This window comes from Lepus europaeus, chromosome 5, assembly GCF_033115175.1.
Source record: "Lepus europaeus isolate LE1 chromosome 5, mLepTim1.pri, whole genome shotgun sequence".
NCBI lineage: Eukaryota > Metazoa > Chordata > Mammalia > Lagomorpha > Leporidae > Lepus > Lepus europaeus.
Window position 1 is genome coordinate 105001116 of NC_084831.1, and position 72089 is coordinate 105073204.

Here is a 72089-nt window from a genome sequence, read left to right on the forward strand (position 1 = left end):
TCCTGGAATCTCACTGCTGGGCATATAGCTAAGGGAAATGAAGCCATTTGTTGAAGAGACATCTGTGTTTCCATATTTACTGCCACACCATTCACAATACCCACCAAGTGGAAATAATCTAGAATCTAACAGATGAATGGGCAAAGAAAATGTAATACATATACATAAAAAGAATACTATCTGGCCTTAAAAAGATGAAATTGTGTCATTTGCAACAACATGGGTGGAATGAGGGGTCATTATGTTACGTGAAATATGACAAGCACAGAAAGACAAGTATCACATGCTCTCACTCATATGTGGAGTCTAAAATGTTCTCATAAACGTACAATGGTGGTTACCGAGCATAGGGAGGGAGGTGGGGAAGGAATGACAGGAAAAGGTTAAGTAATGGGCACCAAGGTATATTTTAGGTAAGTAAGAACATCTACTGCACAGTATTGTGATCATATATAATACTAATATATAATATATCTCTATACAAAACAATGTAGAAGATAGGATTTTGAATGTTTTCACCATAAAAATGCTAAATTCTTGAAGAGATAAATATATTTACCCCAATTGGATATTGCACAATTTATATATGTACTAAAACATCACATAGTGCCCCACCCCATAAATATGTTCAATTGTTGTTTTAAATTTTAATAAAAAGCTGATTTTAACCATATTAGCAATTTGGTAGACTTTGATAAACCAGATTTTGCCCAAGAATTTAACCAAGTTTGACAGATCCTGGATTTTGGGTAAAGCTGTTGCTCACCCCTTTTGTTGGAGACAGCATAGAAGTGCACAAAAGTTCTCTTGAACAGTCTCCTCAGAGGACCCACCCCCCCATATCATAATACTACCTTTGTAGTGTCACCAATAAGAACCTTACAGGAGATTGTGTCTGGGACCTGGGAACCCAAGCTGTAGGGAATAACTAAGCTGTGTAAATTACCCATGACTTCAATTGTATCAGAATAGGGACCCAGGGAGAGAAACATCCACCTGGATCACCAGGTCAAGTTTGTTGTCCTCAGTCCAGGCAGTGGACACTGAAACAGCACTGAGACTTGGCTCTTCCCCCTCTCAAACATGGTCAGAGAAGAGTCTTATTGGTGTTACAAGGACCCAGGGGAAGACAAGCTGGACAGGGAAGGGCTTACTGAACTCGGTTCCACAAAAAATTCTGAAATAACCCTAAATCTCATCCTAAGCCTTTCTCAGCAGTGATCTGATATTCCATTTCTGCTAGTGCTACAGGGACCCTGAGGGATTTAGACCTGCATGAGTCTTCTGAGCAAGCCTGTTAACTATGATCTTCACTAAAGAATACGAAGCAAATCAGTTGTAGCCTAAGGATCCATCAGTGACCTGGCAAGAACCTTTCCATATGTCTAAAAGAAGCCACATCCATCTACATATGTTTTAACAATTCTACTGCCTATGGTCCCAGAAATGGAATCTCATCCCAGCATCAGCCCTACAGACAAAGATCCTAGAGGCAGTCCAACCACACACAGTCATAATCCATACCCAATGGAGCCCTTTGCAACAACCCCAGCAGCAACAGACCCTACTGCAGACACAGCAGCAGTCATGTCATCTTTTTCAACATCATTTATTCTCTGCCACAGGGTTGATCACATCAGCCTGGGAACCAAACAAGAGACGGCCTTAATCTGCTCAAACAAGCCTGTAAGAGTTAGAATAAGTTTGCTTTTTCAAACGTAGACACCAATAGAAGGCCACATGAATAATGAAGAAACATGAAAGTATAAACAGAAACTAATAAAACTCAAGTAATTGATCCCAAAGACAATTCAAAATAATCTTAACAAACCTCAATGAAATGCAAGAATAGGCAAACAAGCAACTAGGTGAAATAAAGAGATAATTAATTAACTAAATAAGAGGCATATTAATGAAATAGAAACCATAAAAGAGAACCCAATAGAAATCCTGGCACTATAGAATGACAGATCTGAAATTTTTAACAGAAAGATTCAACAGCAGATTACATTATAAGAAATAATTTGTGAACTCAAAGACAATACTTGAAATAGACAACCAGAGGAACAAAAAGAAATAAAGAACAATAAAAGGAATGGAGAAAGCACAAAAGATTTGGGACATATCCAAACACACATATATGTAAATTGTGGGAGTCTAAGAAGAGGAAGAGAAACAGTAAGAAAGATCATTTAAAAAATACTGATTGAAAATTCCCAAACTATTAGGAGGAGGGAGATATTGATAGCCAGATTCATAAAGCTGAAAGAATCCTAAAAAAGATCAAACCAAAAAAGAATCCTCCAAAGCACATAATATAGTCATGCATCACATAATATTATTTCAGTCAAACACAGTCTACATACATAAATATAGTCTCACATGGCCTAGGTGTATGGTAGGCTATTCCAGCTTTGTTTGTGTAAATATACTCTTTGATGTTCAGGCAATAAGGAATTATAATATATAGCATATAATATTATTATAAATGCCTTATTAGGTATTGCTCATGATGGTTACTTTGCTAAATGACACATGACTGTAATAAAATTGTTAAAAGTCAAAGACAAAGCAGAGTCTTAAGAGCAGTAAAAGATATTCATCATATATAAAACAACTTCTATATAACAAAACTTCTGTCAAGTTTCTACATTTCTCCAGGAATAGCACACTACTGCTTGTTTGTGACCCTGGCCTTAGGTTCCTGCAGCCTGTATAGTCAATATATAGTCAATATCAGTCCAGGAAGAATAGCCTACAAATGCTTACTCTGTTGTCTCAGAGTCAAAGCCACTCTTGCAGATTCAGTCACTCTCTGTCTGTCTATACTGTGAGACTCACCTCCCCCTCCCACAATAAGCACTACTATTGGGACTTTGGAATTGGGCAGTGGCCAGAGCAATCTAGAATCCAGTGCTGATCTCCCAACTCCAACTCCTGGAGTGGGTTGTAGGTGAAATTCTGTTACAGGCTCACTTGCAGCACCGTCAGAGCCTGCTCTCAACAACTGAGAAGCCCTTTGTTCCTACCTTGGAATATGACTGGGAAACTGAGTGACAAGGATCCCAAAAAACATACTGGGTCACAGGAGCACCCAATATCCTTACTACTGTTACCATAAATTATAGCATAAAAAGGTTTGGAGAGGTGAACCAACACTAAAGCCAAAGTAATCTACCAAAACACTAGCCAAAGACATCTTTAGGAGAAAAGTCTTCAAATCATGAAAACCATCCTCTAAAAGTTGATAGAAACAATTGACAGGCAGATGCACAAAAGCCAACATAGAAACACAAGAAATATGGATATATAAGGTAATATGACTCCCCAAAAGGAATACAATAACACTTTAATGTCACCAAGAAGAAAGGGAGATTGGTGAGATACCTGAGAAAGAATTCAAAAGAACTATTGTAAGATTATTCAAGGAGATACAAATGAATACAGATAAACAGTTAACTGAAATTAGGATATCAGTGTATGATATGAATGACACATCCAGCAAAGAGAAAGGAATATTGAAAAAGATCAAACAAATTTTGGAAATGAAGAAAACAATAAATCAGATAAAAATACATTCTAAAGCCTCAAAAACAGACTAAGCAGATCTATCGAATCTTAAAGGCATGTCTTTTGAAATATATCAGTTGGAATAGAATAAAAAAGAAAGAAAAATTAAAAAGAATTAAGGCATTCTATGGGATCTCTGGGCTATCATCAAAGGAACTAATATTTGAGTTTTGGTAGTTTTCAAAGGAATGGAAAAAAGAAGTGGTTTCTACATTTTACTTGTTGGACATTATAGTTGGTGGTACATTATGCCTGTGATTATAAAGCAAATTGAAATTCCATTATTGCAAAAATTAAAGGAAAAAAAGAAAGGATGGAAGGAGGAGGGAAATATCTTACAATTGTACTTATGAAATACATGAAATCAATTCTATTTATATTAATAAAAATTAAATAAAGAAAGCAAAACCTACTCAGGGATGGGTGTTGTGGTACAATGTATTAAGGTGCTACTTGGAATGCCTGTATCCCAAATCAAAGTTCATGTTTTTAGTCCTGTATTCTCCCTTTTTTTTATGAATTATCTATTTATTTTAAAGAGTTGCAGAGAGAGAGTGTAAGAGACAGGGAGAGTTTCCATTTTATGGTTCACTCCCCAGATGGCAGCAACAGCCAGGGCTGAGCCAGGCAGAAGCCATGATCCAGAAGCTTCTTCTAGGTCACCCACTTGGGTGGCAGGGACCAACACATTTGGGCTCTCTCCCGCTGCTTTACCCAAGCCATTAACAGGGAGCTGGAAGGGATGTGAAGCAGCCAGGAAAAGAGCTGGTGCCAATTTGGAATCTGGCATCACAGGCAGAGGTTTTACCCACTATGTCACAAGGCCAGCCCCAAATTCTCCACTGGTTTTTGTCTTTTATATTAGGAACCTACCAACTTTTCTCTTCTAGTTCTTTTTTTAAATTTAATTTAAGGAATACAAATTTCATGTATTTTGTATATACAGATTACAGATTTAGAAACACAGTGATACCTCCCACCTCACACTCCCTCTCACCCGTGCTCTCACTCTTCTTCCTCCTCCCTCTCCTATTCTCACTCTAAATTTTTACAAAGCTCTATTTTCACTGGGATCTCACTCACAGAGATCTTTCATTTAGCTTTTTTTTTTTTTTTCGCCAGAGTGTCTTGGCTTTGCATGCCTAAAATACTCTCATGGGCTCTTCAGCCAGATCCGAATGCCTTAAGGGCTGAATCTGAGGCCACGGTGCTGTTTAGGACATCTGCCATTCTATGAGTCTGCTGTGTCTCCCACTTCCCATGTTGGATCGTTCTCTCCCTTTTTGATTCTATCAGTTAGTATTAGCAGACACTAGTCTTGTTTGTGTGATTCCTTTGACTCTTAGACCTATCAGTGTGATCAACTGTGAACTGAAATTGATCACTCGGACTAGTGAGATGACATTGGTACATGCAATCTTGAAGGGATTGTATTGGAATCCCCTGGCATGTTTCTAACTCCACCATGTGGGGCAAGTCCGATTGAGCATGCCCCAAATTGTACATCTCCTCCCTCTGTTATTCCCACTCTTATATTTAACAGGGATCACTTTTCAGTTAAATTTAAACACCTAAGAATAATTGTGTGTTAATTACAGAGTTCAACAATAGTATTAACTAGAACAATAAATACTAAAAGGGATAAAGTATTAAGATGATCATCAACAGTCAGGACAAGGGCTGATCAAGTCACTGTTTCTCATAGTGTCCATTTCACTTCAACAGGTTTCCTTTTTGGTGCTCGGTTAGTTGTCACCAGTCAGGGAGAACATATGATATTTGTCCCTTTGGGACTGGCTTATTTCACTCAGCATGATGTTTTCTAGATTCGGGGTACCTTTCTCTGAAGGGAGGAGAGAATTTCCACTTTGACTATGACCTTGTCTAAATAAGATTGAAGTCAGCGAATTCAAGAGGCTTCCATAGCCTTGGCAACTCATGACAAGAGCCTAGGGAAATTACTGATGTGTCAATTTGTTAAGTCAACAACAGGAGTCACTGTGCACTTACTCCTCATGTAGGATCTCTGTCCTTAATGTGGTCTTCAATGTGAATTAATGCTATAGCTAGTACTCAAACAGTATTTTACACTTTATGTTTTTGTGTGGGTGCAAACTTGAAATCTTTACTTAATATATACTAAATTGATCTTCTGTATATAAAGAGAATTTAAAATGAATTTTGATGTGAATGGAATGGGAGAGGGAGTGGGAGATGGGAGGGTTGTGGGTGTGAGGGAAGTTATGGTAGGGAATTCATTGTATTCCATAAGCTGTACTTTGGAAATTTATATTTATTAAATAAAAGTTAAAAAAAACAAAGATCCATTTTCAGTTTACTTTATACTCATAAGATCAACTCTATATGAAGTAAAAGGATTCAACACATAGTATGAAGAAATAAACACTATTTCTCAACAGTAGAGAAAATGCTGCAAATGTCATTGAATTTCAAAATGTCCATTTCACTCCTCTACTTTACATTTTAGGTACTCTATTAGCCACCACAGATCATGGAAAACATATGGCATTTGCCTTTTAGGGACAAGCTTATTTCACTAAGTATCAAGGTTTCCAGTTGCATCCATTTTGTTGCAAAAGACGGATTTCATTTTTTTTTGTTACCGCTGAGTAGTATTCCATAGGGTATATATACCATAATTTCTTTATCCAGTCATCAGTTGACAGACATCTGAGTTGATTTAATATGTTAGCTATTGTGAATTCAGCTGTAACGAACATGGGGATACAGATAACTCCTATACGCTGATTTCACTTCCCTTGTATACATTCCCAAGAGTGGGATAGATAGCTAGGTCTATGGTAGGTTTATATTCATATTTCTAGAGTATCTCCATACTATCTTCCACAATGGCTTCACCAGTTTACATTCTCACCAACAGTGAATTAGGTTACCCTCTCCCTTACATCTCCATCACCATTTGTTGTTTGTAGGTTTCTGTATGAGAGCTATTCTAACTGGGGGTGAGATGAAACCTCATTGTAGTTTTGATTTGCATTTCCCTGATGGCTAGTGATCCTAAGCATTTTCTTCCTCACTAAGTCTGTTGTTAAGACTTCCCACTATATTTTTATTTGACATATTGAATTATTCATTTCTAATATTTCATTTTGATTTCTTTTCAAAATCTCAATGTCATGGGAAAATTTTAATTCATGAGTTTACTTCTCAATGTTTCTGAGTAATGCTATGATTAATCTTTTGAATTCCATTTCAGACATTTCATCAGTTTCTTCATCTTTACATTCTAATATTGAAGCGTTTTTGTCTTCCTTTGGAGGAGAGGGGTCATGCTGTCTTCCTAATTCTTGGTTTTTGAATTTCTGAGTTCACTTTTAGGCATTTGTGGAAATACTTGTTGGTTTTTCCTCTGTTGGCTTTTATCTTTTATCCTCTGTGGCTTAATGGAGGGTCTGTTCTTTCAGTGAATATCCAGAGTGTGTGCTGGGTGAGGCCAAGGAACTATAGTCAGTGTTCCAGGGTGGCACAAGTATCCAGGGCGACACCCAAGTTGAGAGTGGTAGGCGCCTCTTTTTAGCAGAAAAGAGGGTATGATCACCTCTGTTGGCAAAATCATACCCTCACCTCCACACTTCCAAGGTAATCAGTGCCCAGGTGTTAGCCCACAGTGGGTTTACTATTCATCTGTGCTGCCATATGAACCACACAAAGGATCTGTGCAGTCTTCTTTGTGAGCACAGATCCCATTGCAATGATCCACCCCAGGCAATAAGGGAGTTCTGAGCCTGTGGAATTTCTCACAATGATTGCCTAGATACCCAGCTACATCCTGTGCCTACACATGCAGTCACAGAGTTCCCAAAGTCTCAGCACACAAGGCTTCCAAGTCATGGGGTGCAAAGGATCTCTTCTGCCCCACTGGCCTGTCCCATCCACAAAGAGGCAGAGACATTCCAAGAGCCAGCTGCCTGTGCTCCACTTAGGTGGTTTGAGACCCAAAACCTGTGATTTTTCAGAGCCCAGAGACACTTCAGAGTCCTACATGGGTGCACAACTCCCAGTCAACCCTCCCAGACAGACTCAAAGTCAGTGGGGAATGTGAATTTTTCCTTCTGGTAAAATCTCTGGATCACACCTGTGCACAAGAGCTGCTGGTCACAGCTCCTATTCATTTCACAATGTTGCCTTCTCCCCTCTGCTTGCCAGGTACATGTACCTGAGTTGCTGCTGCTGTTACTGCTCATAAGACAGAAAGAAAATGAGAAGGAAGGAGGGTGACAGGGAAAAGGAGAGAAAGGAAGGGAGTGAGGAAGGGAACATCATGAATTATATCTACAAACCATATTGAATCAGTTAAAAACTAATTAAAATTAGAAAAGCTTTAGGTGATTAAAAATAGACAACACACTCAACCAAATAAATGATAGAGAATATTACAAATAGAAGTTGCTGGACAAACTGGTTTTCTCAAAGAACAAATGCTGTAACAATGATCTTAGGTGCCAAGAAATTCAGAGGACCAGGGCTCTGCCAAAAAATATATTATCAGATCAGCAGCAATGTCACAGGTTTATTTGTGCTGAAAGTCAGCTCTAAATTATTAAGTCTAAAAAAAATTGTAACATATGTGACATTCACTTAATATTCTCACTATACAAAAGGAAGTTTCATAGATATAACAGCATTAAAATGAAACACAACATTTGGGGCAGGTATTGTTGCACAGCCGGTTAAGTCTACATTTGGGACATCTATATCCCACACCAAGTGCCATTTTGAGACCCAACTGCTGCGCTACCTTTTGAATTTTATATTAATGTATTCTTATGGCTCAAGTGCCCAGGCCCCCTTCACAACTATGGGAGACCAGGAGGGAGTTTCATTCAGGCTCATGGCTTCAGGATAGTGAATCCCTGGCTGTTCTGGCTGTTGTGGCCATTTTAGTATTGAACCAGTAGATGGAAGAATGGAAGATTTCTCTCTCCCTATCTCTCTCTCTCTCTCTCTCTCTCTCTCTCTCTCTCTCTCTCTCTCCCCCTCTCTCTGCCTGTGAAGTACACAAAACAATTTTAAAAGCTTCGAAAAATGAAAACATAGTAAGTTCATTGGTGCTTACACTTAATGCAAGCTCCTTGTGTGCATCTGTTGTGATCATTTTGAAATAAAGTGTTTTTCAGTGACCTGGCTTGTGATAGAGAGATAGTCAGATAAGAATATTCCTCAACTTCTGGGTCACTAGACACTTTCCCGCTTCCTCTAACTCTAGTGAAGAGATTGAGATTCTTTCCTCAAAGCACAGCCTCCCTTCACAGCTTCAGAGCTTTCACACAACTTGTTACCAAATCTCCTGCACCATTTTTCTTCAGCTGTAGCATTGCTATAAAGCCTACCTGCTTCTCTCTTCAAGGTCCTGACACTAGCTCTTTATAAAAATGTCATTGTTTGCTTGGTTTTCCTCAGAGGTTTACTCTGATTTTTGCATTTCCTTGCTGTACAGTTTTGCTTTCGTTCATATTTTCTTGAAATTCTAGGTTTTAAAGTGGAATTCTATTATCTCATGCACACTATAATTTTGAACCTCTACCCACAGGATTATTTTTAAAGCACCTTGTTTGCTTGGGTGTTTTGTTTTAGCAATTAGTTTTATAACAGGATACACTTACATTTTTAATTACAATCAAATATCCCTATGGGAGTTAATTAAAATTTTAAAATCCAATTCAGATTACTGGTAATTTTTAAATTTAACTATTTGATTGGAATAAAAATTGACTCTTCTACTAGAAGTACTGAATTTTAGAGCAGGAAGAGAACTGAGAGATGTCTGGCATGGATTTTCTCCAGCTTGGTTTATTTATTTTGGGATCATCTAAGAAACCTCACCTCAGTCATCTCAAATTAGGATCTAGGTATGATCAGTACTGCCAGACATTCTGTCTTACAACTGAACTTGAAAATGACTTACATAATATAAGATCCCACTTTTACAGATGAGAAGGCTGAGGTTCACAGAGGAAAACAGCCAGGTAGAAAAGTCAAGCTTCCTTACTTCACACTTGAATAGCACTCTCCACAGTTATTCTCAGTCTTTGGGATGATTAGAGACCTCTATGGAGCATTCATTTTTACTTGAAAAAGTCTATGATTCTATCACAAACCTAGTGAAACAGAATCTGTCACTCTGTGGTCTAGAGGACCACCTATGTTATGAACCATTGCAATTTACATAAATTAATGAGTCAACCTCATAAGAAAAAAATATAACTGAGGTTTCTCTCTCCAATAAAAAGACAAATCTTTTGTCAGACTAACAAAGTACTGCTAAAATCCATATGAAATCAAAAAACACCAAGAATAGCCAAAGCATTCCTGAGCAAAAATAATCATCATCATAATAATCAAGAGAGAGGCATCACAACACTTGATTTCAAAGCCTACTACAGAGCTATAGTAGTTAAAACAGCATGGCACTGACATGAAAACCAGCACATAGTTAAATGGAACAGAAGAGAGAGTTCAAAAATCAATCCTAGTACACACAACCAAGTAATTTTTTACAATAGTGCCCAGATACTTCAGAAGGATTCAAAGATGGCTGAATAGAGAAAAGATGTGCTGATTTTGGTCAGGGGAAGATAAGAGAAGAAACATGGAGGAAGTGCATTCCTAGGGGAGAGTTGGAGAGAAGTTTGTGGTGGAAATTTTACAGTATAAAAGGGATGCCTTGTAGCAGTGTGGAAAGTATAGATATGCAGCAATGAGCAGGAACACCACCCACGACTCCTAGCTGGGGGCTGGAGGAGACACCCACTTCTGAGAGGGAGGTGAGAGCAGACGGCAGCAGCCCGTGCCACTGGTGCCATTGGTGATATTGCCTGAGGGAGAAACCTGTGAGTCATACTGACTGAGTCTGGCATGGAGCCCTAGTGGGGGGCAGGGTACCCGAATCCAGGGAAGGAAAAGCACATTTCTTTCTCCTAAGCCACCACAAGGGTTCCCAGTGATCAGGAGGGAGAAAGCATCATCATAACACCAGTATATGCTGTGATGGCTCTCATACTTGCACATGCGCACAACCAGGGGACATCCACATTCCCCATTGACTTTAATTTGGCTCAGAGTGTTGGAAGGGGGTTGGGCACCAACTTAGGCCTATGAGGGGCTCCCATCCCCTTAACCTATCACAGGCTTCAGGGCCCAAACTGCCAAGGTGAAGCACCCATAGGCAGCTGGCTCTGGGAATGTCTCTTCTCTCCGTGGATTGGGCAGGCTCACAGGTATAAGAGTGGATCCCCTGCACCCCATTAATATGGGAACCCTCTGTGAAACAGCTGTGGGAATTCTTTGTGCAATAAGCTGTGGTGTGTGGTGTAGCTGAGTCTCTAGGCAATCACTATGTATGGATTCAGAGGTTCATAACTTCCTTACTGCCTGTGGGGATCTTTGCAGAGGGTTCCATGCTCACACTGAGGACCATGTAGATCCTTTGTGCAGTTCATGCAACTGCATGGGGAGGACTGTACGCACTGTGGGCTAACCCCAGACATTGATCACCTTGGAAGAGAGGTGAGGTTGTGCCAACAAACATGATCATACCTTCTCCCTTGCTGACAATAGAAGAGATCTACCACACCCAACTTTGGTGTCACCCTGGGTTCTTGCCCCACCATAGAACACTGACAAGGGCTCCCTGGCCCAATTCTGCATACTCCTCTGGATACCCCTTGAAGGAGCAGACACTCCACTAAACCACATAGGCATAGTTCAAAGATAAAATCCATCAGAGGAGAAAACCAACAAGCATTTACAATAAATGCAGAAATATAGGAAACAACAACAAAGAAGACAACATGACTCCCTACAATGAACACAACAACACTTCAAAATACTAGAATGTGAAGATGAAGGGATTTATGAGATGCCTGAAAATGAATCAAAAGAATGATCATCATTTATATTCATTAAATAAAAGTTTAATAATAAAAAATAAAATATTTTTTAAAATAAAAAAAGAATGATCATAAAATTACTCAGAAACACAGAGAAACAAATTCATGTGATAAATAAATCCATAAACTAAATGGATAAATTTTTTTCCTGAGAGATTGAGATACTGAAAAGAAATGAAACAGAAATAATAGAAATGAAGAATTCAATGTCAAATAGAAAATACAGTGGAAAATCTCAATAACAAACTTGATGAAACAGAAGAAAGAATATCTAACCTAGAAGACCAATCCTTGGAAATATTCAGTCAGACTAAAAGAAAAAAATAGAAGACTGAAAATACTGTTAGATATTTATGGGATACTAGCAAATGATCAAACCTTCATGTCTTAGGAATAATGAAACTGTGGAAAGATACAATGGACTAGGAGGCCTATTCAAAGAAATAAGGGCAGAAAACTTTCCTAATTTGAAATAAGAAAGGGACATCCAAAAGTACAGGAAACACAAAAAAACACCTAGTAGACATGCTCAAAAATGATCTTCACCACAACACAGTATAGGCAAACATTCAGCAATAAAACATAAAGAACAGATTATAAAATGTACATGAGAGAAATGCCAGATTACCTTCTGAGGACCCCCAATTAGACTACCAGCTGAGTTCTCATCAGAAACCCAGAAATCTAGGAGAAAATAGATTGATAGTCCAAGTCCTAAAAGGAAAAAAAAAACTGTCAACACAGATACTGTAACCTGCAAAGCTCTCATTTATAAATGAAGGTGAAATAAACATCTTCTGTAACAAACAGAAGTTGAAAGAATTTGTCACTAATCATCCAGACTTACAAATTATTCTTAAGGATGTTCCACACACAGAAACAGAGAATGATAATCATCATTATGAAAGAATATGAAGGCGGAAAAATCTCCCAGTAAAAGTACAAAGGAAATCCAAAGTAAACAATAGGAATATTGTGGCAGTGCCAAGTCATTATTTATCAATAGTTACCTCAAATGTAAATTTCCTCAACTCTCCAGTTAAAAGATACAGGCTGTATACACAGAAGACCAACTCTATACTAAGTAAAGAGCTCAACAAAGAGCACAGACACATACACACACACACAATACAAAACAAGAACAAAAATACTGTTCCTCAACAGTCGAGACAAGGGCTGTTCAAAGTAATTGCATCTTAAAGTCTGTAAAAAAGGGGAAAAGGAGAATAAAAAAGAAAAGGAGTATTCCATTTAAAAAAAGACACAGACTGGTTGAATGGATTAAAAAACTGGACACATGTTTTTGCTGCCTACAAGAAACACACCTCACAAACAAAGATACACACAGACTGAAAGTGAAAAGATGGAAAAAAGATATTCCATGCTAAGGGAAAGCAAAAATGAGCAGATGTAGCCATCCTCATATGAGACAAAATATACTCTAACACAAAAACTGTAAAAAAGAAAAAGAAAAAAAGACAGAAAGGCACTATGTAATGATTAAGAGATCAACTGAACAGTAAGAAGTGACTACAGTATGCACCCAATGCCAGGGTGCCCAGCTATTTAAAACAAATGTTATTGGATCAAGAAGGAAACAGAGACTTCAATACAATGGTAATGGGGGACTACAACTTTCAATAATAGACAGATCAATTAGACAAAAAAATCAACAAATAACAGAGTAACTTACATTAAGGACCAAATCAACTCAACTGATATCTACAGAAGATTTCATCTCATAGTTGAAGAATACAGATTCTTGTTATCACTACATGGAACTTTCCCTAGGATAGACCATATGGTAGGCTATAAAGCAAGTCTCAGCAAATTTTAAAAAAATGAAGTCATATCATATATCTTTTCTGACCACAATGGAATAAAGCTGGAAATTACAAACTTAAGAAATTCCAGAATATTTGCAAACACATGGAGACTTAACATCATGCTCCTGAATAAACATAGAAGAAATCAAAAGGGTAACAAAAATCCTGGGTCACAGAAGAAATCAAAAGGGTAACAAAAAATCCTGGAAATGAATAAAGATGACAATATAACATATCAAATGTATGGGATACAGCAAAAGCCATGTTAAGAGGGAATTTTATATCAATTAACCTACATCAAGAAATTGGAAAAGCATCAAATAAATGATCTTTTAGTGTATCTCAAGAACCTAGAAAAATAACAACAAACCAAACCCCAAATTAGTAGGAGGAAAGAAATAATTAAAATTAGAAAAAATTAAACAAAACTTAAACAGAAAATACAAAAGATCAGTGAAACAAACAGCTGGTTTTTTGAAGAAACATACATAATTGATATGCCCTTGGTCCAACTAACCATAAAATAGGGAGAAGATGAAAATAAGATCAGAGATAAAAAAGAGATATTACAATGTTACCACAGAAATAAAAAAGCATTACTAGGATTTACTACAAATGACTATATATCAACAGATCAGAAATCTAGGAGAAATGTTTAGGTTTCTGAACACATACAATCTATCAAAACTGAGTCATGAAGAGATAGAAAACCTAAACAGACAAATAACCAGGCTGGATACTTAATCAGTAATAAAGACAATCCCAACTAAGAAAAGCTCAGGAAAGGCTAGCTTCACTGCTGAATTCTATCAGACATTTAAAGAAGAAACAATTCCAATTATTCTCAAGCTATTCAAAGCAATGGGAAGTGAGGGAATCCTCCCAAACTCCTACTATGAGGCCAGCATAATCTTAATTCAAAACCAGAAAAAGATACAACAAAGAAAGAGAACTATAGACCAATATCTATGATAAACATAGATGGAAAAACCCTCAGAAAAAATGCTAGATAAATAAATCCAAAAACACATCAGAAAGATTATTCACCAGAACCAAGTGGGATTTATTCATGGTATGCATGGATAGTTCAACATTCACAAATCAATGAATGGAATTCATCACAATAGCAAACTAAAAAACACACAATAACAGAATAACAAAAGCCATATGATTATTTCAATAGATGCAGAAAAAGTGTTTGATAAAATACAACATCCCTTCATGATAAACACCTTAAGCAAATTGGGTATAGAAGGAATATTCCTCAACACAATCAAGGTGATTTATGATAAACCCAAAGCCAGCATCCTACTGAATGGGGAAAAGTTGGAAGTATTTCCACTAAGATCTGGAACCAGACAAGGATGCCCATTTTCACCATTGCTATTCAATATAGTCCTGGAAGATTTAGCCAGAACCATTAAGGAAGAAAAAGAAATCAAAGCAATCTAAATTGGAAAGGAGGAAGTGAAATTATCCATGTTTGCAGATAACACATTCTATATATAGGAGAATCAAAAGACTCCACTAAGAGACTATTGGAACTCATGCTAAGTCTGGTAAAATTGCAAGATATAAAATCAACACACAAAAAGCAATAGCATTTGTGTACACAGAAAATGTCAGGGCTGAGAAAGAGCTTATAAGGTCAGTTCCATTCACAATAGCTAAAATATATTTAAATACTTTGAAATAAATTTAACCAAAGATGTGAACAATCTCTACAATGAAGATTATAAAACATTAAATAATTAAATAGAAAACACATAAAATGGAAAAATCTTCCACATTCATGGATTGGAAGAATTAATGTCATCAAAATGTCCATACAATCAAAAGTAATTTACAGATTCAATGTGATCTCAATCAAAATACCAATGACATTCTTCTCAGATCTACAAAAAAGGATGCTAAAATTAACATAGAAATATAAGAGATCCAGAATATCTACAGCAATCTTAAGAAAAACAAAGCTTGAGGCATCACAATACTTCAAGTCATACTACACAACTGTTATAATCAAAACATCCTGGTACTGGCACAAACATTAATGTGTAAGTGGCCAACACTGGCACAGGAGATAAAGCCACTGCCTGCTGTGCCAGCATCCCATATGGTGCTGGTTCAAGTTCTAGCCACTCCATTTCCAATCCAGCTCTCTGCTAATATTCCTGGGAAGACAGTGAAGAATGGCCCAAATGCTTGGACCCCTGTACCAGCATGGGAGGTCTGGAAGAAGCTCCTTTTCCTGGCTTTGGATCAGTCCAGTTCCTGCATTTACAGACACATGAGAAGTGAATCAGTGGATGGAAGATATATATCTCTCTCTATTTGTCTCTCTGTCTCTCCTTCTCTCTCTTGCTCTCTCTCTCTCTCTTCTCCCTTTTTCTCTCCCTCTCTTTCTGTAACTCTGTCTTTCAAATAAGTAACATGGGGCAGGAGCTATGACATAGCAGGTAAAGCCACCCTTGCAGTGCCAGCATTCCCATATGGGCACATATGGGAACAGTTCGAGTCTTGGCTCCTCCACTTCCTATAGGCTCTCTGCTGTGGCCGGGGAAAGAAGTAGAAGATGGTCCAAGGCCTTGGGCCCCTGCAACCATATGGAAGATCTGCAATAAGCTCCTGGCTCCTGGCCTTGCTTCAGATCGGTACATCTCTGGCTGTTGTGGCCAACTGGGGAGTAAAACACCGAATGGAAGACCTCTCTCTCTCTCTCTTGTTCTCTCTCTCTCTCTCCCTCTCTCTCTCTCTCTGCCTCTCCTTCTCTCTGTGTAACACTGACTTTCAAAAACATAAATAAATATTTCTTTTTAAAAACAGATGTGTAGTCCAAAGGGACAGAATAGAAACCCTAGAAAATAATCCATGTATCTACATCCAACTAATCTTTAACAAAAAATCGGAAATCAACCATTGAAAAAGGACAGTCTCTTCAACAAATGGTGTAGGAAAAATTGGATCTATACGTGCAGAGGAAGAAACAAAATCCCTACCTTACACCATATACAAAAATCAACTCAAAATGGATCAAGAATCTAGATCTATGACCTGATAACATCAAATTAGTAAAAGAAAACATTGGGGAAACACTGTAAGACATTGGTGTAAGCAAATGTTTCTTGTAAAAGACCCCAGAAGCACAGGAAATTAAAGAAAAAATAGACAAATGGGATTATGTCAAGCTAAGTAGCTTCTGCACTGCAAAGGAAACACTCAACAAAGTGAAGAGGCGAGTGACAGAATGAGAAAAATTTCTGCAAACTATGCAACTGATAGAGGATTAATATCCAAAACCTATAAAGAACTCAAGAAACTTCACAATAACAAAACAATCTAGTCAAGAAATGGGAAAAGGACTTCAGTAGGTATTTTTCAAAGGATGAAATTCTTTTTTTAACTTTTATTTAATGAATATAAATTTCCAAAGTACAGCTTATGGGTTACAATGGCTTCCTCCCCCCCCATAACTTCCCTCCCACCCACAACCCTCCCCTTTCCCGCTCCCTCTCCCCTTCCATTCACATCAAGATTCATTTTCAATTCTCTTTATATACAGAAGATCAGTTTAGTATATATTAAGTAAAGATTTCAACAGTTTGCCCCCATATAGCAACACAAAGTGAAAAAACTACTGTTGGAGTACTAGTTATAGCATTAAATAACAGTGTACAGCACATTAAAGACAGAGATCCTACATAATATTTTTTTAAAAAATTAATTAATTTTCTATGCCATTTCCAATTTAACACCAAGTTTTTTTTTCATTTCCAATTATCTTTATATACAGAAGATCGAGTCTGTATATAATTAGTAAAGATTTCATCCGTTTGCACCCACGCAGAAACACAAAGTAAAAAACAGTAAAACACAAAGTAAAAAAACAGTAAAAATACTGTTTCAGTACTAGTTATAGCATTACTTCACACTGGACAACACATTAAGGACATATCTCACATGGGATGTAAGTACACAGTGACTCCTGTTGTTGACTTAACAATTTGACACTCTTGTTTATGGCATCAGTAATCTCCCTAGGCTCTAGTCATGAGTTGCCAAGGCTATGGAAGCCTTTAGGGTTCGCCGACTTTGATCTTATTCCACTAGGGTCATAGTCAAAGTGGAAGTTCTCTCCTCCCTTCAGAGAAAGGTACCTCCTTCTTTGATGGCCCTGTTCTTTCCACTGGGATCTCAAAGGATGAAATTCTAATGGCCAACAGACACAATAAAAAATGCTCAGTATAAACAGACATCAGGGAAATAAAAATAAAAAAGCACATGTGGTTTCACTTCACCCCAGTTAGAATTACTATCATCAAAAAATGAAAAAATAATAAATGCTGGAGAGGGTGTGGGGGGAAATGTGCCCTAATACACTGTGGTTGGAATGTAAGCTGGTACAACCATTATGGAAAACAGTATGAAGATTCCTCAGAGATTTGAAAATAGATCTACCATATGACCCAGCCTTTCCACTGCTTGGAATTTACTCAAAGGAAATGAAATCAGCATATTAAAAAGTTATCTATATCACCATGTTTAGAGCAGCTCAACTCATAATAGCTAAATTGATCTTCTGTATATGAAGAGAATTGAAAATGAATCTTGATGTGAATGGAATGGGAGAGGGAGCAGGAGAGGGGAGGGTTGCAGGTGGGAGGGAAGTTATGGGGAGGAAAAAGCCACTGTAATTCATAAGCTGTACTTTGGAAATTTATATTTATTAAATAAAAGTTAAAAAATAAAAAAATAAAAAAGAAATACTATTCAGCCATAAAAAAGAATGAAATTCTGTATTTTGCAACAAAATGGATGTGACTGGAAACTATTATGCTAATGAAATAAGCTAGTCTCAAAGACAAATATCATATATTTTCTCTGATATGTGACAGCTAATATGGAACACAAAAAAATGTACAGGAATGAAATGGCCTCTTTGGGGCATGATGTCATTTTCAGCTGTACTTTTACTCCTGTGAAACTCTGGTCTTCCTACATTTCACTTTTTAAATATTATTATTAGTGAAAAATTAAGCCTGGTGGATATAGAATGGACTATAATAAGCCTTCGCAAAAACTGATGAAGAGAGGAGAGAGATAAATGGGGATTTAGGTGAGCAGGGGAATGAGGGAAGGATGATTGTCTTCTTAGAACTGTTCCTATGGAATGCATAAGAATCTGTGCTCTTTATATTAAAAAATTTTAAGTAAAGTTAAGTGCCCAAAACATAGATTGGAGAAAGTATTTTTTTTATAAATGATGCTAGCAAAACTGGATATACATATGTAGAAAAATGAAATTATATCTCTACTTCCTACCAGATGCAAAAATCAACTCAAGATGGATCAAAGACCTAAATTTAAGAACTGAAGCCGGTAAACTGATAGAATAAATTGTAAGGAAATTACTTCAAGACATTGTTGTAGAGAATGACTTCTTGGAGAAGATCACAAAAGTCTAAGCACAAAAGCAAAGCCAGACAAACGGGATTATATCAAACTCAGAAGCTCCTGCTCCATAAAGGAAACAATCAACAGAGTGAAGAAACCTCCAACAGAAGGATAAACTAATTATCCAGCAAAGGATTAATATCAAGAATATATCACAACTCAAAAAAACTCAACAAAAAAACAAAAACAACAACAAAACCTAATCCAATGATAAATGGGAAAAAGATCTCACTACGCAGTTCTGAAAACAAGAAACAAAAATGGCTAACAAATACATGAAAAAAATTATCAGTGCCATGAGAGAAATTCAAATCAAAACCTCATCTCTGTTAGGGTGTTGATTACCCAAAAGACAAAGAGTAACAAATGCTAGCAAGAATGTGGGGGAAGGGGAACTCATATATTCTTGGTGAGGATGGAAATGAGTGCAGCCACTATGGAAAATAGTATGGAGGTTTCTTTAAAAATTAAGAAGTTACCTGTTTTACTATACAGCTATCCCACTACTGAGTATATATCCAAAAGGCATGAATTCATTCTATTAAGGAGATACCCACTTCACCACATTTACAGCAGCACTGTTCACACTAGCCAAAATATGAAATCAACCAAGATGTCTATGTTCAGATGAAAGGATAAAGAAAATGTGGGATATATACAAAATGGAATATTCAATTATAAAAAATGAAATTATGTATTTTGATTTTTGTTAGTGGATGGAACTGGAGGGTATCATTTAAGAGAAATAAGGCAAATAAGCAAGAAATATCACATGTCACATGTTCTCCCTCATGTGTGGGAGATAACATTTTTTAAAAATATGAACACAGAATGTTAATTACTAGAGGATGGGATGGATAAGAGACATAAAAGGTTTTGGATAAAAAAGGGGGGAAGCTGCAATGTGGTTTATTAATTGTAGCAAAAATATGAATATGAGAGGCTAACAGGGGATTTGGGGTGAGGAACAAATGGGATATTTGCATCTTCTCCCTATTTTATGGTTAGTTGGACAAAGGATATATCAATTAAGTATGTTGCTTCAAAAAACTCAACAACAAAACAAACAAGCCAGTGAAGAAATGGGCCAAGGATATGAATAGCCATTTTTGTAGGATGAAATACAAACAGCCAACAGACACATGGTGAGATGCAAATTATGCAACTGACAAAGGATTAATAACCAGAATCTACAAAGAGATCAAGAAACTCCACAACATCAAAACAAACAAACCACTTAAGAGATGGGCCAAGGACCTCAATAGACATTTTTCAAAAGAGGAAATCCAAATGGCCAACAGACATGAAAAAATGTTCAGGATCACTAGCCATCAGGGAAATGCAAATCAAAACCACAATGAGAATTCACCACCCCAGTTATAATGGCTTACATACAGAAATCGACTAACAATAGATGCTGGCGATGACGTGGGGAAAAAGGGACACTAACCCACTGTTGGTGGGAATGCAAACTGGTTAAGCCACTATGGAAGTCAGTCTGGAGATTCCTCAGAAACCTGAATATAACCCTACCATACAACCCAGCCATAACACTCCTTGGAATTTACCCAAAGGAAATTAAATTGGCAAATAAAAGAGCTCTCTTGCACCTCAATGTTTATTGCAGCTCAATTCACAATAGCTAAGACCTGGAATCAACCTAAATGCCCATCAACAGTAGATTGGATAAAGAAATTATGGGATATGTACTCTATAGAATACTATACAGCAGTCAAAAACAATGAAATCCAGTCATTTGCAACAAGATGGAAGAATCTTGAAAACATCATGCTGAGTGAAATAAGCCAGTCCCAAATGGACAAATATCATATGTTCTCCCTGATTGATGACAACTAACTGAGCACCAAAAAGGAAACCTCTTGACGTGAAATGGACACTGTAAGAAACAATGACTTGATCAGCCCTTGTCCTGACTGTCAAGAAACAACTTATTATTTTATTCCTTTTAGTGTTTTTTTTTTGTTTTACTTGATACCATTGGTTGAACTCTTTAATTAACACACAATTATTCTTAGGTGTTTAAATTTAACTGAAAAGTGATTCCTGTTAAATATAAGAGTGGAAATAAGAGAGGGAGGAGATGGTAGAACTAGAAACGTGCCAGGGGATTCCAATTCAATCCCATCAAGGTGGCATGTACTAATGCCATCTTACTTGTTAAGTGATCAGTTTAAGTTCATAACTGATCAAAAATATAGGATTAAGTGTCAATGGGATTAAATAAATAAGACCAGTGTCTGCAAATAATCGATAGAATTAAAAAGGAGAGAATGATCCTACATGGGAAGCAGGATACACAGCAGACTCATAGAATGGCAGATGTCCTAAACAGCACTCTGGCCTAATAATCAGCCCTTAAGGCATTCAGCTCTGGCTCAAAAGCCCATGAGCGTATTTTAGGCATGGAAAGCTAAGACACTCTGGCAAAAAAAAAAGACCTAAATGAAAGATCTCTGTGAATGAGATCCCAGCAGAAAGAACGTGCCATTAAAGAAGGCAGTCCCTTTCTCTGAAGGGAGGAGAGAATTTCCACTTTTACTATAGCCTTGTCTAAATAAGATCAGAGTTGGTGAACTCAAGAGCCTCCATAGCCTTGGCAGCTCATGACAAGAGCCTTGGGTGATTACTGATGCCATAAATAAGAGTGATAAGATTGTCCATTGTTAAATCAACAACGGGAGTCACTGTGCACTTGCTGCCCATGTAGGACCTCTGTCCTTAATGTGCTGTACTGTGTGAATTAATGGTAAAACTACAACTGAAATAATACTCTATACTTTGTGTGTCTTTAGGGGTTCAGTCTGTTGAAATCTTTACTTAGTATATACTAAATTGATCTTCTGTATATAAAATGAATCATGATGAAGAATGGGATTCCAGAGGGAGTGGGAGATGGGATGGTTGCAGGTGGGAGGGAGGTTAGGGGGGGAAAGCCGCTATAATTCAAAAGTTGTAATTTAGAAATTTATATTTATTAAATAAAAGTTGAAAAAAAAAGATGCTCATGATCAAGCCATCAGGGAAATGCAAATGAAAACCGTAATAAGATTGCACCTTACCCCAGTTTGAATGGCTATCATCCAAAAATCAAAAAATAGCAAATGCTGGTGAGAATATGGAGAAAAGGGTACCCTAACACACTGTTTTTGGGAATGTAAGCTAGTATACACATTATGGAGGACAGTATGGAGATTCTTCAGAAATCTGAAAATAGATCTACTGTATGACCCAGCCATTCCACTTCTTGGAATTTACCCAAAAGAAATGAAATCAACATGTGAAAGAGTTATTTGTATCTCCATGTTTATAGCAGCTTAACTCTCAATAGCTAAGATATGGAATCAACCCAGAAGTCTATCAACTGATAACTGAAATAAATAAATAATTGCGATATATATATATGAATTGTGATATATATAATTGTGATATATATGATGAAATACAATGCAGCCATAAAAAAGAATGAAATCCTGATTTTCATAACAAAATGGATGCAACTGAAGACAATTATGCTTAATGAAGCAAGCCAGTCACAAAAGACAAATATCATATGTTTCCCTGATTTGTGGTAACTAACATACAAGTCCAAAACATGTAATGTATTTGAGTGAAATAGACATTTTGAAATTTGAGTATTGCTTATAGCCCTTGTCTATATCCTAAGAAACTGTTTTTTCTACTTACTTTTGTTGAATTCTTTATTTAGTGGAAGGTTAAGCTCATGCTTATTAAGAAAATTGAAAGCATGTCATTATAAAAATTAAAAGTAAAATAAGAAAGGAAGGTAAGAAAGGGATGGGTGGGAAGTAACATTATGCTTTTAAAACTGTATATATTGGCCAGCACCGTGGCTCAATAGGCTAATCCTCCACCTGCGGCGCCAGCACACCGGGTTCTAGTCCCGGTAGGGGCGTCGGATTCTGTCCCGGTTGCCCCTCTTCCAAGCCAGCTCTCTGCTGTGGCCCTGGAATGCAGTGAAGGGTGGTCCAAGTGCTTGGGCCCTGCACCCCATGGGAAACCAGGAGAAGCACCTGGCTCCTGCCTTTGGATCGGCGCAGCACGCCGGCCATGGCAGCCATTGGAGGGTGAACCAAAGCAAAAGGAATACCTTTGTCTCTGTCTCTCTCTCTCACTGTCCACTCTGCCTGTCAAAAAAAACTGGATATATCAGTGGCTGGCACTGTGGTGCAGTAGGTTAATCTTCTGCCTGTGGCACCAGCATCCGATATGAGTGCCAGTTCTAGTCCTGGCTGCTCCTCTTCTGATATAACTCTCTGCTATGGCTTGGGAAAGCAGTAGAAGATAGTCCAAGCACTTGAGCCCCTGCACTCATGTGGGAGATACAGAGGAAGCTCCTGTCTCCTGGCTTTGCATCAGCTCAGCTCCAGCCATTGCAACCATTTGAATGGGGAGTAAACTAGCAGATGGAAGACCTTTCTCTCTGTCTCTCCTTTTCACCGTCTGTAACTCTACCTCTCAAATAAAGAAATAAAATATTTAAAAAAATAAATAAATAGAACTGTACATGTCAAAGATGTTAAATTTATTCCCTTTATGTAAATAAAAAATTAAAAAGAATAATTAAAAAAGAACCTGAAGAACCCATGAGAGTATTTTAGGCATGGAAAGCCAAGACAGTCTGGAAAAAAAAAGACCTAAATGAAAGATCTCTGTGAGTGAGATCCCAGTGGAAAGATCGGGGCCATCAAAGAAGGAGGTACCTTTCTCTGAAGGGAGGAGAGAACTTCCACTTTTACTATGACCCCGTTGGAATAAGATCAAAGTCAACGAACTCTAAAGGCTTCCATAGCCCTGGCAACTCATGACTAGAGCCTAGGGAGATTACTGATGCCATAAATAAGAGTGTCAAATTGTTAAGTCAACAACAGGCGTCACTGTGTACTCACTTCTTATGTGGGATCTGTCATTAATGTGTTGCCCAATGTGAAGTAATGCTATAAGTAGTACTGAAACAGTATTTTACACTTTGTGTTTCTGTGTGGGTGCAAACTGATGAAATCTTTACTTAATATATACTAAATTGATCTTCTGTATATAAAGAGAATTGAAAATGAATCTTGATGTGAATGGAATGGGAGAGGGAGCAGGAGATGGGAGGGATGCGAGTGGGAGGGAAGTTTTGGGGGGCAGGGAAAGCCATTGTAATCCATAAACTGTACTTTGGAAATTTATATTTACTAAATAAAAGTTTAAAAAAATGAAAGTTACAGAGGGAGAGGGAGATACCCAGAGAGAGAGAAAGCTTCCACCTGCTGATTTACTTCTCTAACGTACCCAATGACCAGGGATGGGCCAGGTTGAAGACAAAAGCCAAAAACTTCCTCAGGGTCTTACACATGTGTGGCAGAGTCCCAACACCTGGGCAATCTTTTTCTCCTTTCTTAGGCCATTAGTAGGGAGTTGGATCAGAAGTGAGCAGCCAAGAAGAACCTATGAGAGTATTTTAGGCATGGAAAGCCAAGACACGCTGGGGAAAAAAAATATGAAGAAGAAGAAGAAGACCTAAATGAAGGATCTCAGCAAGTGTGATCCCAGTGGAAAGAACGGGGCCATCAAAGTAGGAGTTGCCTTTCTCTGAAGGGAGGAGAGAACTTCCACTTTGACTATGGCCTTGTCAGAATGGGATCGAAGATGGCGAACCCTAAAGGCTTCCATAGCCTCAGCAACTCATGGCTAGAGCCTAGGGAGATTACTGACGCCATAAACAAGAGTGTTAAATTGTTAAAACAACATCAGGAGTCACTGTGTACTTACGTCCCACGTGGGATCTGTCCTTAATAGGTTGTTGAAGGTGAAGTAATGATATAGCTAGTACTGAAACAATATTCTTACACTTTGTGGTTATGTGTGGGTGCAAACTGATGAAATCTTTACTTAGTATATACTGAAGCGATCTCCTGCATATAAAGATAATTGAAAATAAAAAAAAACCTTGGTTTTTTTTTAAATTGGAAATTACATAGAAAAATAATCAATCTTTTTTTTTAATTATTTTGCAGAATCTCGGTCATTAATGTGATGTACACTGTTATTTAACGCTATAACTAGTACTCCAACAGTATTTTTTTCACTTTGTGTTGCTATGGGAGGGCAAACTGTTGAAATCTATATATATACTAAACTGATTTTCTATATATAAAGAGAATTGAAAATGAATCTTGATGGGAATGGAAGGGGAGAGCGAGTGGGAAAGAGGAGGGTTGCGGGGGGGGGGGTTGTGTGGGGGGAAGCCTTTGTAATCCATAAGCTGTACTTTGGAAATTTATATTCACTAAATAAAAAAAAAAGTAGTGAGCAGCCAAGACACCTACTGGCACCCATATGGGATCCTGGCATCACAAGTGGTAGCTTTACCTGCTACAGCACTAGGTCCTTCCTTTAGATATTTTTAATGAATTAAATCCTTTATCTTTTGCAGAACTGCATAGTACAAATTATAAATATCTCCAGATATTATCACATATTTGTTTTAGCTTAATTTGCAATTTTTGTAGTGAATAGTGTATAATTCTTAAAAAATATGAGAGCCAGAATGAAATAAACCTGTTGTAGGCTTTTTTTAATGAAATGCGTTGTTCATACCAAATAAACTTCATATTTTTTAGGAGAAAAAAAGAACCAATACCAATCTTTCTCAAACTCTCAAAGGGGAACTATTTAGGAATGAATATTTCCAAACTAATTTGCTCTTCTACCAAGCTCAGTGAGAAAATTGAAAGAAAATTACAGACCAATATACCTAATGAATACACATGCAAGAAACTCCAACAAAATATACCAGCAAACTAAATTCCACAGCTCATTAAAAGGATCATTTAGCAAAATCAAGTGGTATTTAACCCCGGGATGCAACTCATATGCAAATCAATAAGTTTGATATACTATTTTAACAGAATAAAGGACAAACACTGTATGATCATATCAGTACAGGCTGAAAAAACATTTGACAGAATCTGACATAATTTCATGATTAAAAACTCTCAACAAATTAGGCATATAAGGTATGTACCATACTTCAATATTGACAATATATTAAAAGTCCATCAGTAACAAACTCAACAGTAAAAGGTTGAAAGCCTTTCCTCTAATATTAGGAAGGCAAGAATGTCTATTTTTATCACTTCTATTTAACATGGTACAGGAAGTCTTAGAGCAATTAAGCAAGAGAGAGAAATAAATATCATCCAAATAGGACAGGGAAAAATTAAATTATTATTCACATATGACATGATCTTATTTTAATTAAATTAAAAATAATAATTAAATTGTTATTTACATATGACATAAAAATTCTCAAGACAAGAATAGTTTAAAATAATTTAAAAAATTATTAAAGAATTATAAAATTTATATAGAATCACAAGAGACCTTGAGTAGTCAAAATAATTCTGAGCTAAAAGAACAAAGTTAAGGCATCACATTACCTGACTTAGAATCTACTACAAAGCTATAATAATCAAAAGAGTGTGCTAGTGACACAAAAACAGATAAATATGATAATAGAAAAGAATAGAGATCAGAAACAAATTGAAACATATACAGTCAACTAGTTTGGGAAAAAAACTGGAGGGGGGGTCCACATTCAAAAGGCTGAAATTGAGTGCTTACCTTACACCATACTTTAAAAATCAACTCAAAAGTGAATAATGGAAATCATAATAATCCTAGAAGAAAACATACTGGGAAAGTTTTTTGACATTGGTGTTGGCAATGATTCTTTGGATAACAAAATCAGAAATAAATAGGTAAACTAAAATTTCTGCCCAGAAAAGGAAATAATCAACACAAAAAAGGCAGCCTACTATGGGGCCCATGTTGACATGTAGTGGGTAAAGCCACCATCTGTGATACTGGCATCCCATAAGGGTACCAGTTCCAGTCCCAGCTGCTTTGCTTCTGATCCAGCTCCCTGCTAACACTCTGGGAAAAGCAGTGGAAGATGGCTCAATTGCTTGGGCCCCTGCAACCCATGTGGGAGATATGGAAGAAGCTCCTGATTCCTGGCTGCACCCATCTGGGGAGTGAACCAGCAGATGGAGAATCTCTCTGCCTCTCCTTCTTTCTCTGTATCTGTGAATTTCAAATAAATAAATAAATCTTAAGAAACAAAAAAGGCAGCCTACAGACTGAGACAAAATACCTGTGAACTATGTATCTGAAAAAGGATTAACAAAATATTTGAGGAACTGACACTAGTTAATAGCAAAAAAGATGAATAATCCAATTAAAATTAGCCAGGATTGTGTTACTATATGGGGGCAAACTGTTGAAATCATTACCTAATATATACTAAACTGATCTTCTGTATATAAAGAGAATTGAAAATGAATCATGATGTGATTGGAAGGGGAGAGGGAGCGGGAAAGGGGAGGGTTGTGGGTGGGAGGGAAATTTTGGGAGGGGGAAGCCATTGTAACCCATAAGCTGTACTTTGTAAATTTATATTCATTAAATAAAAGTTTAATTAAAAAAAAGAGAAAAAAATTAGCCAGGATCTAAATAAACATTTCTGCAAAAATTTAAAATGTCCAACAGGAATATGAAAATATGTACATAACTAATTATCAGGAAAATGTAAATCAAATCCACAATGATATACTGAATATATATACACAATATATATTCAATAGAATATTACTCAACCCTACAAAAGGAAGATCTGCCACTGATAACCACATGAATGACTCTGGAGAACTCTATGCTAAGTGAAATAAGATAAAGAAATTGAAATTTTTCATGATCTTATTTATATGTAGAATCTAAAAAATGAATGCAGAGAGTAGAATATTGGTTGTGGAGGATGAAGGGAAAGCAGAGGACATGCGAGGATGTGGATCAAAGGGCATAAAGTTGCAGCTATGCCGGATGAATAAATCTACAAAGGAGTCTAATACACTACATGAGTAATAGGGTTAATAGTATTGTATTATATACTAGAAATTTACTACAGTGGGCTATAGGCACTCTTACCACACACAAAAAAGATAATCATATAAGAAGATGGATGTGGCAATTAGCTTGACTGTAGTACTTACTTCACCATTTGTGTGTTATATCAAAACATCATATTGTACACTTTAAATATGAGTACACAAAAAGCAACAAAAAATAAATAGTCTATGAGCAATTGAGTAAATTACTATGGAGTTCATTGAAAGTTAAAGCAAGCTATAACTGATTGGTAATAATTGTAAATACTGAATAGAACCTGATGGCCAGATCCACATGGCAAATAGTCTTCAGGTACCTTCTAAGTATTATAATTAATCTGATTGTTAGGTGTTGGTGTGTCTTTCGTGAGCACTGAGGCTTCATAAGCAATAGTTAAGTGCCATTCACAGGAGGAAGCCTGTAAGACTAGCTAAAAAGGACAACTGAAGGGAGAAATAGTGGGAATAATTCATATTCTCATTCTCTCTCTCTCTTCCTCCCTCTCTCCATCCCTCCCTCCTTCATAAATATTAAACAATAGGCCAAAGGCCAATGGCACCTATTTCAGGAGATACAGATCATGTTCACTACCTTTACCAGTAGAAGCTCTCACTCTCTCACTATGTAGTTCTCATAGTGTGTAATAACATGTACTCATGCTCACACTAGGAAAACTCTAAATGAGAGGAGTCACCATGATGGGGAGCTGCTCACAATAAATATTGTTCCAATAGTGACATCTAGTGGACTCTTTTTCTATGAATGGTTTTACAACACCCCTAAATTTTTGTCTTTTCCCATTTTAATTCTTTTGGCCTTTTTATTATTTTTTGTGTGTTCTAGTTATTATGTTAAAAACAAAAACAACTTGACTTTTTGGGGCAAGATGGCGGAATAGGAAGGGAGCACACTGATAGTCCGGGAAGAGACATTTTAATAAAAGTGGAGATACTGCAGGTTCAGGGAAGAGTAGGGGATGAAACAGCAGAGGAAACTCTTCCGGAACTAGTGATTCACAGTGGACCTGCGTGGAGAGCGTGGGAGCCCAAGTTCGGAACACCAGCGGCAGACTCAACACACCAGCCCTGGAACGTGAGGTGAGCCGAACCTCAATAGCCCGAGACACCAGCGGGCAAGCGGAAAGAGGAGACTAGAGGGAACGAGGCTTAAAACTCCGGGAGGAAAAGTTCACCAGGCTAACTAGAAGAGAGAGAGAAAAAAAAAAGAAAAAAAGTGACCGATACGGACATGAGTTTCTCTCTCTCTGCTCTCCCCTCAAAGGCGAGCAAGACAAAGAGCAGGCGCCATTTTGGACTTACAGAATTACTTCCCTTTTGAATCAAAAAAAAAAAAAAAGAATGAAAGAAAGAGAGATTTACCACGCCTAACCTGGGAGGGTCACCTTTGACACACCCTCAGCCCTGAGGAACCAAACACAGCTCTCAGGCCACACTCATCTCAAGCCTCTAAGGCTCCACCGAAAGCAGACAGTCCCCTTAATATAGAGCCATAGTGTAACAAGAAAAAACACCACAGTGAAGAAACCAAATATCTCCAACATGCCAAACAACAAACGCAAAAACCGAGGTAACAAGAACAAGGAAGACACTATGACGCCCCCAAATGAAAAAGACACCCCAATTCAAGATTATGAAGATGATGAGATAGAAGAAATGCAAGAAGCAGATCTCAAAAAATTGATAAGAACATGGCCGCCTCCGCTTAGGAGCTTGGGCAGTTTTAGGGGCCGCGGCCGCGGGCAGGAAAGCGCCCCTCTTCCTCCTCGCCCAAGCCCAGCCTGACTCCCCATGACCGCCCCCCGCCCCGCAGCCAAGGGACGTCGCCCCAGCCCCCGGATCTAACACGGAAGCCCGGGTCAGGGGCCGCGGCAGGAGGAGGAGGAGGAGGGCGACCCGGTCGGACCCGCGTCCCTCTTTGGCCGGCGCGGCGCCTCCACCGGAGCCATGACCTCGCTGACCCAGCGCAGCTCGGGCCTGGTGCAGCGGCGCATCCAGGCCTCCCGCCACGCCGCTGACAAGGAGAGTGCGGCGGGTGGCGGCGGCAGCGGCAGAGCCGCCACGACGAGCAGGACGACGACGACAAGGGCGACTCCAAGGAAACCCGGCTGACCCTGATGGAGGAGGTGCTCTTGCTGGGCCTCAAGGACCGAGAGGGTTACACATCATTTTGGAATGACTGCATATCATCTGGATTACGTGGCTGTATGTTAATTGAACTAGCATTGAGAGGAAGGTTGCAACTAGAGGCTTGTGGAATGAGACGTAAAAGTCTATTAACAAGAAAGGTGATCTGTAAGTCGGATGCTCCCACAGGGGATGTTCTCCTTGACGAAGCTCTAAAGCACGTTAAGGAGACGCAGCCTCCAGAAACCATGCAGAACTGGATTGAATTACTTAGCGGTGAGACTTGGAACCCATTAAAATTGCATTATCAGTTAAGAAACGTGCGGGAACGATTAGCTAAAAACCTGGTGGAAAAGGGTGTATTGACAACAGAGAAACAGAACTTCCTACTTTTTGACATGACGACACATCCTCTTCCCAACAACAACATTAAGCAGCGCCTCATCAAGAAGGTACAAGAAGCAGTTCTTGACAAGTGGGTGAACGACCCTCACCGCATGGACAAGCGCTTGCTGGCCCTCATCTACTTGGCCCAGGCCTCGGATGTCCTGGAGAACGCCTTGCTCCTCTTCTGGATGAGCAGTATGATTTAGCCACCAAGAGGGTGCGGCAGCTTCTCGACCTAGACCCGGAAGTGGAGTGTCTGAAGGCCAGCACCAATGAGGTTCTGTGGGCGGTGGTGGCGGCGTTCACCAAGTGACTGCTTGGAACGAAGCATTCTCCTTTCTCCCATGTAAACCAGTAGTTTTTTCTTCTACTGACTTCTGGTTTTCTGAAATTTGTACTTTCCCATACTGTAATTGGCTTTTGTTTTAGAAAATGGTGGGTGGCTTTTTCTTTTTCCTGTGTATGCAGGATTCTGCTGGTACGAGAGGCCTTCCTCTTTCTGTTTTTAACAACGTTTTACTGCCATATTGGCATTCCAGTCCCTGTTGGCAGTCTCACTGCTACCTGCTTTGGGGTTCTGGTACTTTGGCTTTCAGAGTACCCCAGGCCTCCTCTTCACATGCACAGCTTTTGGATCCCCTCAGCTTGAATCTCCCACGTGTGCATGTCCATCTTGTGTTCCGCCTGCGGTTCAGACAAGTGTCACACACGGCCTTCAGCTCACCAAAGGTAACTATCTGTATCTATTAGGACATTTTATACATAGACCTCAGTTGAGAGATGTATACTTAGCAAAATTATTTTTAAATTGAAACAGCAAATACTTAATATAAAATGCCCCTTGGATTTTGCTTCCCATGTAAATCTATTGTATTATTACACTTGTTATAATTTTAACTATTAAGTCATAAAGGTCCAGTTGTTTCACAAAGCCAGTTGGGGACGGGCTGCATTCCAGTTATGCTGTATATAGTTTCAATTATATATAAATTGCCCCTTCTCTGGCCACCCCTGCCCATCTTAGTATTTTGCAAGATTTAATTAATTGTGCACCTGGCACCCCTCATTTGCCTCAGTCATTGTTATTTGATGGTAAAATAGACCTCTCATTGAAGGAGAGAGAAAAGATGTGGCTCTGATTGGTCTCAGAATTTTTTGAGTTGTGCCATTCATGGTACTTTTTGCCTATGCATCTCCTTTCTGGATTTTTGGGGGGTGTCTTACTATTTTTATAATTTCTGTAGGGAAGAGGATTTTGACCAGTACTAATCTTGAGTACAGTTTTTTTTTTCTTCTTTTCTGTCCACAAGTAAATTAATGTCTGCTCTGAAATGTCATTTATCTACTCACACTTTGTTCGGGGGAGACAAATCAGATATCAGTGCTAGCAGATGTTGCATGTAAATTGGTAGCAAGTAATGACTACAACTCAGATGATTAAGAATTTTGTAACAGAAAGCTCTGCTATGTTTTAATTTTGATATACAATTATGGTTAGCACATCGTAAGATTATAAACCTTTGCTTTTTACAAGTTTATTTTTACTCTTTATCACTGTTTATCATACCACCATTGGTTTCACAATGTAAATATTATACATTGAACAAATTAAATGTCAAATTTTGTATTACAATAGTTCATGTTAATAGTGGGGCTTTCAGGTGTCTATAAAGATTTTTTTGGTTAACATTCATTGCAAAAGTACTAGATGGTGTATAACTCTAGAGTTGAATTTGAAGGGATTCCTAAATATGTATACTACCTTTTTATCTGAAGTAATAAATAAACTATGATCTTCAAAGTGCCTGAAAAAAAATGTATAAGAACATTAAGAAGTTCTCAAAAACAAATTCTTGAACTACAGAAATCCTTAATGGACAAGATAGAAAATCTGACTCGTGAAAATGAACTATTAAGGAGGAATCAAAATGAAATGAAACAACTAGTAGAACATGAAACTGTGATAGTGACAAAAAACCACAATGAAATGAAGAATTCAATAGATCAAATGACAAACACATTAGAAAGCCTCAAAAACAGAATGGGTGAAGCAGAAGAGAGAATATCGGACTTAGAAGACAGAGAACAGGAAAGGAAACAGTCAAATCAAAGAAAAGAAGAAGAAATCAGAAATCTAAAAAATACTGTCAGGAATCTACAGGATACTATTAAAAAACCCAACATTCGGGTTCTAGGAGTTCCTGAAGGCATGGAGAGGGAGAAAGGATTAGAAGGCCTTTTTAGTGAGATACTAGCAGAAAATTTCCCAGGTTTGGAGAAGGACAGAGGCATCCTAGTACAGGAAGCTCATAGAACCCCTAATAAACATGATCAAAAGAGATCCTCACCACGACAAGTCGTAATCAAACTCACCACAGTGAAACACAAAGAAAAGATCCTAAACTGTGCAAGAGAGAAACGCCAGATTACTCTCAGAGGATCTCCAATTAGACTCACAGCTGACTTCTCATCAGAAACCCTACAAGCTAGGAGAGAATGGTGAGATATTGCCCAGGTACTAAGAGAGAAAAACTGCCAGCCCAGAATATTATATCCTGCAAAGCTCTCATTTGTGAATGAAGGTGAAATAAAGACCTTTCACAGCAAAAAGAAATTGAAAGAATTTGTCGCCACTCATCCAGCCCTGCAAAAGATGCTTAAAGATGTGTTACATACAGACACACAGAAACACGGTCACCAATATGAAAGAAGGTAAAGGAAGGAAACCTCACAGCAAAAGATCACAGGAATCTCAAACCATATATTAGAAAATATCTTTGGCAAATGGCAGGGCAAAGTTACTCCTTCTCAATAGTCACATTGAATGTTAATGGCCTGAACTCTCCAGTTAAAAGACACCGATTGGCTGATTGGGTTAAGGAACAAAACCCATCTTTTTGCTGCTTACAAGAAACTCATCTTTCCAACAATGATCCATACAGGCTGAAAGTGAAAGGCTGGAAAAAGATATACCATGCCAACAGAAATGAAAAAAAAGCGGGCGTAGCCATCTTAATATCGGACAACATAAACTTTACCACAAAAACTGTTAGGAGAAACAAAGAGGGGCACTATTTAATGATTAAGGGATCCATTCAACAGGAAGATATAATGATTATCAATGTATATGCACCTAATTACAGGGCACCAGCTTATTTAAAAGACTTGTTAAGGGACTTAAAGGGAGACTTAGACCTCAGTACAATAGTACTGGGGGACTTCAATACTCCACTCTCAGAGATAGACAGATCAACAGGACAGAAGATCAACAAGGAGACAGTAGATTTAAATGATACTATAGCCCAAATGGATCTAACAGATATCTACAGAACATTTCATCCTACATCTAAGGACTTTACATTCTTCTAGCAGTATATGGAACCTTCTCTGGACTGACCACATACTAGGCCATAAAGCAAGTCTCAGCAAATTCAAAAGAATTAGAATCATACCATGCAGCTTCTCAGACCACAAAGGAATGAAATTGGAAATTAGCAACTCGGGAATCCCTAGAGCACGTGCAAACACATGGAGATTGAACAACATGCTCCTGAATGAACAATGGGTCATAGAAGAAATCAAAAGAGAAATCAAAAATTTTCTGGAAGTAAATGAGGATAAAAGCACAACATACCAAAACCTATGGGATACAATAAAAGCAGTGTTAAGAGGAAAGTTTATATCAATAGGTGCCTACATCAAGAAATTGGAAAGGCACCAAATAGATGAGCTTTCAAGTCATCTCAAGGATCTAGAAAATCTGCAGCAAACCAAACCCAAACCCAGTAGGAGAAGAGAAATAATTAAAATCAAAGAAATCAACAGGATTGAATAAAAAAAAATTACAAAAAATCAGCCAAACAAGGAGCTGGTTTTTTGAATAAATAAACAAAATGGACACCCCATTGGCCAAACTAACTAAAAAAAGAAGAGAAAAGACCCTAATCAATAGGATCAGAGATGAAATGGGAAACGTAACAACAGACGCCACAGAAATAAAAAGAATCATCAGAAATTACTACAAGGACTTGTATGCCAGCAAACAGGGAAATCTATCAGAAAAGGACAGATTCTTGGACACATACAACCTACCTAATGAGCCAGGAAGACATAGAAAACCTAAACAGACCCATAACTGACACAGAAACAGTAATAAAGGCCCTCCCAACAAAGAAAAGCCCAGGACTAGATGGATTCACTGCTGAGTTCTACCAGACATTTAGAGAAGAAACTAACTCCAATTCTTCTCAAACTATTCAAAACAATCGAAAAAGAGGGAATCCTCCCAAATTCTTTCTATGAAGCCAGCATCACCTTAATTCCTAATTCGGAAAAAATGCAGCACTGATAGAGAATTACAGACCAATATCCCTGATGAACATAGATGCAAAAATACTCAATAAAATTCTGGCCAATAGAATGCAACAACACATCAGAAACATCATCCACCCAGACCAAGTGGGATTTATCACTGGTATGCAGGGATGGTTCAATGTTCGCAAAACAATCAACGTAATACACTACATTAACAAACTTCAGAAGAAAAACCATATGATTCTCTCAATAGACGCAGAGAAAGCATTTGATAAAATACAACACCCTTTCATGATGAAAACTCTAAGCAAACTGGGTATGGAAGGAACATTCCTCAATACAATCAAAGCAATATATGAAAAGCCCACGGTCAACATCCTATTGATGGGGAAAAGTTTGAAGCGTTTCCGCTGAGATCTGGTACCAGACAGGGATGCCCACTCTCACCACTGCTATTCAATATAGTTCTGGAAGTTTTAGCCAGAGCTATTAGGCAAGAAAAAAGAAATTAAAGGGATACAAATTGGGAAGGAAGAACTCAAACTATCCCTCTTTGCAGATGATATGATTCTTTATTTAGGGGACCCAAAGAACTCTACTAAGAGACTATTGGAACTCATCGAAGAGTTTGGCAAAGTAGCAGGATATAAAATCAATGCACAAAAATCAACAGCCTATGTATACACAGACAATGCCACAGCTGAGGAAGAACTCCTAAGATCAATCCCGTTCACAATAGCTACAAAAACAAACAAATACCTTGGAATAAACTTAACCAAGGATGTTAAAGATCTCTACGATGAGAATTACAAAATCTTAAAGAAAGAAATAGAAGAGGATACAAAAAAATGGAGAAATCTTCCATGCTCATGGATTGGAAGAATCAATATCATCAAAATGTCTATTCTCCCAAAAGCAATTTATACATTCAATGCAATACCAATCAAGATCCCAAAGACCTTCTTCTCAGATCTGGAAAAAATAATGCTTAAATTCATATGGAGACACAGAAGACCTCGAATAGCCAAAGCAATCTTGTACAACAAAAACAAAGCCGGAGGCATCACAATACCAGATTTCAGGACATACTACAGGGCAGTTGTTATCAAAACAGCATGGTACTGGTACAGAAACAGATGGATAGACCAATGGAACAGAATAGAAACACCAGAAATCAATCCAAACATCTACAGCCAACTTATATTTGATCAAAGATCCAAAACTAATCCCTGGAATAAGGACAGCCTATTCAATAAATGGTGCTGAGAAAATTGGATGTCCACATGCAGAAGCTTGAAGAAAGACCCCTACCTTTCACCTTACACAAAAATTCACTCAACATGGATTAAAGACTTAAATCTATGACCCGAACCACCAAATTATTAGAGAGCATTGGAGAAACCCTGCAAGATATAGGTACAGGCAAAGACTTCTTGGAAAATACACCAGCAGCACAGGCAGTCAAAACCAAAATTAACATTTGGGATTACATCAAATTCAGAAGTTTCTGTACTTCAAAAGAAACAATCAGGAAAGTGAAGAGGCAACCGACAGAATGGGAAAAAAATATTTGCAAACTATACTACAGATAAAGGGTTGATAACCAGAATCTACAAAGAAATCAAGAAACTCCACGACAACAAAACAAACAACCCACTTAAGTGATGGGCCAAGGACCTCAATAAACATTTTTCAAAAGATGAAATCCAAATGGCCAACAGACACATGAAAAAATGTTCAGGATCACTAGCAATCAGGGAAATGCAAATCAAAACCACAATGAGGTTTCACCTCACCCCGGTGAGAATGGCTCACATTCAGAAATCAACTAACAATAGATGCTGGAGAGGATGTGGGGAAAAAGGGACACTAACCCACTGTTTGTGGGAATGCAAACTGGTTAAGCCACTATGGAGGTCACTCTGGAGATTCCTCAGAAACCTGAACATAACCCTACCATACAACCCAGCCATCCCACTCCTTGGAATATACCCAAAGGAAATTAAATTGGCTAATAAAAAAGCCATCTGCACATTAATGTTTATTGCAGCTCAATTCACAATAGCTAAGATCTGGAACCAACCCAAATGCCCATCAACAGTAGACTGGATAAAGAAATTATGGGACATATACTCCATAGAATACTATACAGCAGTAAGAAACAATGAAACCCAGTCATTTGCAACAAGATGGAGGAATCTGGAAAACATCATGCTGAGTGAGTTAAGCCAGTCCCAAAGAGAAAAATATCATTTGTTTTCCCTGATCGGTGACAACTGAGCACCAAAGGGGAAACCTGTTAAGTGAAATGGACACTATAAGAAACAGTGACCTGATCAGCTCTTGTCCTGACTCTAGATGTACAATGTAATACTTTATCATTTTTAGTATTTGCTGTTGTTGTTGTTGTTGTTCTAGTACTAGTGGTTGAACTCTGTAATTAACACACATTTATTCTTAGGTGTTTAAATTTTAACTGAAAGTGATCCCTGTTAAATTTCAGAGTGGAAAAAGAGAGGGAGGAGATATACAATTTGGGACATGCTCAATCAGACTTGCCCCAAATGATGGAGTTAGAAATGTGCCAGGGAATTCCAATAAATCCCATCAAGGTGGCATGTACCAATGCCATCTCACTAGTCCAAGTGATCAATTTCAGTTCACAATTGATGGCTCTGATAGGTTTAAGAGTCAAAGGGATCACACAAACAAGACAAGTGTCTACTAATACTAACTGATAGAATCAAAAAGGGAGAGAAAGATCCAACATGGGAAGTGGGATACACAGCAGACTCATAGAATGGCAGATGTCCTAAACCACACTCTGGCCTCAGAATCAGCCCTTAAGGCATTCGGATCTGGATGAAGAGCCCATGAGAGTATTGTAGGCATGGAAAGCCAAGATACCATGGAAAAGAAAAAAAAAAGAAGAAGACCTAAATGAAAGATCTCTGTGAGTGAGATCCCAGTGGAAAGAACGGGGCCATCAAAGAAGGAGGTACCTTTCTCTGAAGGGAGGAGAGAACTTCCACTTTTACTATGACCCTATCGGAATAAGATCAAAGTCAGCGAACTCTAAAGGCTTCCATAGCCCTGGCAACTCATGACTAGAGCCTAGGGAGATTACTGACGCCATGAACAGGAGTGTCAAATTGTTAAATCAGCAACAGAAGTCATTGTGTACTTACATCCCATGTGAGATCTGTCCTTAATGTGTTGTCTAATGTGCAGTGATGCTATAACTAGTACTGAAACAGTATTTTTACACTTTGTGTTTCTGCGTGGGTACAAACTGATGAGATCTTTACTAATTATATACTGAATTGATCTTCTGTATATAAAGATAATTGGAAATGAAAAAAAAAACCTGGTGTTAAATTGGAAATGGCATAGAAAATTAATTAATTTTTTTAAAAAAATATTATGTAGGATCTCTGTCTTTAATGTGCTGTACACTCTTATTTAACACTATAACTAGTACTCCAACAGTATTTTTTTTCACTTTGTGTTGCTATATGGGGGCAAACTGTTGAAATCGTTACCTAATATATACTAAACTGATCTTCTGTATATAAAGAGAATTGAAAATGAATCATGATATGATTGGAAGGGGAGAGGGAGCGGGAAAGGGGAGGGTTGTGGGTGGGAGGGAAGTTTTGGGAGGGGGAAGCCATTGTAACCCATAAGCTGTACTTTGGAAATTTATATTCATTAAATAAAAGTTTGAAAAAAAAAGAGTATGATGATACTTCTATTCCTCCTTCCCCATTCTTCCCCTCCCTTCACCTTCCCTTCCTATCTCTCCCTCTTTCCTTCCTCCCTTCGCCTCCCCTCCCCTCCCCTCCCCTCCCCCTTCCCTTCCCTTCCCCTCCTCTCCGCTCCCCTCTCCTCCCCTCCCTTCCCCTCTCCTCTCCTCTCCTCTTCTCTCCTCTCCTTCAACAACCAGGTGGTCAACCAAATGCTGCTACTCCAAATTGTTAAGTCAACAACAGGAGTCACTGTGTACTTACTCCTCATGTGGGATCTGTCCTTAATGTGTTGTCCAATGTGAAGAAATGCTATAACTAGTACTGCAACAGTATTTTACACTTTGTGTTTCTGTGTGGGTGGAAACTGATGAAATCTTTACTTAATATATACTAAATCGATCTTCTGTATATAAAGTTAATTGCAAATGAATCTTGATGTGAATGGAATGGGAGAGGGTGCAGGAGATGGGAGGCTTGCAAGTGGGAGGGAAATTATTGGGGGGGGGGAGCCATTGTAATCCATAAACTGTACTTTGGAAATTTATATTTACTAAATAAAAAAATTAAAAAAAGAAAGAAACAAAAAAAAGAAAGAAACATGGAAACACAGCCATCAATATGAAAGAAGTTAAAGGAAGGAAACCTCACAGCAAAAGATCATAGGAAGCTCAAGGGCTAAATACTTGTAAAATCCTACAGGTGCTTTCAAAAATACTGTGAAGTAAGCAAATGCATCCTGTTGGTTGATGAGTTTATAATTTTAAACATGTCAACTTAAAGTCTTTTGTCATCCAGAGTTATATATGATTTGCCGCTCAAAAAACCAAAGCGTTGTTGGTTCTGTGTTTAGCTGCCCTCCTATAGGTTCCTATGGACTTTTTCCAGCCACTTCTATTGTATTCAGTACTTTGAGATGGCTCTGTAAACAGATGAAGGCAATAATGTATTAACAGTACCAACTGAGAGAAAGTATGGTTAACTGAGGTTACTAAAAACAAAAAGCAACTCAAATCAATTGGCAATCTACAAAAAGAGTTAAAGATTTTAAAAGCTATTATTAAAATTGCTATATTGGTCTATTATGTTATGTTATATGTGTGTACATATTGTATGTCCACATAGGAAAATTTTATTAAGAGTTTTATTTTAATTGGCTTATAGATAAGATTGTCCATAAATTTAAGCTGCTAAAATTAATCAAAGATACATTTTAATTCGTGTGACCTGAATCTCTGCATCATATGTTTTAAACTTGTTGGTAGAAAGAAACTAAAAACATTTTATATGGTTGTGCTTAAGTTTACTGGTTAAACAAACTACACCATGTTAGATATTTAAGAGGTGTTTTCAAATACATGATTCTTAAAATTTATAGAAGGCATTGGACTTTATGTTAAATGTTTTCTTAAGTTGTTATCTAATGGTTGAAACGGTTTGCTAAGTATTCATGTGATATTGCTAATGTCAGCAAGCGATCTAGGACTTGCTCCCTCATTTCTCTATTCTAAGCCCAACTTGTTCTTTCATTTCTCTATTCTCCTCAAGGTAGGAAACTAATTCTATTATGAAGGAATCTGTAGGACGCACAATTTAATCTTTAGACCTTATAAAAGAGATGGCTAACATTTTTCTGTAATAGCATAGCCAAAATAAGAATTTAAATAATAATCTCATAGCTAGATTTACTTTGCCATCAGCGAAGTATACAGTAAGTAGAAAAAACCTCCCTTTCAGACCAAAGGGAAAGAAAGTTTTAAAGTGAGAATATAATTTTCCTCATGGGCATTGTCTGCCTTAGAAAAACTACTACAGAACATGCCTGTGACTATAGACTTGTAGTTCAGGCCACCAAAGATTAGAGATGGGAAACGGGCACTCCCTTGACTTGCATCCTCTGGTCTGCTTTAACACAAACCAGGAGGAAAAGAAAGCTAGGTATCAGAAGCAATGGGTGGCAGGCCTATTAATGGCTGATCTGTACAGTGATCTGCCCTCAAGGAGACCCAACAGGCCAGTCCACTGCAGTGGCTTTCAATGTGGTAAGCCTGGGCTTCAGCAGAAGTCAGCTTGTGAAGAGCCCTGGCAGCTCTGCCAAGAGTTGGATCACTGGAAATGGACCTGCCCTGGAGTCGAAGGATGCCCAGGTCAGAGCCACAGATCTTATTGGCTCTAAGCTGAAAAGCCCTTCACTCAGCCCAACTTCCAAAGTGACCACTGCAGCGGAGGGGATGGCCAAGCAGGGTCAGCAACATTGCAGGCAGAACTGTAAGTTTCTTGTTAGAGATGCCCCCTGCCTTTACCTGGCCAGCTCTCCTCCTAGGCCATCCAAGTAATGAAAGTCAACAGAGTGCCTTCCCCTAGGAGGTTCACACCTCCCTTAGGATGTACCTCATGTGAAGAGATAGATAGGTCTGGGCCTCTGAACTTACAAGGCCTAAAGCCCAACAGATTATTATCAAGCCCCTTCTGTCAGGTTCTATTTGCCTCTCAATCAGAAAACTTAATTGTAGCTTAGACAGCACCTTTCTTAGCTCCTCTAATAATGACTCTGTCCTTTGTTCTAGACCCTGTCTAGCGCACTTGGGCCTCATTCCTTTGTAATCATAACCTCTACTCTACCTCCAATGGCTCTACTCCCAACCTGTGTACTGATGGTCCTCTTCTCCACTTAATGCTGTATAATTGTTCAGACCTGGTTAATGCCACTCTTAGGATCATTGGTTACTATCCTCACCCTGTCATTTATGACCTTGTCTAAATATGATCAGAATCAGCGAACTTGGAAGGCTTCCAACGCATGACGACAGCCTAGGGTGGTTACTGGTGCCATAAACTAGTTGGGTCAACAACAGGAATCACTGTGCACTTGCTCCTCATGTGGGATCTCTGTCCTTAATGTGCTGTTCATTGTGATTTAATGCTATAACTAGTACTCAAACAGTATGTTTCACTTTGTGTTTCTATGTGGGTGCAAACTGTTGAAATCTTTACTTAATGTATACTAAATTGATCTTCTGTATATAAAGAGAATTGAAAATGAATCTTGATGTGAATGGAAGGGGAGAGGGAGCGGGAGAGGGGAGGGTTGCGTGTGGGAGGGAACTTATGGGAGGGGGAAGGCATTGTAATCCATAAGTTGTACACTGGAAATTTATATTCATTAAATAAAAGTTTAAAAAAAAGAACAACTTATTGAATGATTCTATAAAGTAAGAAAAATTATATTTTCCACACACACAGTGAACACAAACCTGGTATCTGAATATACAATTATATATATTATATGTATAATATATATAATTATTATTGTATATATATAATATATATACAATGCAAACTAGAGTCATTATATAGATACTCCAAATACTTCAGTCCCTTTTCCTCTCTGACCCACGTGTTCTACAGAATTTCCTAGTTTCCCCCATGTGATTAGGTTCTAGCCTCTTTTTAAAATTTTTTTTACTACCTGATAGTAATGTTAATGTAACATTAATACAAAGAGAACAGATTTGATGTAATTTACAGAGACAATTCTAAGAATGTGATGTTATTCCCTTCCTCCTTACCTCCCCCTCCCTCCCATTCTTCCTCCTCTTCTTTCCTTTTCCCTCCCTCCCTCCCTCTCTTCCTTCCTTCCTTTTCTCTTCCTTCCTTCCTTCCTCTCCCTCTCTCTCTGTCTTTTTTAGCTTTCAAAACAACATTTTTAATTTACACTACAATCAAGGACTTACTCCATTTTTTGTGCTCGCTAAAAGTTGAAAATAAAAAATAAAAAACACAAAGAAATGCTAGTGTGTATCAGTATTGCTGCAAATATAGTCTTGTCTAACTTTGGTTTAAATCTTTGTAAAGCAAATGGTTGGGAATGCTATATTGCTACAGTTTCAATTATCTGTGATTATTTTGAAATTTACCATATCTGGGTGAAATAGTCATCTTTCCATTTGATTGTTGTTTATAGTCTTATGCTTTTACAGGATTTCATATTTTTGCCACTGAATGGTATTCTGTAGTGTATATATGCCATAATTTCTTTATCCAGTCACCAGTTGATGGACATCTGAGTTGATTACACATATTACCTATTGTGAATTGAGCTGCAGTAAACATGGGGGTACAGATAACTCTTTCATATGCAGCTTTCACTTCCCTTGGGTAAATTCCCAAGAGTGGGATGGATGGGTCATATGGTAGATCTGTTTTCAGGAGTATCTCCATACTGTCTTCCACAATGTCTGCACCAGTTTACTGCCCCACCACCAGTGGATTAATGTACCTTTTTCCCCACATCCTTATGAGCATTTATTACTTGCTGATTTCTATATGAGAGCCATTCTAACTGGTGTGGAGTGAAACCTCATTGTGGTTTTGATTTGCATTTCCCTGACAGTAATCCTGAGCATATTTTCATGCATCTGTTGGCCATTTGAATTTCCTTTTTGACAAATGCCTGTTCAAGTCCTTTGCCCATATCTTAACTGGACTGCTTGTTTTGTTGTTACTGAGTTTCTTGAGCTCCTTATAGATTCTGGATACTAATTCTTGATCAGTTTCATAGTTTGCAAATATTTTCTCCCATTCTGTTGATTGTCTCTTCACTTTGCTGAGTGTTTCTTTTGCAGTGAAGAAGCTTCTCAGCTTGATGTAATCCCACTTCTCAATTTTGGCTTTGATTTCTTATGTCTCTGGGGTCTGGACATTTCTGTCAAAAATCAGTTGTCTTTATCTATGTGGATTAATTTCTGGGCACTCTATTCTGTCTCATTGATCTATGTGTTGGTTTTTATGTCAGTACCATGCTGTTTTAATTATTATAGCTTTGTGACATGCTTTGAAGTCAGGTAATGTAATGCCTCCAGCTTGTGTGGCTTTTGTTTTCTTTTTTTTTCTAAGGATTGCTTTGGCTATTCTAGCTCTTTCACAATTCCACATAAATTTTTGGATTATTTTTCTAATTCTATAAAGAATGTCATTGATATTTTGATATATATTACATTGAATCTGTAGATGGCTTTAGGTACAATAGACAAAATTCTTCCAATCCATCAGCAAAGAATATCTTTCCATTTCTTGTATGTGTCCTTGCTGAAAGACTTTTACACTGAAATATAAATAAAGATGACATAAATACCTCATGTTTTGGGGTTAGAATAATTAAAATTACTAAAATACCCATACTACCCAAAGTGATACACAGATTTAACACAATCTCTATCAAAAATCCAAAGACATTTTTTATAGAAATCAAAGAACAAATTTTAGACCTCAAGTACTCAAAACAATCTTGAGAAAGAAAAAACAAAGTTGAAGGAATCACATTAGATTATATTATAAAGCAATTTTAATCAAAACAGTATGGTACTGGCATAAAATCAGGTACATACATCAATGGAACAAAATAGAAACCTCAGAAATAAACCCACAACTACACAATCAACTAATTCTTGACAAGGACACCAAGAAGACTCCATAAAAAAAGAGTAGTGTCTCTCATGCTCTTGACCTGTTGGGTTGTGAGTAGAAAGATCGTGAGTTCTTCCTCTAGATGATCTTCCTCTTAGCAACCTCCCTCTCTAAGGTGTCCCAAATGACCTCAGCTGGATGGGCATCTGTATCTAGGAAAGCTGCAGTGGTTAGGTCTCCATTTGGAAGAGTTCCTAGACATTAGTAGTTAGACAGGGCACCTTGGTATACTGATATGAAGCAAATTAAGTACAGCCCAGGCACATTGTGGAGGGACTGCAAATTTCTTGAGTAATTGGCTAATGTCCTCCAATGTTTTGGAAGTTGTTGGAATCAAAAGCTCTTGCCAGTGATGTCCTAGCCCATATGAATTTAGGCTACTAATCCCAGGGAGAGGACCTACAATACCCTCTGAGGATGGGATAGCTTGATAGCAGCAAGGTATTTAGTAAGGGGTTGCCCTCATCATTAATAATTATGGAATGCCATTGTAGACTTCACTTGAAGGGGATACCTGATCATTGTTCAGGATTTGTGAGGAACATAAAACATTTGAGTAATAGGAAGCTCCCTTATCTCCATATCTAAGATGGTCACCAGCCTACATCTGCTGATGAATCAGTTAATACCTAGCACTTGATGTGAAGCAGGTTTGTTAATTACTAGTCCCCAGGGAGATTCTATTGTGTGTAGAAAAGCAAAGAACATGACTATTGCAGCTACCAGGAACATGAGTCCACATATTTATGTCCGTCTAATCCTGGACAACTATACAAATCCACCATACACTGGTTACCTATTTGAGACTGGTGAGACAAATTATAAAAAGTTTGTTTATAGAAATTATAGAAAGCGGCTGGCCCTGTGGCTCAATAGGCTAATCCTCCACCTTGCAGCGCCGGCACACCGGGTTCTAGTCCCAGTTGGGGCACCGGATTCTGTCCCAGTTGCCTTTCTTCCAGGCCAGCTCTCTGCTGTAGCCTGGGAGTGCAGTGGAGGATGGCCCAAGTGCTTGAGCCCTGCACCCCAGGGGATACCAGGAGAAGCACCTGGCTCCTGCCTTCGGATCAGCGTGGTGCGCCGGCCGCAGCGCACTGGCCGCGGCGGCCATTGGAGGGTGAACCAACGGCAAAGGAAGACCTTTCTCTCTGTCTCTCTCTCTCAATGTCCACTCTGCCTGTCAAAAATAAATACATTTTAAAAAAAAAGAAAAAAAAGAAATTATATAAAGCAGGTTTATTACTCATAGCTAATCATCAAGGAACAGAAGTCTTAGATACTTTGTGAACTGTTCTCCAAATATTCAAGAAAGTTGCCCAGATGAATGGAGTCTTGTTTGTGCCTCCCTTTGCACCACAGCTCAGATACTCTGAAAGGTATCCTAAGTTATACACTTCAGGGAGCATGCCACTCAGTGGGCAAAACTTTGAAGGGCATTTTGCTTCCAGGAAAGAAATGAACAAAATTTGAACTGTTCTGGGCAGTTTCTCCCTCAACACAAGATGTTATATTCTCTAGCAGGGACAGGAACAAAGTCTGGGCTGTTCGGGCAGTTCCTCCACACCTCACGATACTGCATTTCTGGCAATCCCATAATTATTCCTGAGAACTACAAGCTAAGGGGGGAGAACTGTATTGGTCCAAGGTAACCCAGAGAACTGTCTTACATAGACCCAGAGGCCCATCTCTGGCATGGAGGTGGTAACCTTTCCACTTTCAACTTCTGCCCAGCTGGAACATAAGTAACATTACTAGCCAATTGTCAGTCTGTTCCTTACTCTGGAAGCTGGTAGAGCTTTTCTCCTCTTGGTGAGACAGGGCTGGCTGGAAGTGAAATCTCAGGCATTCTAGGAGGACAAGACCCACAATTTAGGGCAGAACCTTGGCAGCAACTAAATGATGGAATACAAAGCAGTTCAAAACTGCACTGAATGCCAGCAGTACACTGAGCCTTCCCAGAAAGAGACAAACTAGGACAACCAATTAGTCAGCCAAAAACAAATGGCATCCTCTATTCCCTTTTGGTCTGCATCTAGACCATCACAACCACTCAGAAGTTATTTTCTCTGACTCCCCAACAGCTCAATTCTAAAGTAATGAGATTTGCATTGAGTGAACTGTGAAGTCGCTCTTCCTTAAAAGCTTTTCCTCCTCAGCAGCTTGATATAACTCCATGTGCTCCCAGTATTCCCACAGGGATTTGCCCAGTAGCAAGAGGCCTGCATGAAGGATAACCCAAAGATATTACTTCTTATGAAATATTTTTATCTCTCACAGGCAGGATGGAATTTACCAATTAGAGTTAATTTTAACCATAGTAAATATAGCTGAATTACATAGCTGAAGCATATGATTTTTATTTATTTATTTCCAGAACTGGGAAAATAATTGAAGGTAAAATTTTCATACACAATGTATTAGGGGGCTGGCATTGTGGCACGGTGGGTAAAGACACCACCTGCAATGCCAACATCCCATTTGGGCACTGGTTCAAGTCCTGGATGCTCCACTTCGAATCCAGCTCCCTGCTAATGGCCTAGGAAAAGCAGTAGGAGATGGTCCCCGCCACCCACGTGGGAGGCCCGGATGAAACTCCTGGCTCTTGACTTCAGCCTGGCCCAGTGCCAGCCATTGCAGCCATTTAGGGAGTGAATCTGCAGTTGGAAGCTATCTCTTTCTGTGTCTCTCCCCCTCTCTCTGTAATTCTTTCAAATAAAGAAATATTTTTAAAAAGTATTACAGTTTATGTTCTTGCCATCTTAGAATACTTACAGCCGTATCAAGAAATAACTCCAGATACATTAGAGAATTTTTTTATTTTTTTTAACTTTTATTTAATGAATATAAATTTCCAATGTACAGCTTACGGATTACAATGGCTTCCCCCTACCATAAGTTCCCTCCCACCCGCAACCCTCCCCTCTCCCGCTCCTTCCCCCCTCCATTCGCATCAAGATTCATTTTCAATTCTCTTTACATACAGAAGATCAATTTAGTATAAAGATTTCAACAGTTTCCACCCACATAGCAACACAAAGTGAAACATACTGTTTGAGTACTAGTTATAGCATTAAATCAAAATGTACAGCACATTAAGGACAGAGATCCCACATGAGGAGCAAGTGCACAGTGATTCCTGTTGTTGACCCAACAAATTGACACTCTAGGTTATGGCGCCAGTAACCACCCTAGGCTGTCGTCATGGGTTGCCAAGGCTATGGAAGCCTTCCAAGTTTGCCGACTCTGATCATATTTAGACAAGGTCATAAAAGACAGGGTGAGGATAGTAACCAATGATCCTAAGAGTGACGTTAACCAGGTTTGAACAATGATACAGCATTAAGTGGAGAAGAGGACCATCAGTACACACAGGTTGGGAGTAGAGCCATTGGAGGTAGAGTAGAGGTTATGATTACAAAGGAATGAGGCCCAAGTGCGCTAGACAGGGTCTAGAACAAAGGACAGAATCATTATTAGAGGAGCTAAGAAAGGTGCTGTCTAAGCTACAATTAAGTTTTCTGATTGAGAGGCAAATAGAACCTAACAGAAGGGGCTTGATAATAATCTGTTGGGCTTTAGGCCTTGTAAGTTCAGAGGCCCAGACCTATCTATCTCTTCACATGAGGTACATCCTAAGGGAGGTGTGAACCTCCTAGGGGAAGGCACTCTGTTGACTTTCATTACTTGGATGGCCTAGGAGGAGAGCTGGCCAGGTAAAGGCAGGGGGCATCTCTAACAAGAAACTTACAGTTCTGCCTGCAATGTTGCTGACCCTACTTGGCCATCCCCTCGGCTGCAGTGGTCACTTTGGAAGTTGGGCTGAGTGAAGGGCTTTTCAGCTTAGAGCCAATAAGATCTGTGGCTCTGACCTGGGCATCCATCGACTCCAGGGCAGGTCCATTTCCAGTGATCCAACTCTTGGCAGAGCTGCCAGGGCTCTTCACAAGCTGACTTCTGCTGAAGCCCAGGCTTACCACATTGAAAGCCACTGCAGTGGACTGGCCTGTTGGGTCTCCTTGAGGGCAGATCACTGTACAGATCAGCCATTAATAGGCCTGCCACCCATTGCTTCTGATGCCGAGCTTTCTTTTCCTCCTGGTTTGTGTTCAAGCAGACCAGAGGATGCAAGTCAAGGGAGTGCCCAAGTCCCATCTCTAATCTTCAGTGGCCTGAACTACAAGTCTATAGTCACAGGCATGTTCTGTAGTAGTTTTTCTAAGGCAGACAATGCCCATGAGGAAAATTATATTCTCACTTTAAAACTTTCTTTCCCTTTGGTCTGAAAGGGAGGTTTTATCTACTTACTGTATACTTCGCTGATGGCAAAGTAAATCTAGCTATGAGATTATTATTTAAATTCTTATTTTGGCTATGCTATTACAGAAAAATGTTAGCCATCTCCTTTATAAGGTCTAAAGATTAAATTGTGTGTCCTACAGATTCCTTTATAATAGAATTAGTTTCCTACCTTGAGGAGAATAGAGAAATGAAAGAACAAGTTGGGCTTAGAATAGAGAAATGAGGGAGCAAGTCCTAGATCGATTGCTGACAATAGCAAGATCACATGAATACTTAGCAAATAGTTTCAACCATTAGATAACAACTTAAGAAAACATTTACCAGAAGGTCCAATGCCTTCTAGAAATTTTAAGAATCATGTATTTGGAAACACCTCTTAAATATCTAACATGGTGTAGTTTGTTTAACCAGTAAACTTAAGCACAAACATATAAAATGTTTTTAGTTTCTTTCTACCAACAAGTTTAAAACATATGATGCAGAGATTCAGGTCACACGAATTAAAATGAATCTTTGATTAATTTTAGCAGCTTATATTTATGGACAATCTTATCTATAAGCCGATTAAAATAAAATTCTTAATAAAATTTTCCTATGTGGACATACAATATGTACACACATATAACATAACATAATAGACCAATATAACAATTTTAATAATAGCTTTTAAAATATTTAACTCTTTTTGTAGATTGCCTATTGATTTGAATTGCTTTTTGTTTTTAGTAACCTCAGTTAACCATACTTTCTCTCAGTTGGTACTGTTAATACATTATTGCCTTCATCTGTTTACAGAGCCATCCCAAAGTACTGAATACCATAGAAGTGGCTGGAAAAACTCCATAGGAACCCATAGGAGGACAGCTAAACACAGAACCAAGAACACTTTAGTTTTATGAGCAGCAAATCATATATAACTGTGGATGACAAAAGACTTTACGTCGCCATGTTTAAAATTATAAACTCATCAACCAACAAGAGGCACTTGCTTACTTCACAGTATTTTTGAAAGCACCTGTAGGATTTTACAAGTATTTAACCCTTTAGGCCTCTGGGGCTTTCTCATTAAGATAACTATCATGTCTAGTAACACAAGATCACTAGACTTTTTAATTCTCAAACATTTGTATTAATAGAATTTTCCATTATAGAAACTTAAAATTTACTACCACGTCACATCTTGACAGTACTTCTAATATAATCCAAATACCCTGATTAGTTGGTGTCTCTATAAGATGAGAGACATAGGTCCTTCGATTTTTTCAGTTGGGCCCAAACTGGAAAAAGCAAAGTCTAGGGTTTACTGGAGATTTTAGATACTAGATTGTTTGAAACTTTGATTTTTTGGAATGCCTGTCAAGAATGCCAAGAAGGCTCAAAATCCAAAATATCTCGTTGAAATAAGATTCCTTAAAATCATGACATAACATAGACCAAATCTGATCATTGTTACAAGGTGATTATTCAAATCTTTGAAAATAAGCACGTATTTAAATAATCCATAGCTCTTAATAGAAATTCAGCTGTTTTTGAACAATTAGAATTTAACAGACATCAAGAGAACATAATAGATTACTTAAACACATTGCTTTAACAGAGAATCAGATTTTAATTCTGTGTCAAAGAGAAATTGAGCTTCCTGTGATCTTTTGCTGTGAGGTTTCCTTCCTTTACCTTCTTTCATATTGGTGACCGTGTTTCTGTGTTTCTGTATGTAACACATCATTAAGCATCTTTTGCAGGGCTGGATGAGTGGCGACAAATTCTTTCAATTTCTGTTTGCTATGAAAAGTCTTTATTTCACCTTCATTCACAAATGCGATCTTTGCAAGATATAATATTCTGGGCTGGCAGTTTTTCTCTTTTAGTACCTGGGTTATGTCTCGCCATTCCCTTCTAGCTTGTAGGGTTTCTGATGAGAAGTCAGCTGTGAGTCTAATTGGAGATCCTCTGAGAGTAATCTGACGTTTCTCTCTTGCACATTTGAGAATCTTTTCTTTATGTTTCACTGTGGTGAGTTTGATTACAACATGTCATGGTGAGGATCTCTTTTGGTCATGTTTACTAGGGGTTCTATAAGCTTCCTGTACTAAGATATCTCTGTCCTTCTCCAAACCTGGGAAATTTTCTGCTAGTATCTCACTAAAAAGGCCTTCTAATCCTTTCTCCCTCTCCATGCCTTCAGGAACTCCTAGAACCCGAATGTTAGGTTTTTAATAGTATCCTGTAGATTCCCGACAATATTTTTTAGGTTTCTAATTTCTTCTTCTTTTCTTTGGTTTGCCTGTTTCCTTTCCTGTTCTCTGTCTTCTAAGTCCGATATTCTGTCTTCTGCTTCGCCCATTCTGTTTTTAAGGCTCTCTAATGTGTTTGTCATTTGATCTATTGAATTCTTCATTTCATTATGATTTCTCATCACTATCACAGTTTCTTGTTCTACTAGTTGTTTCATTTCATTTTGATTCCTCCTTAATAGTTCATTTTCACGAGAGAGATTTTCTATCTTGTCCATTAAGGATTTCTGTAGTTCAAGAATTTGTTTTTGAGAACTTCTTAATGTTCTTATCAATTTTTTGAGATCTGCTTCTTGCATTTCTTCGATCTCATCATCTTCATAATCTTAATTGGGGTGTCTTTTTCATTTGGGGGCATCATAGTGTCTTCCTTGTTCTTGTTACCTCGGTTTTTGCGTTTGTTGTTTGCCATGTTGGAGATATTTGGTTTTTTTACTGTGGTGTTTTTTCTTGTTATACTTTGGCTCTATATTAAGTGGACTGTCTGCTTTCGGTGGAGTCTTAGAGGCTTGAGATGAGTGTGGCCTGAGAGCTGTGTTTGGTTCCTCAGGGTTGAGGGTGTGTCAAAGGTTTCACTCCCAGGTTAGGCATGGTAAATCTCTCCCTCCCTCTCTCTCTCTCTCTTTTTTTTTTTTTTTTTGATTCAAAAGAGAAGTAATTCCACACAGCTGAATGGAATTTGAGGTAGTTAGCAGGCGAATGATATACCCATAGGAGCCAGAGATTGGAAGCTTTTTCCCAAGGACCACACAGGGAATCTCTGCTGCCCTCAGTGTGGGCTCCAATTCTCCTGCATTCTCCCACTGGGTTGCCAAGTTAGACCCTAATCTCCAGTTATTCCGCCCCCCCCCCAGAGTCAGATTTTTCTGTTAGGCTCAGGGCCGGTGCAGACCTGGGGTCGCCCTGCTTATGACGTATGTCCAAAATGGCGCCTGCTCTTTGTCTTGCTCGCCTTTGAGGGGTGAGCGGAGAGAGAGAAACTCGTGTCCGTATCGGTCACTTTTTTTTCCCTCTCTCTCTTCTAGTTAGCCTGGTGAACTTTTCCCCATGGAGTTTCAAGCCTCGTTCCCTCTAATCTCTTCTTTCCACTTTCCCGCTGATGTCTCGGGCTATTAAGGTTCAGCTCACCTTGCGTTCCAGTGCTGGTGTGTTGAGTCTGCCGCTGGTGTTCCGAACTTGGGCTCCCACGCTCTCCATGCAGGTCCACTGTGAATCACTAGTTCCAGAAGGGTTTCCTCTGCTGTTTCTTCCCCTACTCTTCCCTGAACCTGCAGTATCTCTACTTTTATTAAACTGTCTCTTCCCGGACTATCAGTGTGCTCCCTTCCTATTCCGCCATCTTGCCGCCATCCAAAGCATTCTTAAACAATAAAAACAAAGCACCAGACCTCAAGACATCCTATAGGGCAGTTACAATCAAAACACCATGGTACTGGCACAAAAACAGACATGTAGACCAATGGAGCAGAATAGAAATTCCAGAAATTAATCTCCACATTTACAACCAATTTATCTATGACAAAGGAGCCAAAATAAACCCCTAGCGCCAAGACCGTATTGTCAACAAATGGTGCTGGGAACACTGGATCGATCTCTGCATGCAGAAGTATGAAACAAGACCCCTATTTTACAACTTACACAAAAAGCCACTCAAATTGTGACCTAAATCTACAACATGGTACCATCAAATTGCTAGACAACATTGAGGAAACCCTACAAGACACTGTCACAGGGAAAGACTTCTTGGAAAAGACCCCAGAAGCATGGACAATCAAAGTCAAAATTAACAAATGGGGTTACATCAAGCTGAAAATCTTAAACACTGCAAAAGAAACAGTAAAGTATAGAGGCCAACTGACAGAATGGGAGACAATATATGCAAACTATGCAACTGATAAAGACTTAACCTCCAGAATCTATAAAGAGCTCAAGAAACTCAACAAAGACAACCTACTCAAGAAATGGACAAAGGACTGAACAGACATTTTTTCAAGAGAGGAAATTCAAATGGCCAATAGACACATGAAAAAATGCTCAGGATCACTAGCCATCAGGGAAATGCAAATCAAAACCACAATGAGGTTTCATCTCACCCCAGTTAGAATGGCTCTCATACAGACATCAACAAACAACAAATGCTGTCAGGCATGTGGGAAGAAGGGTATCCTAATCCACTGTTGGTGGAAATGTAAACTGGTACAGACACTATGGAAGATAGTATGGAAATATCTCAGAAATTTGAATATAGACCTATCATATGACCCAACCATCCCACCCTTGGAATTTAAAAAAAGAAAATAAAACCAACATATGGAAGAGTGATCTGTACCCCCATGTTTATTACAGCTCAATTTACAATAGCTAGGATATGGAATCAACCCAGATGTTCATTAACTGAAGACTGAATAAAGAAATTATGGTATATATACACTATGGAATATTACACAGTAGTAAAAAATGAAATCCTGTCATTTGCTATAAAATGGATGGAACTAGAAATCATTATACTTAATGAAAATAGCCAGTCACAAAAAGACAAATACCATACGATCTCTCTGATCTGTGGTAAGTAATAGAGTACTTAGAAGGTAATTATAGGAGATAAACTGACACCTTGAGACACTGCAATTTTAAAATGCCCTTGCTATGAGTGTCAAAGAACAATGTTTGTCTTGTTTGTTTGTTTTGGCTCTTTTTTTCCCTTTTTCTTCATGCTATTCAATGAACTCTCAACATAGTGTAGGGTTAATCTTATGAGCATAAAATTAAATGAAAATTTATCCCTGTTAAAAATAAGAATGTGAAAGGAAGAGGAGGGAGGAAGAAATGTTGGAGTATGGTGGAAGGGAAAGAATCACCATGTTCCCAAATTTGTATATATTAAATATATGATGTCATATACCTTAAACCAAAAACTACTATAAGATATAAGGAAACTCTATTTGTTACCATTTGGACTGAGGAAGCACACCCAAGGAAGACTAAATGCGAAAGGGTTCAGATTTTATTGAAGAATATGTGGTTCAGCCCACTGGATAATTTGACTGGGGTTGATCTGGTGTAGCTAGGAAAGCCAGAGGCAACTCTTCGGAGTTCATGTAGAGGAATAGGTGATCAGCCACTGATGGAGTGGGTATGTGGTGGGTTTCTGGGTGGCAGGGAGAATAGGTCTTCAGAGCACAAGCCTGCGACAGGAACAGGCAAATTTGTGAGACACCTCCACAAGGCCACAGGCAGCTTGCAGCAGTCATCAGGGGATCTCTAGGCAGTTCCATTGGCCTACATATCAACTTTTATATATACTACATACTATTTTTATATATACTATATACTACTTTAATTATAATAGTCCTTTTAGAAATTTGATATTGGGATATCTCCAGATTGTTTTTATGTTTTATAGTTGCATTGGCTAGTCTGGGTCTTCCACGTGTTCACTTGAACTTTAGGCTTTTTTTCTAGTTTTTGTAATTTTTGTGGAGATTGCATTGGATCTGTAAGTAGCCTTGGACAATATGGGCATTGTGACAATATTAATTCATCCAATCAATGAACATGGAATATTTTTCCATTTTTGTATCTTCTTCAAATATTTCATTAATGTTTTGTGATTTTCATCATAGTGACAGTTCACATCCTTGGTTAAATTTACCCCAAAGATGAGGCCAGCGCTGCAGTGCAGTAGGTTAATCCTCCTCCTGCAGTGCCAGCATCCCATATTGGTGCCGTTTCTAGTCCCAGCAACTCCACTTCTAATCCAGCTCTCTGCTATGCCCGTGGAAAACAGTGGAACATGGATCAAGTGCTTGGGCCCCTTCATTCATGTGGGAGACCCAGAAGAAGCTCCTGGCTCCTGGCTTCGGATTGGTGCAGCTCCAGCTGTTGCGGCCATTTGGGGAATGAACCAGCAGGTGGAAAACCTCTCTCTGTGTCTGTATCTCTTTCTCTAACTCTGTGTTTCAAACAAATAAAAAAATCTTTAAAAAAAATTACCCCAAAGTATTTAAACTTTTTCGAAGGTATTGTGAATGGGATTATTCTTATAATTTCTTTCTCAACCAAAACATTGTTGGTGTATAAGAATGCTATTGATTTTTGTGTACTGATTTTATGTCATGTAAATTTGTTGAATTTCCTATCAGTTCTTTGTGGAATATTTTCCTATTAGTCTTTGTGGAATATTTTGGTTCTCCTGTATAAAGAAGCATGTCATTTCTACAAACATGTATAATTTGACTGCCTTCATTCCAATTAGTACTCCTTGATTTGTTTTTCTTGTCTAATGACTCTGGATAAAACTTCCAGAACTGTATTGTATAATAGGTTTTGTTGCATTGAGGTATGTTCCTTCTACACCCAGTTTATCACAGAATTTTTCATGAAAGGATGCTGTATTTTATCAAATGCTTTCTTGGAATCTATTGAGGTAATCTATTATTTTTGTCCTTTATTTTGTTGATGTGATGTATCATGTTTATTTATTTGCATATTGGAACCATCCCTGCATAACAGGGATAAATCCCACATGGTCATGGTGGATGATCTTTTTGATGTTTTGTTGAAAGAGAAATTTTAAAATTCCTTGAAAGTAATGAAAACAAAAACACAGAATCTAAAAACTTATGGGACTGGGAGGGGTCAAGATGGCAGTATAGCAGCAAGGTGTGCCGAGTTGCAGAGAGAAACTGATGAATAGAGGGGACAGTCAGTTGACAGAACCACAAAAGGTTGGCTAGAGTGACACAGGAGCACACCAGAGAGTGTCGGGGTCCACCCCAGGCCAGGTAGAGGTGCCCAGAACTGCAGAAAGAGAACAGAAAAAAAAAAACAGCAGGAGGCTGCTGCAGCTGCCGCCACAACCGCCACCTCTGATCCACCCTGGGATGGACAGGTGAGACACATGCTCGGTTGAGTGGGGGAGGAAATCAAAACAAAGTGAATAGCACCCACGGGAAAAGGGTGCAATCCAGGGGGACGAACTGAGAGACTGAATATGCCAGGATCCTTTGGTGTCTCCCCATCCCCAATCAGAGCTGCAGCAGGCGGAGAGCAGCCATCTTGTTTGTTTACATTTGAGTGTGAAAGAGGGCAGGCTCTGCTTTCCCCTTCTGAATTAGGAACTTCAGTGGTGGGGACCACAGTGGTTTGGAACGACTCCCCACTCGTCACGCAGTGGGCACAGTGACTGGAGACGCTGAACTATGGAGGCCCAGGCACTTTAGGGAGAACAAAGGAACAGGAGAACTGGCCCCAAGGGGTGCAGTTTGGCACCTCAAAGTCCTGGCACCAGCCTATTCAAGTTACCAGAAATAAACAAACGCTAGACGATAGAGCTGCCTGCTTACACTGGCTATCGGTACAGACCCATAGTAGCCCATTGCAGAGGGAAATCAACCTGAAAATTAAGCCAAACAGAAATGCCGAAGAACAAAGGAAAAATCCTGACTAAGAATATAGAAGAACCTATGAACTCACCAGTGGAGCAGGCTAAACCATCCATAATAGAGACTGAATAAGAAGAATTTGAACATGCCAGAAAAAGAATTCGGAAAATTAATAATCAGATTATTTAGAAGTAATGAGAAACAGATTCAAGATCTGAATGAAAAGCATGCCCAAGGATTAGAGATCCTAAAGAGAAGCCAGAATGAAATACTGGAAATGAAAAACTCAATTGACCATATAAAAAACACCTTGGAATCCCTCAGAAATCGAACAGATGAAATAGAAGAGTGAATATCAGAACTTGAAGACAAACTTCCAAAAATAATACAGTCAGATCAAACACAGGAAGAAGAAATTAGATAATTAAAAAATATAATTGGAGACCTACAAGATTTAATCAAGTGTTGTAATGTCCAAATAATAGGAGTCCCTGAGGGTGTAGAAAGAGAGAATGGATTAGAAGGCATTTTCAATGAAATAATATCAGAAAACTTCCAACAGAAGTTTTTTTGTTTTTTTTTTTTTTGCAAAAAGCATGAGGTATTTATTGTACGTTTGCGCAAACGGGCCCCCACCTAAGGCGGTGAGGAGCCCTGAGCGGCAGTTTCACACAGGTTATATAGAGGGATAATTAGCATACCGGAGAATGCTGAGGAGAGTGCTGAGGGAACCAGCTGAAGAGAATGCTGAGGAGAGTGCTGAGGGAACCAGCTGAAGAGAATGCTGAGGAGAGTACTGAGACTCTCCGAAGGGGGAGTGGCAGCTCTGCTCTGGGCATGCCTAGAGGTTCTCTAAAGGGGATAGACTTTTCCTTCCCAGAGAACGTGCCCGCTGGACCCTGGGGAACATCTAACCTCTTAAGAAGCCCCTGATATCTGCCCAGGCCTAGTTTCTTGTCCCTCTCCCCCATAAGGGTCCTTCATTCCCTCCTTTTCTTTTTGCAAAGATTTTAATCTTAAAATCTATTGAACCGGCCTGGGGAGAACCTGCCTCACTGGAGGGAGGAAACTCTGTTCTTGCTGGACTGGGTTAGGTTCCACGTTAACAATTGCGGAACATGGGGATTGGAAAAACAATGGGGAAAGGCCAGGAACATCATAAATATTAAACAGTTTTTTGAAAGTCTTAGCTTGAGTGGGTTCTGAGTGCGCTGGAGCTTCCATTTGGCTGGTCTATCCAGATCCTCGGGGCCCTGGGGAGGTGGTGCTTGCTTCACGTGTGAGGCGTGGACCCAAGCAGCGATTCCGTCGACCTTGAGAGCGGTGGAAGTTGTCAACAGCACAGTGAAGGGGCCTTTCCACCGGGGCTCTAGAGTCTTAGAATGGTGCCTTCGGACACCATTTTTTTTTTTCTGCATGTTGTACTTTATTTAAAATCCAAAAAGCGGTAAGCAGTGACAGGCAAGTGGCAATTCCGTACACGCGGTTGGAACCATCAAATATTTACATATTCACAGCTCACAGGGCTTCCCCAGCAGCAAGGATTTCAGTCTATGTAGTCAAAGTCTTCCGGGATTCCAAAATTTTTATCAATTTTATTTTCTTCCAATCCAAATTTTCTTTTGGCCCAAGATTTTATTGCAAATATGTTATCAGTCCATCTGTTAGCAGCTTCTTTGGCTATTTTATTTGCTTGACGTATTTCTTCCACAACTTGTGGGTCACATTCCTTGTATTTCTCCACTTCTGCTTTTAGCTGGTCCCTTTCTTCCCGCAGTGAAGAAAGCTCTTTTGCTATCCTGGCTCGTTCTTCCGTCTCATGTCGGCCAATTTTAGCTTTCTCAATATTTTTCTGTAGGTTTGCATACTTCTGGTTTCCCTCAGACAACTGAGATTCCAGAACCTCCACCTTGCGTTTCCTCGTGTGAAGAGCTTTACTAGGAAAAGCCCAGTAGTAATTCGACGTTCCAATCCTCTCACAGTCAACCATCCCATCATCAACTAAACTCTGGAGGACGTCTTTGACTGACATGGCAGTAATGCCTTTTTCTTTGGGAGCACCAAAGAAACAAACAACAAAATTCAACAAATACTCAGGAGCCCAAACAAATTAGACCAGAAGAGAAATTCACCATGACACATTGTGGCAACACTCAGCTCAGTGAAACACAAAAAACAAATCCTAAAATGTGCCAAAGAGAAATGACAAATCACATTCAGGGTAATTTAATCAGACTCACCCCAGACTTCTCATCGCAAACACTACAGGCAAGGAGACAGTGGCATGATATATTCCAAGTTTTAAAAGACAAACAAAGCCAACCTAGAATACTATATCCTGCAAAGCTATCATTTATGAATGAAGGGGAAATAAAGATCTTCCACGACAAACAGAAACTGAAAGAATTTGTATCCTTGTGTCCAACCCTACAACACTAGCTCAAAGACATGATGCACACAGAAATACAAAAACAAGAACTTCACCACAAAGAAAGATGAATGCAGAAAATGACCCAACTAGGCCGGCGCCATGGCTTAACAGGCTAATCCTCCGCCTTGCGGTGCTGGCACACCGGGTTCTAGTCCTGGTCGGGGCACCGATCCTGTCCCGGTTGCCCCTCTTCCAGGCCAGCTCTCTGCCATGACCAGGGAGTGCAGTGGAGGATGGCCCAAGTCCTTGGGCCCTGCACCCCATGGGAGACCAGGAGAAGCACCTGGCTCCTGCCATCGGAACAGCGCGGTGCGCTGGCTGCAGCGCGCCTACGGTGGCGGCCATTGGAGGGTGAACCAATGGCAAAAAGGAAGACCTTTCACTCTGTCTCCCTCTACTGTCCACTCTGCCTGTCAAAAAAAAAAAAGAAAAGAAAAGAAAATGACCCAACTACAAACAAATCTCAAAATACATAAACAGCTCATTTAAGGAAACATGACTGGAAAAAGACAGTATTTAATAATAGTCAGTCACACTGAATGTAAATGTCCTCAACTCTACAACCAAGAGACACAGACTAGCTGATTGGATTAAAAAAAAGAATCCATCTATATGCTGCCTTCAGGAAACACACCTTATCAACAAAGATGCATGCAGACTGAAAGTGAAAGGATGGAAAAAGATAGACCAAGCTAACAGGAATCAAAAAAGAGCTGGTGTGGCCATCCTAATATCAGACAAAATAGACCTTAACACAGAAACTATTAAAAGAGACAAAGGGACACTATATAATGATTAAAGAATCAATCCAACATGAAGACATTACTATTATAAATGTATATGCACCTAATTACAGGGTGCCTGGCTACTTGAAAGAATTACTAAAGGACTTAAAGGGAGATATAGACTCAAACATAATAGTAAGAGGGACTTCAACACCCCACTTTCACCAATGGACAGATCAACCAGACAGAAAACCAACAAGGAAACAACAAAGCTAATTGATGCTATAGACCAAATAGACCTACTAGATATCTTCAGAGCCTTCCACCCGACAGCCACAAAGTTCACATATTTCTGCCCAGCACATGGAACATACTCTAGGATTGACCATATGCTAGGCCATAAAGGGAGCCTCAAATATTCAAAAAATAAATAAAAATTATACCATGCATCTTCTCAGACCATAACGCAATGAAACTCAAAATTAACAACTCAAGAATCTCTACACCATATGCAAACACATGGAGAATGAGCAACATTATTCTGAATGAACAGTGGGTCATAGAAGAAATCAAAAGAAAAATCAAAAAAGGTATAGAAACAAATGAAAATGAGAACACAACATATCAAAACTTGTGGGATACAGCAAAAGCAGTGCTAAGAGGAAAGTTTATAGCAATTGGTACCTACATCAAGAAACTGGAAAGGAACCAAACAAATGACCTCTCCATGCACCTCAATGATTTAGAAAAACAGTAGCAAACCAAACCCAAACCCAGCAGAAGAAAAGAAATACAAAATACTAGAGAAGAAATAAACAGAATTGAAACAAAAAAAATACAAAAGATCAACAAAACCAAGAGCTGGTTCTTTGAAAAAATAAACAAAATAGACACACCATTGGCCCAACTAACTAAAAAAAGGAGAAAGAAGATCAAAATCTGTAAAATTAAAGATGACAATGGAAATGTAACAACAGACACAACAGAAATAAAAAAGAATAATCAGGAACTACTACAAAGAGATGTATGCTAACAAATTGGGGAATCTGGAAGAAATGGATAGATTCCTGGACACATACAACCTTCCTAAACTGAACCATGAAGATATAGAAAACCTAAACAGACCCATAACTATGAAAGAAATCAAATCATTAATAAAAGTACTACCGAAGGGAGGAGCCAAGATGGCGGAATAGTGAGGGTGCACACTGATAGTCCGAAAAAGATAGTTTAATAAAAGTGGAGTTACTGTAGTCTTGGGAAAAGGCTCAGGAAAAAATTACAGAGGAAACTCTTCCAGATCTAGTGGATGTGACACGGAGTACCTATGGGGAGAACAAGGATGCCCAGGGCGCAAAAGCCGAGGCATGGAAGCCAAGCTGTGGAAGCCCAGCCATGGAGTCTGCACACCAGTGCTGGAAGGGGAGGTGAGACAAAAACCTCGGTAACCTAAGTCATTGGTGGGGAAAGGCAGAAAGAGCCTAGAGGGAACGAGGCTTGAAGCCCCGCTGGGGAAAGTTCACCAGGCTGACTGGAGGAGAGAAAAAAAAAAACGAATAAATAAGGGGAACCGGCATGGACACTAGCCTCTCTCTCCATGCACCTTACAAAGCCAAGCAAGACAAAGAACAGGCACCATTTTGGACATACTTAAGTGGCGCCTGCCATCAGCCAAGCAGAAAAACCTGACTCTGGTGGGGAGAAATAACTGGAGGTTAGAACCTAGTGAAAGTGTGGAGCTAACGAACTGAGACTGTGAAAATCTAAGGGTGTGTGAGAGAACTCTCCAAGTACACAAACTCGGTAACCTTGGCAACCTGGTGAGAGACTGCTGAGAAATGTGATACCACACTGAGGGCTGCATAGACCCTTTGTGTGGTTCTTGGGGTACAGCAGACTAATACCAATAGGGGCCAGATTTCATACATCAACTAACCTCAATTCCACTCAGCTGTGCAGAATTACTTCCCTTCTGAGTCAAAAGAGAGAGAGAGAAAGAGAGAGGACAAACTGGGTGAGTCACCTTTGGCACACCCTTAACCCTGAAGAACCAAACAGTGCTCTCTGGCCACACCCATCACAGCCTCTAAAGATCCATCAAAAGCAGACAGTTCACTTAATCTAGAGTCATAGTATAACAAGAAAATACACCAGGTGAAGAAATCAAAGAATATCTCCACAATGCCAAACAAATGCAGAAACCAAGGTAACAAGAAAAAGGAAGACAGTACAATGCCCCCAAATGATAAAGACACCCTGAAAGGGTTAAAAGCTTAAAAGTAAAGCCATAAAACTGAAACTGCAAAAATCCAAGTGTAGCTATGGTGATAAGGAACCAAATTATCTCTGTTTGAAACATGTGTCCCCACTTGCCTGTGATACTGTCCCCATCCGCTTGAGAGATGGCCTTGTAAAACTGCTTTGTGTAACTGTCTCACGTGATAATGCTTGCAGGAGTCTGGAAAGAGCTACGATAAGTTCCTGTAACTTAGTGATCTTTGTATGAACTCAGCTCCTCCCATTTGTTTGTTGCACTGTATAAAAACCTTAGCCTTCTTTCACTCGGGGCTGCTCTGTTCCTGAGTGCTCAGACAGCCCCAGCATGCTGGAGTAAAATAAACCCTTTGCTGATTGCATGACAGTGTCTCTTGGAGTCGTTCCTTGGCGGTAGACGTTCTGCGGCCCTTACATTTGGAGGTCCCACCGAGATTTGCTCTGCTGCCTCTGGACGCTCCCAACAGACCCTCTTGGGGTAAGTAACGGCACCTTAATAGCGATCACTTCAGGGACAGATATCTCGCTTCAGGGACAAATATCTCGGTTCAGGGACAGATTTCTTGGTTTTGTCAGGCATATCAGGCTGGTGAGTGTGACTGTTGGGGCGGTATGTGAGCCTTCCCCAACCACGGCAGACAGACGTGTTTGGGTGCCATAGGTCACAGCCCCGGGGGATGCCCTGGTGGTGGAGGAGGACTGGGGACGCCCAGAAGCCTCCTATCGGGTAATTTCGGATGAAATTCAGTAACTCTGTTGCCAGCACAGACAGTTCGGACAGTGCACCATTTTAGGTTCTTTGTGGACACTCTGAGTGGTCGTTGTTTGTCTATTGTCTTTTCTGTGTCCTTGTTGTTGTATATTTTGTTGTCTACTAACGGGTCAAACCGCTTCAACGCCTCTCTCTCTCTCTCTCACTCTGGCTCATTGGCCAAATGTATGAGAAAGGGCTCATAATCTTTCTCTTCTAGTAAAGAAATCTAAATGACAAGTTTTCTGTAATACTGAGTGGCCTACTTTGGGGTGGACTGGCCTCCGGAGGGTTCATTCCATTTGCCGGTCATCTGACAAGTGAAAGAGATTGTCTTTCAGCCTGGCCAACATGGCATCTGGACCAACAACCCTACATAATGGTCTCGCAGGATCTCTGTGAAACACCACTGGATTGGGTAAGACCGTTCCTGCCACCTACCTCCTTTTCCAGGGCATCAACCCCGGCGGTTATGCTCCCTGTCAAGACACCCTCTCTGTCACCTCCCACTGTTCTGCCCGAGTCGCAGGCTGACCTCATTGTGTTTGACTCAGACTTGCCTCCCCCTTATCCCTCTGCCCCTCAGCCTCCGGTTCCGGCTCCGTTGCCTCCGGCCCCTGCGGCTCCTGAACCCCTGCCCTCCCCCTCTTCACCCTTATCCCTCACCTCTTCTGCCTCCTCCCCCTCATCACATCCAGAGGGAGGACCTGCCCAGTGAACCCGAGGTCGGCGAGTACAAGGTCTTCAGGATATAGCCGTGACTCTCCCCCTGTGACCCTTCGGGCCAATGATAGATAATGGACAAGAGGGGAAAATGCAGCCTTTACAATACTGGCCGTTCTCTTCCTCTGAATTGTGTAACTGGAAAAACAACAACCCCCTTTCTCTGAGGACCCTTCGCGTCTTACAGGTCTTGTTGAATCGCTTATGTTTTCACACCAACCAACTTGGGATGATTGTCAGCAATTACTGAATACCCTTTTCACCACTGAGGAAAGGGACTGGATACTCCTGAAAGCCCAGAAAAATGTCCTGGGACAGGATGGGCGGCCAACCCAGCTCCAGAACATCATTGATGATCTATTTCCCTTACATCGGCCAAATTGAGACCCTAACACACATAAAGGTAGGGAGCATCTGTCCACCTATCGCCAGTCTCTAGTGGCGGGTCTCCGTGTGGATGCTCGTAGGCCCACTAATCTGGCTAAGGTAAGGAAATTTACACAGGAACCAGATGAGTCTCCCTCGGTGTTTTTGGAGAGGCTTATGGAAGCCTATCGAAGGTATACACCTTTTAATCCACAGTCTGAGGAGCAGCGAGCCTCAGTGACCATGGCTTCTATCGGCCAGTCTGCCCCAGATATACGCCGTAAACTACAGCGTATAGAGGGACTCCAGGATTTGACTCTAAGAGACCTAGTCAAGGAAGCAGATAAGGTGTTCCACAAGAGGGAGACTGAAGGGGAGAAGGAACAGAGGAAAGAAAAGGAAAGGGAGGAAAGGGAAAGTATTCAGGATAAAAAAAGAAATAGGGATTTAACAAAAATCCTGGCTACAGTAGTAGGAAATGCAGGATCTAACAGAGGCAGGGGAAATGGAAAGGGAGACAATAAGGGAAATAACCTGGGCCGACGGTGTTGCTCTCCCTTGGACCCGGACCAATGTGCCTACTGCAAAGACAAGGGACACTGGGCAAAGGAGTGCCCCAAAAAGAAAAATGCCCAATCTAAACTGCTTTCCCTAGGAGTCTTGAAGCCTTGCCATTCAGTCTGGAATACACCCTTACTGCCTGTTAAAAAACCCAGGACTCAGGACTATCGTCCTGTACAGGACTTAAGAGAGGTTAATAGCCGAGTGCAGGATATCCATCCTACTGTGCCTAACCCTTACAACCTACTAAGCACCCTCAGTCCCGATCGTACTTGGTACACTGTATTGGACCTGAAGGATGTGTTTTTTCTGTTTATGGCTACATGCAGACAGTCAACCTCTATTTGCCTTTGAGTGGCTAGATCCTGAGGCGGGAATATCGGGACAAATAACTTGGACCCGCTCACAAGGTTTCAAAAACTCCCCTACTATCTTTGATGAGGTGCTTCATCATAATCTAAGCCACTTCAGAAGTGACCATCCAGAGGTAACGCTGCTACAGTACATGGATGACCTACTGTTGGCCACAATGACCCAGGAACAATGTGAGTATGGGACTCAGTCACTCTTACGGGAACTAGCCAGGCTGGGGTATCGGGCCTCCACCAAAAAGGCCCAATTGTGCCAGCAGGAAGTAACCTTCCTAGGCTACACCCTCAAGGATGGAAGGCGCTGGCTGACAGAAGCCCGCAAAAAGACTGTAACCCAGATCCCCGTAACCACTTCCCGAAAACAGCTCCGGGAATTCCTGGGAACAGCTGGGTTCTGTAGATTGTGGATATCAGGGTTTGCCTCTCTGGCTGCCCACTTTACCCGCTTCTCAAGGGTAATAAAGACTACCTGGGGGCCCAAACAGCAATGGGCCTTTGATGATATCAAACGAGCTCTGCTAATGGCTCCAGCACTGGCTTTGCCAAATGTTAAAAAGCTGTTCACCCTTTACATCGAAGAGAGAAAAGGGGTGGCTCGGGGAGTCCTAACCCAGACTTGGGACCCTGGAAGCGGCCAGTAGCCTATCTATCTAAGTGCCTGGACACGGTGGTGAATGGATGGTCCCGATGCTTAAAGGCCATTGCAGCAGCTGCTTGTTGGCTAAAGATGCAGACAAATTGACTCTGGAACAAAAATTAACCATCATAGCTCCTCATTCCCTAGAAAGCATCATCGGCAGCCCCCTGATCGGTGGCTTTCAAATGCTCGCATCACCCATTACCAAAGCATCCTACTAGACAAAGATCGAGTTACTTTCAGTTCTCCTACTTGCTTCTCCACCCTGCTTCCGGACGAGACCACGGAGCCTGTCCTGCACACTTGCCAAGACGTCCTGGCAGAAGAAACTGGAATCCACCGAGACCTGACAGACCAGCCACTGCCTGACTCAGAGGTAACCTGGTTCATGGATGCAAGCAGCTTCTTGATGGATGGTAAGCGGTGAGCGGGGATGGCGGTGGTTTGTATAACAACAACCATTTGGTCAGCGAGCTTGCCAGAAGGAACTTCAGCCCAGAAGGATGAGTTGCTTGCGCTAACGAAGGCATTAAAGTTGGCGACAGGAAAATGGGCAACCATCTATACTGATAGTTGCTATGCCTTCGCCACCGCACATGTACACGGGGCTATTTACCAACAAAGGGGACTATTAACTTTGGCGGAAAAAAAAAAATAAAATAAAACACAAGGCTAAAATCCTCCGCCTCCTAGCAGCCGTCTCACTACCTTCAAAACTGGCCATAGTACACTGCCCTAGTCACCAAAAAGGGTCGGATCCCGTAACTGTGGGAAACCAAAGAGCAGACAAGGAAGCAAAAGCACTTGCTCTGCGGGAACCTGAGGTCTGTACCCTTACAGTGGAAAGTGAGACGCATGCCCCACTGGAACATAGAGAAGAAACCCTAGAGCAGCGGGCAGTTTCTTACTTACAGCAGGTTCACCGCTTTACTCACCTGGGGGCACAAAAATACAAATTCTACTGTGTGATCAGCCTTTCTCCCTATCCCCCTCTGACAAGCGTCTAGCAAAACAGGTTGCCGACAAATGCAAAGCCTGTCAGGCGGTAAATGCCTACCCAACCCAGACACCAGAAGAAAAAAGACTACAGGGAGACAGGCCAGGACAATTCTGGGAAGTGAATTTCAATAAAGTCAGGACCACCAAGTATGGCTATAAGTATCTTCTAGTTTTTGTGGACACTTTCTTGGGGTGGGTAGAAGCTTTCCCCACCCGTAAGGAAACTGCTCTCGTCGTGGCCAAGAAAATACTGAAAGAGATTTTTTCTCAGTTTGGACTGCCTCAGGTAATCAGGTCTGACAACGGTCCGGCATTCGTGGCCCAGGTAAGTCAGGGTCTGGCCAGGATCTTGGGGATCAATTGGAAGTTACATTGTGCTTATCGGCCCCAAAGTTCAGATCAGGTAAAAAGAATAAACAGAACAATTAAGGAGACTTTAACTAAATTAGCTATAGAGACTGGCTCAAAGAATTGGACCCTGCTCCTACCTTATGCCCTCTTTTGGGCCAGAAATACCCCTTACCTGTCTATGTTTAACCTTACTCCTTTCGAGGTGCTGCATGGTTCCCTACCACCTGTTAAATATTTTGCCTCCAATATAGATACCCACTCTATATCTTGTACCCCTTTAATCACCAGATTAAAGGCCTTAAAAGAGGTCTAAAATCTCATCTGGCGACAACTGTCTGCTAACTATCAGCTGGAAGAAGTGACTGTGCCACACTCCTTCCAAGTCGGAGACTCTGTGTACGTGCAAAGACATCGAGCGCACAACCTGGAATCATGGTGGAAAGGTCCCTACGTGGTACTCCTCACAACCCCAACGGCAGTTAAAGTCAATGGCGTCGCTTCCTGGATCCATGCATCCCACCTCAAGCCCGCTCCACCTGCAGGACCGGAGTGGCAATTGGAAAAAAAAAAAAAACTGAGAATCCCCTTAAACTTCAGGTTCACCGTGTGGGTAGGACTGTGGACCCTTCCCCTAACAATTAGTAATCCCCATGCACCCCAACTACTGTAGAAAGCAAAACATATGGCGAGACATAGCCCAGGTACTAAGAGAGAAAAACTGCCAGCCCAGAATATTATATCCTGCAAAGCTCTCATTTGTGAATGAAGGTGAAAAAAAGACCTTTCATAGCAAACAGAAATTGAAAGAATTTGTCGCCATTCGTCCAGCCCTGCAAAAGATGCTTAAAGATGTGTTACACACAGAAACATGGAAACATGGTCATCAATATGAAAGAAGGTAAAGGAAGAAAACCTACCAGTAAAAGACCATAGGAAGCTTAAAGCATATACTAGAAAATATATTTGGCAAATGGCAGGGCAAAGTCACTACTTATCAATAGTCACATTGAACGTTAATGGACTTAATTCTCCAGTTAAAAGGCACAGACTGGCTGAATGGATTAAGGAACAAAACCCATCTATTTGCTGCTTACAAGAAACACATCTTTCCAACAAAGATGCATGCAGACTGAAAGTGAAAGTCTGGAAAAAGATATTCCATGCCAACAGAAATGAAAAAAAAGCAGGTGTAGCCATATTAATATCAGACAAAATAAACTTTAACACAAAAACTGTTAAGAGAGACAAAGAGGGACACTATATAATGATTAAGTGATCAATTCAACAGGAAGAGGTAACTACTATCAATGTATATGCACCTAATTACAGGGCACCAGTTTATTTAAAAGGTATGTTAAGGGACTTAAAGGGAGACTTAGATTCCAATACAATAGTACTGGGGGACTGCAATACTCCACTCTCAGAAATAGACAGATCAACTGGACAGAATATCAACAAGGAAACATCAGATTTAATTAACACTATTCCCCAAATGGATCTAATAGAAATCTACAGAACTTTCAATCCTACATTTAAAGATTTTACATTCTTCTCAGCAGTACATGGAACCTTCTCTAGGATTGACCACATACTAGGCCATAAAGCAAGTCTCAGCAAATTTAAAAGAATTAGAATTATACCATGGAGCTTCTCAGACCACAGTGGAATGAAGGTGGAAATTAGGAACTCAGACATCCCTAGAGCATATGCAAACACATGGAGACTGAACAACATGCTCCTGAATGAACAATGGGTCATAAAAGAAATCAAAAGAGAAATCAAAACTTTCTGAAAGTAAATGAGGATAACAGCACAGCATATCAAAACTTATGGGATACAGCAAAAGCTGTGTTGAGAGGAAAGTTTATAGCAACAGGTGCCTCATCAAGAAATTGGAAAGGCACCAAATAAATGAGCTTTCAATGCATCTCAAGGATCTAGAAAATCTGCAGCAAACCAGACCCAAAACTAGTAGGAGAAGAGAAATAATTAAAATCAGAGAAGAAATCAACAGGATTGAATCCAAAAGTATTACAAAAAATCAGCTAAGCAAAGAGCTGGTTTTTTGAAAAAATGAATAAAATTGACACACCATTGGCCTAACTAACTAAAAAAATAAAAGACCCAAATCAATAAAATCAGAGATGAAAAAGGGAATGTAACAACAGACACCACAGAAATAAAAAGAATCATCAGAAATTACTACAAAGAGTTGTTGTATGCCAGCAAACAGGGAAATCTATCAGAAACAGATAGATTCCTGGACACATACAACCTACCTAAATTGAACCGGGAAGACATAGAAAACCTAAACAGACCCATAATTGAGACAGAAATTGAAACAGTAATAAAGGAGCTCCCAAGAAAGAAAAGCCCAGGACCAGATGGATTCACTGCTGAATTCTTCCAGACATTTAAAGAACTAACTACAATTCTTCTCAATCTATTCAGAACAATCGAAAAAGAGGGAATCCTCCCAAATTCTTTCTATGAAGCAAGCATCACCTTAATCCCTAAGCCTGAAAAAATGCAGCATTGAAAGAAAATTACAGACCAATATCACTGATGAAGATAGATGCAAAAATACTCAATAAAATTCTGGCTAATACAATGCAACAACATATCAGAAAGATCATCCACCCAGACCAAGTGGGATTTAGCCATAGTATGCAGGGATGGTTCAATGTTCGCAAATCAATCAATGTGATACACCATATTAACAAATTCCAGCAGAAAAAACATATGATTATCTCAATAGACGCAGAGAAAGCATTTGATAAAATACAACACCCTTTCATGATGAAAACTCTAAGCAAACTGGGTATGGAAGGAACATTCCTCAATACAATAAAAGCAATTTATGAAAAACCCACAGCCAGCATCCTATTGAATGGGGTACAATTGGAAGCATTTCCACTGAGATCTGGTACCAGACAGGGATGCCCATTCTCAACACTGCTATTCAATATAGTTCTGGAAATTTTCGCCAGAGCCATTAGGCAAGAAAAAAGAAATTAAAGGGATACAAATTGAGAAGGAAGAAGTCAAACTATACCTCTTTGCAGATGATATGATTCTTAATATAAGGGAGTCAAAGAACTCTACTAAGAGACTATAGGAACTCATAGAAGAGTTTGGCAAAGTAGCAGGATATAAAATCAATGCACTAAAATCAACAGCCTTTGTATACACAGACAGTGCCACAGCTGAGAAAGAACTGCTAAATCAATCCCATTCACAATAGCCACAAAAAAATATGAAATACCATAGAATATGCTTCACCAAAGATGATAATGATCTCTATGATGAGAATTACAAAATCTTAAAGAAAGAAATTGAAGAGGATACCAAAAAATGGAGAAATCTTCCATGCTCATGGATTGAAAGAATCAACATTATCAAAATGTTCATTCTCCCAAAAGCAATTTATAGATTCAATGCAATACCAATCAAGATGCCAAAGACATTCTTCTCAGATCCAGAAAAAATGATGCTGAATTTCATATGGAGACACAGGAGACCTCGAAAAGCTAAAGCAATTTTGTACGACAAAAACAAAGCCGGAGGCATCACAATACCAGATTTCAGGACATACTACAGGGCAGTTGTAATCAAAACAGTTTGGTACTGGTACAGAAACAGATGGATAGACCAAGGGAACAGAATAGAAACACCAGAAATCAACCCAAACATCTACAGCCAACTTATATTTGATCAAGGATCTAAAACCAATTCCTGGAGCAGGGACAGTCTATTCAATAAATGGTGCTGGGAAAACTGGATCTCCACGTGCAGAAGCATGAAGCAAGACCCCTACCTTACACCTTACACAAAAATCCACTCAGCATGAATTAAAGACCTAAATCTACGACCCGACACCATCAAATTATTAGAGAACATTGGGGAAACCCTGCAAGATACTGGCACCGGCAAAGACTTCCTGGAAAAGACCCTAGAGGCGCAGGCAGTCAAAGTTAAAATTAACTATTGGGATTGCATCAAATTGAGAAGTTTCTGTACTTCAAAAGAAACAGTCAGACAAGTGAAGAGGCAACCGACAGAATGGGAAAACATATTTGCAAACTATGCTACAGATAAAAAATAATAATCAGAATCTACAAAGGGTTCAAGAAAGTCCACAACAACAACCCACTTACGAAATGGGCCAAGGACCTCAATAGACATTTTTTAAAAGAGGAAATCCAAAGGGCCAACAGACACATGAAAAAATGTTCAGGATTACTAGCAATCAGGGAAATGCAAATCAAAACCACAATGAGGATTCGCCACCGCAGTTATAATGGCTTACATACAGAAATCAACTAACAATAGATGCTGGCGAGGATGTGGGGAAAAAGAAACACTAATCCACTGTTGCTGGGAATGTAAACTGGTAAAACCACTATGGAAGTCAGTCTGGAGATTCCTCAGAAACCTGAATATAGCCCTACCATACAATCCAGCCAACCCACTCGTTGGAATTTACCCAAGGGAAATTAAATTGGCAAACAAAAAAGCCATCTGCACATTAATATTCATTGTAGCTCAATTCACAATAGCTAAGAACTGGAATCAACATAAATGCCCATCAACAGTAGACTGGATAAAGAAATTATGGGATATGTACTCTATAGAATACTATATAGCAGTCAAAAACAATGAAATCCAGTCATTTGCAACAAAATGGAGGAATCTGGAAAACATCATGCTGAATGAAATAATCCAGTCCCAAATGGACAAATATCATATGTTCTCCCTGATTGGTGACAAACAACTGAGCACCAAAAGGGAAACTTGTTGAAGTAAAATGGACACTATGAGAAACAGTGACTTGATCAGCCCTTGTCCTGACTGTCAATGAACAACTTAATTCTTTATCCCTTTCAGTATTTTTTAATACCATTGGTTGAACTCTTTAATTAACACACAATTATTCTTAGGTGTTTAAATTTAACTGAAAAATGATCTCTGTTAAATATAAGAGTGGGAATAGGAGATGGAGTTATGGAGGAGATGTACAGTTTGGGCCATGCTCAATCAGACTTGCCCCAAATGGGGCACTCCAATTCAATCCCATCAAGGTGGCATGTACCAATGCCATCTCACTAGTCCAAGTGATCAATTTCTGTTCACAATTGATCATAATGAAAGGATTAAGAATCAAAGGGATCACATAAACAAGACTAGTGTCTGCTAATACTAACTAAAAGAATTAAAAAGGAGGGAACAATCCAATATGGGCAGCAGGATACACGGCAGACTCATAGAATGGCAGATGTCCTAAACAGCACTCTGGCCTCAGAATCAGCCCTTAAGGCATTCGGATCTGGCTGATGAGCCCATGAGAGTATTATAGGCATGGAGAGCCAAGACATTCTGGCAAAAAAAAAAATGACCTAAATGAAAGATCTCTGCAAGTGAGATTCTAGCAAAAAGAATGGGCCATCAAAGAAGGAGGTAACTTTCTCTGAAGGGAGGAGAGAACTTCCACTTTGACTATAACCTTGTCTAAATAATATTAGAGTGGGTGAACTCAAAAGGCTTCCATAGCCTTGGCAACTCATGACAAGAGCCTAGGGTGATTACTGACGCCTTAAACAAGAGTGTCAATTGTTAAGTCAACAATAGGAGTCACTGTGCACTTACTCCCCATGTAGGATCTCTGTCATTAATGTGTTATACAATGTAAATTAATGCTATTGCTAGTACTCTAACAGTACTTTACACTTTGTGTTTCTGTGTGGGTGCAAACTGTTGAAATCTTTACTTAAAATATACTAAATTGATCTTCTGTATATAAAGATAATTGAAAATGAATCTTGATGTGAATAGAAGGGGAGAAAGAGTGGGAGAGGGGAGGGTTGTGGGTGGGAGGGAAGTAATGGGGGGGGGGAAGCCACTGTAATCCAAAAGCTGAACTTTGGAAAATTATATTTGCTAAATAAAAATTTTTTAAAAAGAATACTAAACAGCAGTAAAAAAATGTAATCTGGTCACTTGCAACAAAATGGGGGAATCTGGAAAATATCATGCTTAGTGAAATAAGCCAGTCCAAAGGGGCAAATATCATATGTTCTCCCTGATCGGTGACAACTAACCGAGCACCTAAAAGGAA

General features: G+C 39.5%; 2 protein-coding genes across 2 annotated transcripts; one reads left to right on the plus strand and one right to left on the minus strand.

Moving 5' to 3' along the window:
* The first annotated feature begins 29715 nt into the window (after positions 1-29715).
* On the plus strand, positions 29716-32054 carry LOC133760048 (Golgi phosphoprotein 3-like). The gene is given in 3 exon segments (XM_062191940.1): positions 29716-29815; positions 29818-30453; positions 30456-32054. Coding segments are annotated over 3 exon segments (876 nt in total). The 3' UTR covers positions 30596-32054.
* Positions 32055-57203: 25149 nt separating this feature from the next.
* Positions 57204-57839, minus strand: LOC133760904 (meiotic nuclear division protein 1 homolog). The gene has a single exon (XM_062193479.1). It carries the CDS (start codon positions 57815-57817, stop codon positions 57332-57334), a length of 486 nt encoding a protein of 161 aa, XP_062049463.1. The 5' UTR covers positions 57818-57839; the 3' UTR covers positions 57204-57331.
* Between the last annotated feature and the right edge of the window lie 14250 nt (positions 57840-72089).

Coding starts and splice junctions, on each gene's coding strand:
- LOC133760904 (XM_062193479.1), bottom strand. CDS start 57,817: ATGTCAGTCAAAGACGTCCTCCAGAGTTTAGTTGATGATGGGATGGTT.